General features: G+C 38.4%; 3 protein-coding genes across 3 annotated transcripts in view; all 3 read right to left on the reverse strand.

The window, feature by feature from the left end:
* The window catches only part of LOC144038822 (myosin heavy chain, skeletal muscle), a 50,801-nt gene extending 47,597 nt beyond the window's left edge, over positions 1-3,204 (reverse strand). Inside the window, exon 1 of the mRNA XM_077551569.1 lies at positions 2,949-3,204. Within this exon, the coding sequence (XP_077407695.1) occupies positions 2,949-3,020 (72 nt within the window). The 5' untranslated portion in view covers positions 3,021-3,204. The remainder of the gene's footprint in view (positions 1-2,948) is intronic.
* A 5,904-nt stretch (positions 3,205-9,108) lies between these two features.
* On the reverse strand, positions 9,109-17,222 carry pts (6-pyruvoyltetrahydropterin synthase). Its single transcript, XM_077551137.1, has 6 exons — positions 17,026-17,222; positions 16,185-16,264; positions 14,246-14,268; positions 11,559-11,615; positions 10,748-10,818; positions 9,109-9,587 (listed from the first exon to the last, which is right to left on the reverse strand). Exons 1-6 carry the CDS (start codon positions 17,205-17,207, stop codon positions 9,464-9,466), a joined length of 537 nt encoding a protein of 178 aa, XP_077407263.1. The 5' UTR covers positions 17,208-17,222; the 3' UTR covers positions 9,109-9,463.
* Positions 17,223-22,600: 5,378 nt separating this feature from the next.
* Positions 22,601-38,591, reverse strand: glp2r (glucagon-like peptide 2 receptor). The gene is made up of 13 exons (XM_077551165.1): positions 38,237-38,591; positions 31,753-31,849; positions 29,559-29,663; positions 29,173-29,300; positions 28,531-28,637; positions 26,688-26,844; positions 26,181-26,340; positions 25,828-25,888; positions 25,675-25,741; positions 25,026-25,114; positions 24,552-24,690; positions 24,429-24,470; positions 22,601-23,098 (listed from the first exon to the last, which is right to left on the reverse strand). The coding sequence occupies exons 1-13, from the start codon at positions 38,327-38,329 to the stop codon at positions 22,724-22,726; spliced, it is 1,620 nt and encodes a 539-aa protein (XP_077407291.1). The 5' UTR covers positions 38,330-38,591; the 3' UTR covers positions 22,601-22,723.
* Positions 38,592-72,089: the final 33,498 nt, after the last annotated feature.

Raw genomic sequence — 72,089 nt, forward strand, 5'->3', positions numbered from 1 at the left:
ATTGATGGAACTGTGAAAACAGTTGTAGTAAAAATAGGAAAGTCCTTTCCTCTCGTATACTTCCAAAATCCAAGAGGAATAATCCCATCATTCCGTTCTCTCACTTGAGCAGCTGTTTGGCATTGAGAGCCCTCTTCACACCTGCATGGTTCAGTATCAGTGTCATTCAGTTAAATATTGACAAACATAGAAAAAAGTCACAAAAGTATCTTCCACTAACGTAAATATGTGTTTTAGTGAGATTTTACAGCACACTTCAGACTGTTTATTCTCTGGCTTGAGGTGAAGGGACTGCAGGGTGAGGCCTGGCCCCTGGCTGAACCCTGGGCCCAGGTCAAGAGGAACGCTGCTGCTGGCTTTGATCACTGAAGCACGCCACATTTCATGGATAGTCATGCAGTTGACTGGCTGCAGGGTTAGGTACGAGAATAAATCACATCAATGACATGATTGTTGTGAAGTGATTATAAAGACGCTATCTCTGTTGACATTATAAAAGCTGTAAGAGCTGGTTATTGTTCTTATAGGGCTAATTGAAATAGCTGACATTGAATAGGAGACACTGGCTATGTTTGCGTCAGAAAAATTTGATTGGCGCTACAACGAGGAATATAGTAATCATTGAGTTAATTGAGAATAATTGACTACAGAAAAATTGGCAAGGCATCTGTTTAAGTTATTGACAAGAAGCTACTGGAATGTATGTTTCTGTCAAAGTTTGTCCTTCTTTGTAGCAGCACCAAACCAGACTGCAATTGGTGAAGGTTCCTCAGCAGGAGTGCTCCACATACTCCTTATGCTTGTACTGTATTTAACAATATAACAATACAACAATACAGCTACTGTATGTAAAGTCATCATCATCAGTCTATGGCAACTTAACTTGGCTTAAACAATCTTAAAGTAGTAACAAAGACATCTCCCTCAGAAATAAGCGTGGATTCTTTTATCCGCTTATATCTATAAGACTTAGCAGTCAGTAATTAGTCATATGATGATCGGATACAACTGGCCTGCCTGCTGCCATTGCCAGACTATAATTCTTTGTGAAGCATTTAAATGTCAGGCCAAAAAGGAGAAACAGTCTTCATACGACTGGACCAGGAGTTTGAAATAAGATGGTTATGGATGAAAATAGCAGTTAGCATATTAATGCTAGCATGGCCACAGGACTAGCAGCACGGAATGAACGCTGCAGCGTAAAATAAACTTCCATCTTTGCTGCCAAAACGTCCAGCCGAACACAGAGCAACTGACCCACTCACACCCACTGTACCAACTCACTGAAAATAAAAGAAACATTAAGAAACATTTTAAAGCACCACCTACATTATTTTATTGACCACAAACAAAATGGAGCAATCGTCCAAGAAAACGCGAGACTTCTCTGGCTGCTTTTTCTCATGTGAATACAAAGAGAGGAATCAGGTTATAAGAAAGCAGAGACTGCGATTAGGCCTATTTGATAGGCTGCTAGCAATGATAGCCTCATTCTTCAAACACACTCATTGCAAAATTTTGTGCATCCATTTTAGTAGCTGAAAGATTATCTGTGCTTTCAAAAATTTTCTTTACAATATGTTCTATGTGACACTCCGGTATTGTGGAATATCATTTATTTTTTATTTTTTGCCATCTCAGGGGGTGGCCATTTTGCCACTGTCACTGTCGACTGAAAATGACATCACAGTTGCTCAGGGCACGACCAATCATGGCTCACCTGTTTTCGGAAGCTGGGCCGTGATTGGCCATTACCTTTGTCCTGAGTACCTTTGATGTAATTTTTCGTCGGCAGCATGTGGCAAAATGGCCGCACTCTGGGATGGAGAAAAAGGGGTGAATTTTGCTGCTTAGCTTATACTCCAAAAGAATATTAACCAGAATGATGTGTTTAGACTAGTTAGCGTTTACAACCCAATATTTTGCTTGACTTTACCTTTAAGTTTTAAAATGGAAGACTACCATTTGCATGGATTGAATAGCCAGAATTGCAAAGACTCAGCTCCAGAGTGATCAAAGGCAATCTGAAGTTACCTGTGAGTACTGTGACATTTAGATGACTCCCATGTGAAGCTAATTGATCACCAGAAAGCCCCAGTAATTTTAAACTTTGTGTGTTTTTGTTCAATTATTTGAGGACCCTAGGAAGACTAGCGACCACTTTGTGGAAGCTAATGGAGTTCCTAATAAAGAATAAAGTAAAGTCCTTCAGTAAAATAAATAAATAAAAATACATGCTGAAGAGCTTTTATTTTTGAGAAAAGGAGAGAAATTTAAAAACTTTTAAATTGAGATTGTTCTTTTTGGGTCCAAGGGCAGCAGATCCTTTGTTAGACAGTGAATTCAAGACAAGAGTCTACAGTGATTTGCAAAAATTTAAATGTCAGCGAGTCAATAGAATTATCACGCCTCCTTAAAAGTGTGTTTTGACTCTATTAATTCAGTGTGGCCCGCATGGAATAGGTGGGCTGCAAACTCTCAACTCTGCCTGCAAGCACGAACAATTGACTGTTGTCATCCTTTTAGCTGCAGCTCAATGTTTGCATTCTTTTGCAGCATATGTATGTGTATGTGTGTGGGTTGGACAGAGAGAGAGAGAGAGAGGGAGAGGGAGAGGGAGAGGGAGAGGGAGAGGGAGAGAGAGAGAGAGAGAGAGAGAGAGAGAGAGAGAGAGAGAGAAAGTTGTTAGTTGCTTTTTACTTAAAATAAATAAAATATCTGAATGAAAAATATATAGGGCGAAAAAGTTGACATGTCTTTAGTCCCAGATGTCCTGCACTAAACAAGACACACCCCCTCTTTGACTTCCGGCCTTCTGCCAGGAGGAGCCCTGCTGTCTCCTAATAGTAACGCAACATACATGATGACATGGCAGCGTCTAAAATCAACATGACCGAAGCTGCACGTAGGTATGGTCGCTAGGAAGACTAGAAGAGTTGGTATCTTACATGTGCCAGCGGTCTGATGGTAGGCCGGTACTGATGGAAGTCCGTTTGGATCACACACACTTTCTTCTCCATCCTCACAGCTACCCGCAGTCCATCCTGTCTTCACCCATCAGGCGTTGGGGACGAAATGCACCCTGTGTGTGTGTGTTCTTTCTGTGGGCCGTGAAGGAGAATTTGTGTGTTGCCGAGAAGGCGAGGCAGAACAGATAGTACGAGAGAGGGTTTTTAAAAGTACGTGTAAGTATGTTACGTTTGCTATCAGACCCTGAGGAGGGAGTGTGATGAGTTAAAAAGAAAACACGAACCAACTTGCATGCCTCCCGCCTTCTACCTCATCAGAATTCCCACCACACACACGCGCGTGCGCACTCCAAGGTTAACAAAAACTAGCACAATAACTAAAATTGAAAACACATTTTCATTAATTATGAAATAAAACAAAAACAAAAATGCTTTTAAAAAAAAAAAGGAAAACTACCTGAAATTTCATTTTACGTTTCCGAGACTTGCAAAAATGTCCTTTGTTTTCGTTTTTGTCAATTAATGTAATCTATGAGCCTTTGGGGTTGATTTTAAATGTATTTATTTCGGTATTACAGTATGGCTGTTAGCAGGATGAATTAAGGTCAAACAGTCATCTGGCAGTTGTGATCCTTTTACTCTGTGACGCCTAGAAGTGATGCCATCTGGCGGCAACCAATAAAAATTCGCTCATATGCGACAGCCGTGCTTGCGGCAAAATGGTTTCTCTGCTTTTGTCACTTAATCCGAAATGTGGCGCTAGGTATCAACTCTTTTTTTTGGTTCATATAAGAAAAAAAAATATCAATGTATGGATAAAAATATAATGCTAAAATACTTTGAAATTCAAGCCACAAATCCACTTTAGAAGTTGGCAACTTTGCAAACAAGGGATAGGAAGCTGGACCATCCAATATTGACGTTAGCGTTGTGATGCATCTAACTTTAGAAGCAGATTTACAGTGCCTATAGAAAATCATCATACCCTGTTAAAAATGTCACCTTTTGCCACCTGGCACCCTGGAAATTTAAATAAGTTAAAGTTAAATAATAAATTAAATTTAAGCAAATTTAATAAGTCGAAAGTTTATAAAAATCTAAATAAGTTAAAGTTGAATACTACATTAGAGTAAGTTTAAATAAGTTTAAGTTCTGTTTCAGATGCGTCCTGGACGCCTCCCTGGAGAGGTGTTCCGGGCATGTCCCACCGGCGGGAGGCCCCGAGGACAATCCAGGACACGCTGGAGAGAATGCATTGGGATCCCGCTCGAGGAGCTGGTTGAAGTGGCTGGGGAGAGGGAAGTCTGGGCTTCCTTGCTAAACTAATATTAAAACTAATAAAAACTAGAATGAAGCCTTTTCCGGAACAACAATATTGATGTAAAATTGTTAATTTATGATTAATTAAAAAATGAGTGTTAAGAATGATTTCATAGAACAATCAATATGCACTATAATAATTGGAAAAGTAATCATTTTCATATGCATTTTTATTTAAATGCAGTACTTTACCCTTCAAATGATTTTCTGCTACATTCTAAAATGTTTCATTTGAAAGGATATTTTTTTATTAGTGCTTAAATTCTTATAATCAATTTGTGTACACAGACATATTGTTCACAAAAAGTGGGCATAGGGTATAATCGTTAATATTTGTGGTAATTTGTTTATATAGTGGTATGCGGCTTGTCGATTGTTTGCAATAGGTGATTGCTGCGCATCCACTCAACTCAGGAAAAAATGAGTGATGGTGACAAGGTACTTGTATCTTGTGCTAAGCAAAAACACAGAGAAAAAAAAAGGCAATGTGTCTTTTTATGTCGTTCCGTGTTCATTTCAGTTTGAATCACTTTGACAGGTTTAACTCCATTTTCCCCCCCTGCGAGATTATTGTCTGACAAAGGCTCACTTGACAGTTCTTGGCTCGTGTTTTGTGAACTGCCAGGTTGAACTGATGTCGGCATATGAGTTCAAGAATGTAACCTTTTGCTCTCAAAAATGAAAAAAAAACAAAACAAAACAGAACAAAAAAAAAACACAAGTTTGCTAAATTTACAGTTGGTCATTAAGGCACCAGGCAGTACCATACACATAAGGTTGAGGTTCACATAATAATAATAATAATAATAATAGTAATAATAATAATTATTATTATTATTAACATCAGCACCAGCATTGGGATGCAAAACTGAGCTTTTACAATGACAACAATTCTGCAAATTAAAATAAAAAGAGAAAAAAGCTTTCTCTGGCCCTATGTGCCCCAGTTTATGGTGATTCCAATGGACTTTTAGTGCCTGCCAAAGTACCAGGTAAGCTCAAGGATCTGTGAGCTTCCTTTGATGACGATCTTAGCACATCACATGCCTCTGAGAAGAGCTTCAACCCTTATTAGGTGCCTGCTGAAAGCAAGCACATCCAGTATTACTATGCGCAGTCTTCTTCTTAGCGCTTTTTGTTTGATTCATTTGAATTCAGGCTTAAATGTTGCAGCACAAAGTGGATACCGCTGCTTTTGCCATCATCATACATTACCCATGCATCATAGCAAAATATGCTACTTGAGAGAAGTCACTCCACATCTTCCTTCCGGATGTTTAAACAGGCAATCTGCCATTGTAAGCATATCGAGTGCACATATTTAACTAAATTAAGTCATTTTTTCCACACTCTTTCATTAAGCCCCTAGCCTATGAATACTTTGCAGGTTTAAAAAGAATGGCTTTGTTACACCCTTTATGTTTTTGTACGGTGTCAGGATTTATTCTGGCTCAGTGCCATTTCTCTAAAACAACCACTTACTGTTGCAAAAGAAGCAGTAGAGTGGCGGTGGCCCTGTGGTGATCCAGTCTTCCACAGATAATATCACATTTAATTCCATCCTCGTGGGCAAAAAGTCATGTAAACCTCAATTTAAAGATTTGGATTTGAGACATATGTTGATACATTTGCCAAAACAACTAGAGGCATTAGTCTGAGCCTCATTATGGGATAGGGCAGATTTCAAAAGTTTATTCCAGACCAGACAACAAGACAAGGTGCTTTCGGGAGAATAATCAACTACCTGCTGATTTGCTGATTGCCATTGCAATTCAAGAACTTTGTTCACAGTGGAATTTGATTTGCATTACCTTCCCACATAACGCGGTAATCAAGGTGGAACCCCGAAAGCCAGATGAGTGCAAAAAGGAGAGGTTTTATTGCTGCAGTTTTGCTCTGGTTTGTTTGTGGGTCGGGTAACATGAATTTAATGAACAGAAGTCTTAAAGAGGGACTAAACTCACCAAAATTTGAAGCTACACTGTATGTGACAGCACTCTCAGATCATGGTTATTATGTAGCTTTTGTGCATAAATGAATTGATTTTGTAGCTTGTGAAGGGTGAATATTTAGGGGAGACAGGTGCTAGTATCACTTAGTATCACTTTTTATACTTTTATATATTTCTTGGAATCAATACATATATAAACAAAATGTATACCAGATGAAAGACCAAAGTCTTAGGTACCGGTATATCTTTTTTGTATTCATGACATTTTCATACTTTGTGTCAGTTCAGAGTTATAAGCCATCAAATAGAGGGAGTGAACATGTGACATGTTGCCAACCTATGGCTAAGTTGTCACACTATATGGGGTAAGATGTCATACTGGTTTGTGCAACTAATAAAACAAGGACAAAATTATCCTTGTTCTCCTGTTTTGTTTTGGGGGTTTTTACAGGCAGAGAAAATGTTTATCATTGATCTTGAAAATGTACCAGTCATTGAGCAAACTTTTATATAAAATATTATGAAATAGATTAAAGTCCTTAGGAACTGCTGGCATGTAGGCCATAGCTCTCAGCCTCAAATGCTTATTTTGCTTTGCATAACTGGAAATTTGAGATTAAATTGAATTTCAAAAAATAAAACATTTCAGTTAATGGATTGATGGATGGTTCATCATGAGAGTTAAACCAGTCCTGACATGTGGACATACTGTAGTTCCAACAACTGGAAAATATTTTTTTAAATAATGAAGCAAAACCTAGCAAACTAATTTCCTCACTCTTCAGACTCATCATCTGTAGGGACATTCTGGCATATGTAAACCGAGTTCTTTGCATTTGTGACAACAAAACCCAAAATGACTGAGACAAGTTGCCCCAAACTCTAATAAGTGCACATGATTTGCTATATATGAAATTTTACTTTGGGTTGTGCAAAACAGATAACTGTCACTCATCTCAGCTCACAATGTGCTACTCTCTTTTCAGACAGTACACAACCCCTGACCATTTAAGTATTCCACTTTTTTGTTGCGCCCTCAGGTGGAGAATAAAATTGCAATGTGACAATTTACCCGTGATACAACTAGCCTTGGTCTCCCCTACCATTTGTACGGTATTATTAGCAGTGGTATATTCCAGCATATACGCAGCGTTCAGCTACCCACTTCTTTTTCATTTAGCATTTCATATACCCACTCCTAAAGCCCCCCTGATGTGCACCGCTATATGTAATATGGGCAAGAATACCAGTGTTGCCAATTTAGCGACTTTCCAAAGCTTCTTGGTGACTTTTTTGTCAAAAGCGACACACGACAAATTTTGTGACTTTTTGTGGTGTTCTTTAAGGGTGTTTTTGTACTCACTATTTGCCTCTCCCACGATGTTATTAATCTATCCTACAGCATACGTTACTATTGCCAATACAAATTAGGAAATTATGTCATTTTAGCGACTTCTAGGACAGCCAGCCAGACAGGGGAGTTGGCAACACTGCAGATTTCCCATTTTTTATTCAAGCATGGTGAAGCCATGACCCAACTTTCTCTGCCTCTAATTGGCTGGTACCCACTGTCCTTGCTGATTATATAGACTAACTTAGCATGGACTGTTGAGCCAATCGGAGAAAGAGTATAGGGCAGGTAATGCCGTGGAAAATAATCCTTCAAATAGTGTCCTGATTTATGATGGGGGCCTGGAGTTTTTGCTCAATAGAAGCGCTTTGCGCTCATACGCTATAGGCTTGCCCGTGGTGTGGGGTTGATCCCAGGGGTGGGCACTGCATGTTACACATTAACCTACATGATCTAGTTTAGTTTTAAAGTAGGTAGGGTTGTAGTTGATTTTCCAGTAAACTGAAACAAAGGAATGGGGACAAATAGTTTAAAATTTGGCCTAAAACAATTCAATATTGAGGTCTATAGTGACTGCTTTTCACTATTTTTGTTCATTGTTCACAAAAAATAGTTTTGCAACATTATTGAGGTCATTATTTATTTCAAGAATTTATTTGTTTAGTTTCTACATATTTTGTGCTTCCAGCTCATAAAACCCATGGTAAAATTGTATGTTATTTTCACAAAACTATTTTCATGAATACATGCACAGTAAATGTGAGAGTAAATTATTTTTTAGGATAGGTCGCCCTCTGGTGGTAAAGCCTATGTTACATTTTTGTACTTTACTGCACAACCAGGATAAAACGTCAGTACAGTGCATTAATAAGATCTTAACTAATTTTTGCGGCTTGTTTGTTATTTATCTAGCTTTAAATGAAATCCCAGAGTGAAGCTGGACTTAAGGTGACCACCGTATCCGAGTATCAATGCATTGCCCAATGGATAATAATTATTAAGATTCAGATCATTAAGTGTTTTGCTGTATCATGAAAACGTAAAGGAGAGAGTATCAAAGTTGATGGTATGTCCCCTTGGAAAAAGTAAGGAAAAATACCTTATGTTCAGTTGGGTTTAAAAATATAAATACCATCCCAGAACGGTCTAAGCCATAGGTGTCAAAGTGCAGTCCTCGAGGGCCACAGTCCTGCAGGTTTTGGAGGTTTCCCTCTTCCAACACAAGCTGATTTCAATCAGGAGGATCGTTATCAGGCTTATGCAGAACTTGCTGATGAGCTGATCATATATCAGCTGTGTTGGAGAACGAAAACATCCAAAACCTGCAGGACTGCGGCCCTCCAGGACCGGAGTTTGACACCTAGGGGACTCTAAGCCAATATGTTATGCACATCATGCAGTTTCACATAATTTGAGTAAAAAACAAATTTGAAATTCTAAATGACTGCTATTGTCTTTCAGAGACAATATCATAGCATTGTAATGTTAATGTGGAATGATTAGAGAAGAACTTGAGCTGAATGGAGAATTTAATGTAAGATTTTATTGTCAATATTAATGCATAAAGATTCTCGTCACACACAAAAAAGTCCACAATCATTGATGAAAATGTATTTTACAGGAAATACAACACTGAGTATCTCTTTAAATTATCTCAACCTACTTCAAAAACGAGATGCCTGTTAATCTCTAGGGGCTATCCATAAATAAAATTGCAAATATATTTGGTACAAAAGTAACATAACTATACCAATCTAAAAAATAGTACCAGCCTTATAAGACACCTGTGTCTAACAAAACTAATTTTGAGTCCACAGTAGGCAAACCACACAAGGATTGTAAACGGCACTTGAGGAGTGTAGACATTGACATCTACTCTCCTCTATATGTGACAATATTTTTATTTGTCTCGTAAATTTTTATTTCATAAAGATTGTAAGGTGCAATGGCCTTTGCCATGTTGTCCCATATGTAAACAGCCAGGTTCTCAGTTGTGCTAGGATACAGGAAAAAACAACAACTAGTTAGAAGCAGTAGTAGTAATGAAAAAAAATCATTCAAATCAAACATATAGGATGCATCGTCAACATTTGATTTATTTCAGACAAGACAAAAGTGGCCTTAAGGAAAAAGCATATTTTTTTGTTTAGCGAGACATGTAGTAGATCTGACTCATCTGTGTAGCAGTGAAAATACATAAGATGGAACCCAGGGGCAGCAAATACAATGAAAACAGCAGGGGCTCTATTATTGAACCCTGTGGAACACCATATGACAGTGGGGCAGAGTGCGATTCAGAGATAACACAAAAAGTTCTACCTAACAAATTAAGTATTTGAATAAGACATGAAATTAAAAAATGGAATACAATACAAAAATAATGTTTGTATATCTATTTTTTTTAGATAAGCAGGATAACTACATAGTGAACTAGAGGTGCAATTTCTAGAGAAATTGCATGTGAATGCTAAAAGCTAATATTTGAATGCAAACAAGTACCAATGCTGAGTAAAGTTGTTTCATTTCTCCAAATATTTGACCCTCCTCACTTCTCAGAGGATAGAAGACCAGGAGGTTGCAAAATGCAAATAAAAAAATGAGATGAACCCCATAGTCCATACAAGTGGTGTTTGTAGATGTGCTTACTGTTTTAAAAGCACAGACAATGCAAAATCATCCAGACTTCCTTTAAAGTAGGGGTGTCAAACATACAGGCCAGAATTGAGATGCAGTTTTTCACTAAAAATAAGTGTTGTTACTAATTTTGTCCACTGGATGGTGCTCTGATGACCATTTAAATGTCATTCTGAAATGTGGCTGTTATTCAGTATTTGATGTAAAAAATAAAAAATGCACTCATTTTTGTTAAGAAATTTCAAATTACGCTGGAGTAATAATAAATGGGGATATTTTCAAAATGTATGTGTAATTGTTTGCACAGGAAAGAAAGAACGGACGAATTAATGAAATATTTTCATCTGTTGTTACTTACATCTTATTAGGCCACTGACATACTGATTTGGCTGGCCCAGCTCAAAAGGTCAAATTTGGGTGAAAGTCGCCCCTGAATGAAAATGAGTTTGTCACCCCTGCTTTAAAGACATAAGAAGAAGTATATTGTGGCCAAAGTTGCCAAAGTTGAAGGAAGACACATACCTGGCAACATTAGCGAAATACGGGACATCCTTATCCAGGTTCTTATGATCAAGTGGAATCATGATGACTTCCTGAAAATGGAGTTAATAAAATTACATTCTATTCTGTAGATCTCATATTTGACATCATCAAAGTATTTATATTGAATGCAACTTTGGTTAATATTGTCAAAGTGATGTCAGTGTTCAGATACAGTAAATCCAATACTTGGCCTTTCATGATAACACATGTTGCAAAATGTAATTATCTTTCAATTCTCAACAATATTGAACATTTGCATTGGAATGTAGAACAACAATATATCTCAGATAAAAATCTAAATGAAAATGACTCGGCACACAACACACAATCTAGTATCTGTAGTAAGTAATCCCTTTCACAATGTTCTTTTTCACCTAGTTGTAAAAGTCTGGAATGGCTATTTTGGTGTGTGTGTGTGTGTGTGTGTGTATAATACATATTATATAAATTATATAATAACATATATGTGTGTGTGAGGTTAAATTACTGCAATGAGAACCTTGATTGAGAATTCCGTCTCAATGGAAAGGTTTATTTGCCTTTTGGTGTGGCCTGTGACAAGAATGTTTATTAGTATGTTATCATAGCTATCATATATCAAATGGCTTCTATTCTTTTTACACCATATTTCAAACACAGAAGTGGCAAATTCAGGTCCAGAAAGTAAAAGCCCTGCCAGTTTGGCTTTAGCCCCAGATGCTAGCTAGTTAGCTCCCTAGCTAGCTCCTATGGTGCTTGTTTACCTTTAAGGGAGCTAGCTAGCCATTTTTTGTTATTCTGTTGCTCTTACCTCTATATACCTCTTTAAGTCAGTCAGGTTCATTATCATTCCGGTGATATGATCAATCTATACAGAAACACACATGCACATAGACAGTTAAACATATACTATTCTCTTAAAAAAAATGTCAAGGGTGTAGCAGGTGGGTTACATGAGTTCAGTGGAAAGTGGTCATGTGGGCTGATGGGTACAAACTGGTTCTTTATGTTCAATGTCTTTCCCTGAAATGACTTTGGCAACAACATTGCAAGGATTCATGCAGCTGAAATTGTGAAGTGGTGGTACAGGGAGCATGCAACATCATTTTCCAGATGTCCAGACCGTTAACCTTATTGAAAGAATGTCAGACGTGCTAAAGAAGACTTCGTGCAGTGATCTGAGTCTCAACATCATTGATGGAAAGACAGGAAAAAACTAATATTAATGTGACAGTTATGTCTAAGTCAAAGATAAAAATGGGACAACAAAATATTAGTTGTCAGGGAAAATGTATTTTATAGCACCGTTGCTTCTTTAGTTTCTTGTTTCTTTTTCAGCACCAAATGTAATATGTTTGGACAAAGTATAAAAGTACAACAAGAAAAATAGCTCAAAAGAGTTCAAGAGCTGATATGTAGTCATTTTCCAGGCTTATCTTCATAATAATCACCTACTGTAAGTTATTACATCAATACCTATGGCAGAATTAAAATACTCATTACAGATTAATTGACCGCTTAATATAAAAAAATATATAATGCATACAATAACTTTTTTTTGGGTCCCCTATAATATTTTTTATTATATAATATTTAATTATATTATATAATATCACATGCAATTAATGGGAATTTTCTATTATCTTTTATCTTTGCAGTGATGAAAAGTCACCTACCGTGATCGGTGGCATAACGAAGCTGGATACTAACGCTATAGTGTGAACACTTGTGACCCACTTTTTATCACGTCAGTGATCAGCAAGCTATTGTGCTGTGCGCTGAAACTGCCGTGACAAGAAACAGGCCAGTTAAGCTCAGGGACCGATGATGGTTCCCATCAAAGGCATATATGTCATAGCATAGTCATTTCTAGCTGATCTTCATGATTTCATCCACAAACATGGAAAGCGGCAACACTTTCCCCGTATTAGTTTTAACGTCACCGTAGGCACAGGCATATTATGTCATTGTCTACTAGGGGTGTTAAAAAAATATATACAGTATATTACATATAAATATATAGATATTACAGCGCGCAATTCTCGAATCGATTTGATATGATTTTTAAACATCAATTTTTTATGGGAATATTCAACAAAACGTCTTACTTAGGGTTAGGGTTTACACATTAAGCATGGAAAAATGTTATATTAATGGAACATTAAGCCTTAATATTTTATTTTTAATGCTGTTCAAACATGAAACAGATTGCAACAGATTGTTTGTTAAATAAAGTGTCTCACAGTTATAAGCTTAAAGTTTCAGATAAATAAATACATTTTCGCACAAATCTTACAGTGTACATGTACAAGTTTACGGATTAGTATTTTCTAAATTTGAGGTTAAAAAAAATTGCAATAATCAATTTATAGTTTTGTATCGGGATTAATCGGTATCGAATCGTGACCTATGAATTGTGAAACGAATCGAAAGGTACTAGGCAATTCACACCCCTATTGTCTACCTCTTGTTCACACATAGGTCATGACGGTAAAGTAGGGCTGTGCAATTCATCGAAATACACTCCACAATTACAAAAACAGCATAATCGTAAAAAAAAGAAGATTGTTAATACTAATCTTTGAGTTGTTTAAATTTTGACATTTAATCTTTTTTTCAAATTAAAAATAACAAATTTAATAAATTTTTGTTTATCCAAAAGGAACTTGCACAATTACTGTATAGCGTTTATTTGTCTTAATGTTTTATTTTTTTTATATATTTTTTTTTACATTTTTGCCAACATAAATAAATAAATACATACATATTATAATAAATATATATTATTATAAATTCTGTTTGGTCCAAAAGGAACTTACATAATTATAGGGGTTTCTATTTTTTTTAAATTGGTCTTAATATTTTTAAATGCTTAAACATTTTCCTGTTTTGTACCAAAAAAATAAACAATCGTGATTTCAATTATTGCCAAAATAATTGGGTTTATTATTTATTCCATAATCGAGCAGCCCTACGGTAAATCCATTTGGTTTCCAAAATGCATTTTATGGCACAATAGATTTAATTATTGAAAAATCATCCTCGTCTTATATGCTTTTGTGTTAGCAGTAATTTGTTGAACGTGTGTCTCAACCATTATATTAATGTTTGATTTGTGTTGAACAGTTGCACTGTTAAAAATCTAAGTTTATGACTTATCAATGGACAGATCAATCCAATCCATTTTGCCGATTTTAGAAGGGTTGTAATCAATAGGCTGATTCATCGGTCGGGTCCTACATTGTACTGCAATAAATGGTGCTTTTAGGCCTTCCATGTTATCGTTTGTGCTCGTTAGTCACTTGATTCACCTTTAGTGGCTCCCAGGCATTAAAATGAACGAGAAAATGGAAGAAAACAAAGTGGTCGAGTAATGTCTTAAATTATCTTATGCAAATGTCTGGCTCTGGCATTGCATTTGAATGACTGTTAAGGCCTTGTATGCTGAGCACAAACTGTAATTGAGGGTTAAAAATACAAAAAAAGTGTGCTACTCACCTTTCCACACACAGTTATCTCCACTGCGGAAAGAAATACACTGTAGTTAATGATTGGGAAATGTGGACAGCAATAGGAAGTAGGACTGGATGATTAACCGAAATGTTATCAGGATTTTGATTTTGGCTCCTCTTGATAAATAAAATGTAATAATCGAAAAAAAACGATTAATATGCAGAACGCTGCGGCACGTCTTCAAGTTCCCTTTGTCGTGAAAGTACCCTGAATACGCCATTTAGTTTGTAGCTAGCCCGGCGCGAATTAGTGTAATTCTGCTGTCCCTAAGCTTCCTTTAACCTGTTTAATGGCACTCCACTAAATACACGATAAGGAGAATTACATACAGAGTGCATTTAAATACGAAACATGCTTCATTTTTAACACATCGCGAGCCTAGCGCTGATGCTAAAGTGAGTCAATGGAGTATCCCATTCAAATGCTAACAAGAAGTTAGCATCAAATTTGGGAGTAATAGTCCTTCAAATAACAAATATTTACACACAAATGCTATGGTAGCACATACCCACAGTAAGATAACACTACTCAAAGGCACAAATTCTTCCCAATTTGTGAAAAACTAGTTGAATGTAATAGAATGAAATCACAACTTTCTTTTGTTCTCATTGTAAGCGTGTACACCATGGATGCACGGCACCACACTGCCCCTAAGAGGCCACAACGCGCAGGGATAGCCAGTATTTGTTTTGCAATTACTTTTTTAGCATACAGTATTTTTATTTGAACTTTTTTTTTGTTTAATGATTCACATAATTTTATTTTCCTTAAAATTCAAGGATACAAATATATCCAAGGACTTTTTTAATACATATATTGATATACACACATACATACAATTAAAATAATTAATTTCCGTTATTTGGGTTTTGTGCTTCCTGTGTAGCTCTATTCTTTTCTCTCTACTCTTATATTTAATTGCTAATTTAGTGTTCATATCATTTTTTTTTTCTTGGTGTTTAGCGATACAATATTAGCTTAGCGATTAGCATCAGCTACTTCTCTGGTGTTGCACAGAGCCGTATATCGAGAGAGTTTGGCCAACTCGGTTTCAACAGGGTAACAAGATGGCATCCATATGTCCTGTGACACAGCGTGATTGGTCATCTGCTGATCCCATGACATATGGACGCCATTTTGTTACCCTGCTGAAACAGAGTTGGCCAAACTCTCTCTATATACGACTCTGGTGTTGCATGGTTAGCTACTCCTCATTAGACTTTTGTGACAACGATGCTTATAATAGGTGTACCGGTAGTTATTTGCTGCCAAGGAGTGTAAGGATAATGTTTAGCCGCTCTAGCTAGTAAGTGCAGTTTGTAGCTTGTGTCTCTGTGTGGCATCGCTTCTGGTTGGTGAGCTTGGCAGTAAAGGACTGGGACTGCATTTATGTGTGAGATAGTTGAAACAACAGATTATGTCAGGAGCACTGCTAAAAAAGTGAGCGATCACATGATTGCGTTGTCTGGAATCATGATTTTTATTTATTTATTTTTTAAAGATAAATTGTTCAGCCCTATTTCAGTTTGGAGCAATTTTCTGCTCAACACAATGCTGGCATGAGTTCATCCATACAGATTCTCGCTACCCTTAAAAAATGTCAGTTGTTAATTTTCCCCGTTGAATTACATTTAGCCAAATTCACATCCCTTTCAACAAACTACTTGTAGAATAACACAAATGTCAGCCAAGATGATATGATTGCTGGGGCTTGTAATCAGCATTTGATGCTATTTGCACAATTGCATTAAATCACAAGAGAAACTAAAAATAACTGTTTATATGGAAACTGTTCACTTACTTACATCTGCCAAGTATTCATGTTTACACAGATATGACATGCAAATGCAGTGAAGGCTTCAAAACAAAAGCATATGATAAGATGCATTATTATTATGCTTCTCATTTTGAAAACTCAACCAACCTTTGTAGTTGTGCCCATGGCCGTGAGGATTGTTACATTTCCCATACACCTTTATATTATCTTCATCAGTCAGGTGAACACTACAAAGAAGATGAGAACCACAATTAATAACAGATTTACAGTTCTTTCTTCTTACATGTTTGAGTGCCAAAATTACTGAGCCTGTTTTGCTCTCGACAATAAGTTTGTACACCTGGGTCCTTGTTTTTTATGTTCACCAGTATTATATGTTGTTCATGTTTAGCAAGATTGAATGATATCAACCTTTGAAAATAGGATAACGAAAAAGTGTCTGGAACCTTAGACATTTTTCACACGTATAGTACCCACAAAGAGGATACTGAACAAATCATAGGTCACATTTCAAACTTTAACTACCAATAAATAACTCTGACGAGTACAGGACCTGTGAAATGTTGGTGTAACATTGACCACAATAATCACTTCAGTTTCGCTTGTAAGAGAAGAATCAATTGTATAGGGTTGTTTCTATGGTTTCTCACAGCCGTGAAAGCAGCACAGTGTAGTGGTCGGCTTTTCGTGGAAGGCGCGCGCGCACACACACACAAACATACACGGTATAGAGGGTCTGGCCGCTGTCGTCAAACAATTTTTGACACCCAAACAATCTCATAAACAAGTAATACCCACACAGACATGTGGACAAAGTAGAGCTTATCTGACATTTCCTGTTTGCGTAGGGGCTTTCCTCGCGGTCCTAAACTCCCTCCACACAGCGGCCACAGCGAAATCCGGGAGTCGTCGCAGAGCGGCGAAGCTGCTTCGTTTAATTAACATCCTCGAAACCTAGCAAAGCGTTCTTGAAAGACAACAACTATACCTGTGCAGGCGGTGGCATGCGCTGAAGCTCTGAACCCGGGTGATGTATCCGATACGCTCCGAGATGCCGTTCATGGCGGATCCAGGCATGTTCGGCAGCCGACTCAAGTGTGGTGTGGTGAGAGCCCGCATAGGGTGCTGTTGAGAACCTCCAGCCTCTCGTGACTCATCCAGCGTGACCATTGGTTTAAAACGGGGCGTGCGTTAATGCTCACATGACGCACACATTCACTGTGATGCCCTTCCAGCCAAACGTATGAATGTAAATAAAGAAAAGGTCAGCAAATTTTCCAATGTCACGCATGATTGGGTCGGGAGTCTCAGTGTACTGGATTTTAAAACTGTAACCCAAAAGCAAATATTGGTTCTACAACTTGTTACACAAAGTGCCACCGTCTGCCATGTAAAAAAAAAAAAATACAAACAGTGTTTCATCAAAAACCAGGGAGCGATTTTACTCCTAAAAGTTATATTTATTATTGCAAGACACCGTAACATTATATGTACAGTTTGAACATTAAACAGGACTTAAAAATAGGAAAATAAAAAATGTACTTAAATTAAATTTAAAAAAATTGTATTGCACATAAAGGTTAACTAAAACGTGTACATAAATGTTGTTGTTTAAAAAAAGAAAAACTGTTCTACCAAATTAAATGCAAATGTATTTAAAATTAATTTACAACTATGCTGTAGCCTACTATATAAATGTACTGTACTGGATTTGAAAAAAAATCATTAAAGGGGAAGTCAATCCCCAAATTTTCTTGTATCAATAAGAGAGGCCCGATACTGCATTAAAACAGTGGTATCGGCATCGGCAATTACTAACAAGTAACATACCGATACCATTATTTCCGACGCTAATATAGGACTTTGGATGCAGCATCTTGTGTCTTGCTTGTGCAGACATTCACTGATGTGTGATGTGTTTGCTGCATGCTGAGCCAAGATATCCCATTGGCTCTTGAATGCTCTTTTCACGTTGAAAAAAAAAAATAACTAGGTATCGGCAATGCCGCAAAGCTTGGTATCGGAATCAATATTGGGGGCCAAAAAACGTTATTAGAACAACACTAATAAATAATATTCTCAGGTAACGAGCAATCACAGCTCACTTGTTTTCTGACTTTGGTCATGTGACGTTCACGCTGAATCATAATTGGTCCTTACCGGAGCCCTGAGCAACTGTGATGTCATTTTCAGCCGACAGCAAGTGGCAAAATGTCCGCCCCTGAGATCAATAAAAACGGGCTTACCTGTATTTTGAGAGCTAGAGACTTTGAGAGCCTCTGCTATTGATGTGACTTAAAAGGCATACTAACATAATTTGTAATTGATGCTAGCCTACAATTTTCTGGTTGTGTTGAATTATCTGTTTGAATTGCAATATGTTACACTATTGACAGAGACTAAACCGCGAGAGTAAGTCATATACATACAATTTGCAAGTAAATCTTAATCATTGTGTATTTTATGACGTTACAGAGCAAACCTGTAACTGAATCATACTCCATTTATGTTAAATATCCTGTTTTTTAATACAGGGATGAAAATTAAAGAATGTTTTTATTGATCTGATTCATCAATTAATTGAAAGAAATAATCAACAGAACAATCAATTCATAAAATAATTAACAGTCACAGTCCTAGTTAACCCCTCCGTGAGTCATCACCTTATCGTGGTGGAGGGGTTTGCGTGTCCCAATGAGCCTGGGAGCTATGTTGTCCGGGGCTTCATGCCCCTGGTAGGGCCACCCAAGGCAAACAGGTCCTAGGTGAGGGACCAGACAAAGCATGGCTCAAACGACTCCAATGATGAGTACAAACATTGGATTTTCGTTTCCCTTGCCCGGACGCGGGTCACCGGGGCCCCCCTCTGGAGCTAGGCCTGGAGGTGGGGCTCGAAGGCGAGCGTCTGGTGGCTGGGCCTATACCCATGGGGACCGGCCGGGCACAGCCCGAAAAGGCAACGTGGGTCCCCCTTCCCATGGGCTCACCACCGGTGGAAGGGGCCAAAGGGGTCGGGTGCGCAGTGAGTTGGGTGGCAGCCAAAGGCGGGGGCCTTGACGGTCTGACCCCCGGCTACTGAAGCTAGCTCTGGGGACATGGAATGTCACCTCTCTGACAGGGAAGGAGCTCGAACTGGTGTGCGAGGCTGAGAAGTTCCGACTAGATATAGTCGGACTCACCTCCACACACGGCTTGGGTTCTGGTACCAATCCTCTCGAGAGGGGCTGGACCCTCTTCCACTCTGGAGTTGCCCACGGTGAGAGGCGCAGAGCAGGTGTGGGCATACTCATTGCCCCCCAGCTAGCCGCCTGTACGTTGGGGTTTACCCCGGTGAATGAGAGGGTAGCCTCCCTCCGCCTTCGGGTGGGGGGACGGGTCATGACTGTTGTTTGTGCTTATGCACCGAACAGCAGCTCAGAGTACCCACCCTTTCTGGAGTCCTTGGAGGGTGTGCTGGAGAGCGCACCCCCTGGAGACTCCCTCGTTCTACTGGGGGACTTCAACGCTCACGTGGGTAATGACAGTGAGACCTGGAGGGGCGTGATTGGGAGGAATGGCCCCCCCGATCGAAACCCGAGTGGTGTTTTGTTACTGGACTTCTGTGCTCGCCACGGACTGTCCATAACGAACACCATGTTCAAGCACAAGAGTGTCCATATGTGCACCTGGCACCAGGACACCCTAGGCCGTAGTTCGATGATCGACTTTGTAGTCGTGTCATCGGACTTGCGGCCGTATGTGTTGGACACTCGGGTTAAGAGAGGGGCGGAGCTGTCAACTGATCACCACCTGGTGGTGTGTTGGCTCCGATGGCGGGGTAAGATGCCGGTCCGACCAGGCAGGCCCAAACGTACTGTGAGGGTCTGCTGGGAACGTCTGGCAGAATCCCCTGTCAGAAAGAGTTTCAACGCCCATCTCCGGCAGAGCTTCTCCATTGTCCCGGGGGAGGCGGGGGACATTGAGTCCGAGTGGACCATGTTCCGCGCTTCAATTGTTGAGGCGGCCGATCGGAGCTGTGGCCGTAAGGTGGTTGGTGCCTGTCGTGGCGGCAATCCTCGAACCCGCTGGTGGACACCAGCGGTAAGGGATGCCGTCAAGCTGAAGAAGGAGTCCTATCGGGCCTTTTTGGCCTGTGGGACTCCGGAGGCTGCTGACGGGTACCGGCTGGCCAAGCGGAATGCGGCTTTGGCGGTCGCTGAGGCAAAAACTCGGGCATGGGAGGAGTTCGGTGAGGCCATGGAAAACGACTTCCGGACGGCTTCGAGGAAATTCTGGTCCACCATCCGGCGTCTCAGGAGAGGAAAGCAGTGCACCGTTAACACTGTGTATAGTGGAGACGGAGTGCTGTTGACCTCGACTCGGGACGTCGTGAACCGGTGGGGAGAGTACTTCGAAGACCTCCTCAATTCCACCAACACGCCTTCCTTTGAGGAAGCAGGGTCTGGGGACTCTGAAGTGGGCTCCCCTATCTCTGGGGTCGAAGTCGCCGAGGTGGTTGGAAAGCTTCTCGGTGGCAGGGCCTCGGGGGTGGATGAGATCCGCCCGGAGTTCCTGAAGGCTCTGGATGTTGTGGGGCTGTCGTGGTTGACACGTCTCTGCAGCATCGCGTGGACATCGGGGACGGTGCCTCTGGATTGGCAGACCGGGGTGGTGGTTCCCCTTTTTAAGAAGGGGGACCGGAGGGTGTGTTCCAACTTTAGAGGGATCACACTCCTCAGCCTCCCAGGTAAGGTCTATTCAGGGGTGCTGGAGAGGAGGGTCCGTCGGGAGGTCGAATCTCGGATCCAGGAGGAGCAGTGTGGTTTTCGTCCCGGCCGTGGAACAGTGGACCAGCTCTACACCCTCAGCAGGATCCTCGAGGGTGCGTGGGAATTCGCCCAACCAGTCCACATGTGCTTTGTGGACTTGGAGAAGGCGTTTGACCGTGTACCTCGGGGAGTTCTGTGGGGGGTGCTTCGGGAGTATGGGTTACCGAGCCCCCTGATACGGGCCATTCGGTCCCTGTACGACCGATGTCAGAGTCTGGTCCGCATTGCCGGCAGTAAGTCGAATTTGTTTCCGGTGAGGGTTGGACTCCGCCAAGGTTGCCCTTTGTCACCGATTCTGTTCATAACTTTTATGGACAGAATTTCTAGGCGTAGCCGAGGCGTTGAGGGGGTCCGGTTTGGTGGCCTCAGCATTGCATCTCTGCTTTTTGCAGATGATGTGGTGCTGTTGGCTTCTTCAAGCCGTGACCTCCAGCTCTCGCTGGAGCGGTTCGCAGCCGAGTGTGAAGCGGTTGGGATGAGGATCAGCACCTCCAAATCCGAGACCATGGTCCTCAGTCGGAAAAGGGTGGAGTGCCCTCTCCGGGTCGGGGAGGAGGTCCTGCCCCAAGTGGAGGAGTTCAAGTATCTTGGGGTCTTGTTCACGAGTGAGGGTAGGTTAGAGCGGGAGATCGACAGGCGGATCGGTGCAGCGTCTGCAGTGATGCGGACGCTGTATCGGTCCGTTGTGGTGAAGAAGGAGCTGAGCCGAAAGGCGAAGCTCTCGATTTACCGGTCGATCTACATTCCTACCCTCACCTATGGTCACGAGCTGTGGGTCGTGACCGAAAGAACAAGATCCCGGATACAAGCGGCCGAAATGAGTTTCCTCCGCAGGGTAGCCGGGCTCTCCCTTAGAGATAGGGTGAGAAGCTCGGTCATCCGAGAGGGACTCAGCGTCGAGTCGCTGCTCCTCCACGTTGAGAGGAACCAGTTGAGGTGGCTCGGGCATCTGGTTCGGATGCCTCCTGGACGCCTCCCTGGGGAGGTGTTCCGGGCATGTCCTACCGGCAGGAGGCCCCGGGGACGACCCAGGACACGCTGGAGAGACTATGTCTCTCGGCTGTCCTGGGAACGCCTTGGGGTCCCGTCGGATGAGCTGGCTGAAGTGGCTGGGGAGAGGGAAGTCTGGGCTTCCCTGCTAAAGCTGCTGCCCCCGCGACCCGACCCCGGATAAGCGGAAGAAGACGGACGGACGGACGGAGTCCTAGTTAAAAGATGTAAGAGTAATGATCAAATATTTTTTCATACTATAATGCAGAAAAGTACATATACATTAGGGTCAGGGGGAGGCCATTTATGCCACTTGCTGTTGACTGAAAATGACATCACAGTGCCGAAGGACTCAACCAGTCACGGCTCACCTGATTTCTGGGTTTTGTCATGTGACGTTCACAACTTTACTTCCTGCTGAGATTTGTCCTAGAGAGAGTTGAACTTTGGTTTTATTTTTGCACATAAACCATTTTGGGACTGTAGATATAGATACTATGTGGTTTTACTGCACAGCAAAACCTTGGAACTGTACATTAAAAAGTCATTGTTTCTTGTTTAAGTAGATGAAATGTCTGTTGCACACTTTCAATTCCTCAATATCTCAATATTCACATTTAAAACAACAAACACATTGTATTCATAGAACCACTTTAACCCAGATCTATCGGCATAGTGATATTTCCAAGTGATTAACAAAAGCAGTGTGCATACTGTATTACATGGTGAAATATGATTCAGTTAATGACATAATTGTGTGTTGTTCACATGTGTAAAAACAAGTATTTCTACACATGACTTTTGAGTACTTGAACATTCCAAGAGTCTTTAAATGGTTTAAACCACAGTCTTTATCTTCATCGTCTCTGATAAAGAAGCTAAGTGCATTCAGAACTCGCTCTCCTCCAGAATCTCCTCCATGGTCTCCCCGAGCGTCATTTCCCCATCACTACTGGACAGACTCTTCCTCGTCAGAAAGTCAAGACCAGTTGCGTCACATCCTTTCGCCACCTGACGTTTATCCTCTCTTTTACCATGCCGGGCTCCGCCGCTGACTTGGAGATTCACCTGTAGCAGGTGTGGGTGCACGGTGAAAGTTGAAGTCACTCCTTCATCACTGGAGTTTCTTCGTCGGAATTGTGGGTGGTTCTTTTTTGTGCACTTCCACAGGTGCTTGAGGGGCGCACCCTGAAAATAGCTCCTGAACTGAAAATTGTTGTTGAACAAGAAAATCTGCCACCGCTTCTTCAGCTCAGCTTGTACCTAATCACAGACAAAGAGAAAATTATGATTGTATTGCACAGATTGAGAAAAGACATCCTGTATCAATTTTAAAAGGGCCTGCTAGCTGTTTGCGAACCTCTAGTTAGGGATTTGTGGCTGTGATAAAAGTGCTTTGGCAAGTAGGCCTTGGGCTCAAATGTACAACAGCATATTAGGGCCACATACAATATATATATGTATATATATATATATATACCTATATAACACAATTTCATTCCCACATTTATGAAAGAGGAGCGCTTTTTGGTCATGGGCATTTACATTATCAGTTAGCTTGGCAGTAGTACCTTGGCTTTAATATTTAACTAGACATAGCAGCTAGTGTCTCCCATTCCAATTCAAACAGAGGACAATGGTGCTGTCTCTGCCCAACTGAAATCTTTCCTAGCTAGAAAAAGGCAATTAATTAACTCTTTTACTGCGACACGTTATCCAAAAAACAACCCCGACATTGCCAGCCTATTTCGAGCATTTTAACTCATCTTTCAAGGAAAACAGAATATTGTGTACTTTGACTACACACACATGCTAAATACCAAAAGAAAGATCGTGTTCCATTCTTTCATTAGAAAAAAAGTATGTTTCTACCTTATTCCGTTCTTTAGTAATCTAATCACCATTTGAAAATAGGTAATTTGAGTGACACTGAGCGAAAAAATTGAAAAGATAAGGAGAAAACGAGCTTTTTGTGAAAAGATAAATTTTATGCACAAGTGACGTTGACACTAATATTTTTTGTTGAGTGATGCTTTGTGAATTAGATTTAATGTTACAAAGGCTTTGATCATTCACGTCATCCTTGAAAATTTTCTATTTGCTAAGATCTGCCATGTTTCACTGCACTTACATACACCGGCAGAACATTGAAAACAATGCTGCCATCTGCTGGCCATAGTTAGTGTCTGTTTTGTGATTTTATCACCCATTCACAAAAGGAGCGCTGCACAAGAAGTAGCACTGTCTATTGAGGAAAAAACCCCATAGTAAACTTCAATTAATGTTTTTGGCAGCATTCATTTGGATTTTAGTAAACGGCATTAAAAGTTTTTGGTGGTAAAAGAGTTAATTAATCAATTATTTTAGTCATTTTATTGTTAAAATATGATATTCAACAATATAATATATGTTAATTGAGTAGCTTGTTTAAAAAGGACACGTAAAAAATAAATAATCTCTTAGAGGGGATAGGATTCAATTTAAGGGTGCTCAAGCACCCCCAAAGATGGGCTAGGAAAGGCCATGGAACTGAATCTCCACTGACCAGTAGTGTGCCGGGATGCTGAAATATGGACAAGACATAAAAGCGTACCTCTCCATTAGCAAAGCAATACAATACTCCAACCAAGAACCCCTGGAAAAAGACAATGCATTATTATAACTACTGGTTTACGGAAACATAGCTAGGTATGCATAGCAGTATTATTATCCTTACCTGAAACGAGCTGATGGTGAGATTGATGAAGTCCCGAGCGTAGCGACTGCTTCCCTCCATGCATTCGTCAACAAGCACAGTGAAGACGACTTCATGGATTCCCAGGAGAGGAATCAACACCAGCGTCGCCCTGGCTAAACTGGCATTCACCAAAACATTCGACCATGCTTAGTTTAGTCGCAAGATTATATAATTTATATGTTTTTTTTATATATATATCATCTGGCACAGTGGCTGGAAAAAATATATAAACTTTGCCTCTGGATTGTGTCACTTGAGGTGAGTGAGAGGCAAAAGTAAATGCAGGGTACACTTGAGAGAGTTCAATTTCCCTCAGGATAAATAATTTCTTATCTATTTATTGACAGTATCAGTGCAGTGAATGCATCATTATCAAGGAGTCTTGTGATGCTTGGGATTTACAGTATGTCCTAACATAACCGGAAGGGTTATAGCTCAACTCCGTGGAAATACCTGTATCTGTAGTCGGTAAATTTCACCTGATCCGCTTTGAGCTTGGACAGCAGCAGCAGCAGAATCTTGATGAATATGAAGAAAATGATCTGCAACGTGCATTAAAAGTAACATTAGAAACACTACAACATTTCTAATATAATTGCTGTGGCAAGATTAGCAATCAGTCACATCAAGTACTGTATTACAGTGCACAAGGGTTTCTTTATCGAATGACCTCACAAGACAAGGGCCTGATTTAATAAGACCCCAAATTGTGTTTCGCACTACCAGACTATACACGGCTGTGTTGCGCACGATTTAGAGAAAAATAAAGGTTTTGAATTAGTTTGAAGTGATGGAACTGGGCATGTTCGTAGATGACAATTGCTTTCCACTGCCAAACAATATTAATACAGTATAGTACAATGGTTTCCAAACTATGGCCCGGGGGCCTTTTGTGGCCTGCCATCCACCTTTAAGCAGCCCGCGGCATATACTAAAGATGACATTTGCTACCAACAAGTTTGTTTTATATTCTATAAAACTTTTCTACATATGCAAATTGACTACTTATAATTAAAAAGTAACAACATTTCTCTTCATAACGCTGTCCATTCCAAGTCAGGTTTGAATGCATCATACTGTGTGTGGTGGGCCTAACACTTACCAGCACCGACAAAGTGATTGGGCCCTTTATTATCCACCAGAACCATCTGTTCACAATTGACCAGCACCTTAGGAATAAACATTAGCTATAGTGAAGCATGATTAATCATAAAATGAGTAATTTAATTAATTAAAGTGAAGCTAGTGCACTTACCCTGTGTTTTCATATACAACCTTAACAACTGTCCATGGTGTCACAAAGAAGACAGGCATTCCTGAAAATACATAATTGTGTCTTACAGTAAAATAGCTTTCTTAATGCTGACATGGGAGGAATGTGTATAGCATATCTGAGAGGAACAAATCAAATTATGCCGCTTGCACTGATTGCATCATACCAACCAGTCCAACAGTTGCTCTTTGTGTTTTTGTTTCATGAAAATGAGAAATGGAAATACCCCCAACTAACAAAGCGTAATTCTTAAGTAGAAGTAGTATTATACTAGTAACCAGTCCATTAGTTCTTTAGATTTTTTATTGTTTAAAAAAGGGGAAAAAAGGGCATACCCCATCCTAACATCATGTAATTCTTCAACAGGCGTCGCTTGGTCAACACAGCAGTAAAGAGCAGTGTGTGAAGGAAAATAGCTTCCACCAAAAGCCAGAAATAATTACAGGCCACAAAATACTCCATGGCCACTTTTGAGAATTTGCACATCAGTGATATCTGTGAAGGGAAAAAAACGAGAGTGGTTTAGTCTCATCATTGAAATACTGTTTACAAGACCTACTAAATCCAAATACTGTGCTTAAGACTTAAGAGTGATTATTTTCTCCCTGTGTGGGTTAATAATTGTAATTGTTTCAGAAACTCCCAAAATTCTGATTAGCCTATGTCTCTCCTAAGTGTTGGTTCTACAACAAATTTCTGGTTTGGGGGAGAAGTAGTCAGCACATATTTGGTAGATTTTCTCCTTGTGCTGTTTAGGATGAGTTGCTTTTTTTCTGAAGCGGTTTAACATGTTAAAAATCTGTATGGGTGTACCCCATTTTATGTGTTAATGGTGACTCTACCGGAGAACTTGAATATGAGTTCCATCCAGGGTCATCCTTGGGTAGGTTGGAATACATGATGTATAGAACGATTTCTTTAGAAATGACAGCAACAGCTCTCAGGATGAATGAGATGAACAGATTCATGTGAATGTAGTTCCTGGTGCAATGGAGTTTCCTGGAAAACGGAAAAGGGAGACTATTCAGAGTTCTTATATTAATGTGAAATTATTACAGAAGATAAATACTGTTGTTTCCTGATTATTTACCAAGATTACATTAATGCATGATCAAAAACACTGACGACGGTCACTTTTTTGTAGCGTGGTTTTTAGCACTGGTCCCTCACATCAAGGTTCTTTTTGCATGTAGATGACAATGTCTGAATATCATTTACAGCATTAAGAGAAAGGCGTGAAACTTGGTATTGGATATGCTTAGATCAGGCCTCTTTCAAATATTATCTGTCAACTGTGACGTGACTGCAGCGTAAAAGGACAATGTGAGCCTGATGTCATCGAAAAGCACATGCTCGTTAATGATGTCTGCATGTGAAAGTCAACTGAATGACCCCACCCCAGGAAATGTATATATATATATATATATATATATATATATGCAAAAACACAGTCCATTAATGCTACATTAGAAATAAGGAACAGGAACAGGAAAAAGGAAAAAAAGAAAAGAAAAAAGAAATAAGGAACACGATTGCTGACTGTTTCCAGAGGAATGTGGGGCCTACCATCTTGCCAGAAAAGATAAATGTAGGATACATTTATAGAAATAAAGTATTGCATAACAATTTAAAACAAATCTGTTTACCATAATTAACTTATTCACTCCCTGTTATTTTAACTGAAGCAACCCCCTTTGGGAGGATTTTGACTGATTTTGCGAGGCCCACAGAATATTGCGTTCTATTGCTATAAAAAATGGAATTTACCAAAAGTTAGATTAAAGTCTCTTCCTTCATCAGGCAAAAAAGTATATTTGCATCTGTTTCCATTTTTCAGCAATTAGCATTAGAATATAGTTAAGTTTCATCATTATTCACAAATCTATTTAGAAATGTGAGTAAAAGAGCTTTTTTACCAACACGGCCCTGGTTTATCTTTTATACTCTGCTGCCATCTACTGGCCGTTTTTTGTAATAACTACCATTGCTTTAAGCGACATCTTCAGGTCAGAAGCTGCATCAAAGCTTTCTATGCTCTAGCATAACCCCCCCCCCTATAAAAAAAAACGTATAAATATGTTTTTGGGACTATGGCAATATTTATAATAAAAGGTTTTTATACGTTTTGAGGACAAATTATTTAAAGTTACAGTAAATGGAGCTAATTTGTATTTTCATAAATGTGTATCAAGCTGGTAGCCCTTCCCATTGATCGGTATCCATTAAGTAGCGCTCAGTTACAAAAAGGTTTATGACCCCTGGTTTAGATAGGATGAGCCCATTAGCTTGAGAATCTGTGGAAAAAAAGTCATTTTGCCCAACCATTTCCATGCTAATTAAAAAAAAAACTATTTTCTAGAGCCACTGTTCGTGATAGGCCCATAGAATCAGCATTACTTTTCTTCCCCTGACAGAGCTCCACACTGTGTGATAGATTTATGACTCGTTGAAATCATACATATCACAAGTCAATCTTTATGTGTGTGTAGATTTTGTTTACACATCTTGTATGTACAGTAAGCCCATGAGTATGATAGTTCATGAGCTGTAACACAGCTGGCTCGGTTGATTAAAATTAGTTTGTATTTCGGGAGTAAATTGCAATATCAAGACCAAACCTTCAAAAATAAAAAATAGCAACAATCTCGAGTTTTACATGTGCATTTGTTATACATGATGACTGACCTAAACATGCCCATGATGAGGGTTGCAAACATGAGGGAAGCCAGGGAGAGTGAATAGCCAATGATAGAGACGACCCGGAGGGCTGTCTGCCGAAGCATTTGCTCTTCCTGTTCATGCACAAGACAGAAAGACCGAATAAACACAGTACATGCTTAGTATGTTGCCTTGTATTTGAAGTAAAATGTTTTTCGCAGATGACTTCTGTGCTACTGGTTAGTAGTGAGAAATGATGGATCTGGAAACTACTTCTTTTGGCATTTTGGAGTGTTAATGATCCAAAATAAAGATTTCAAGATCATTTGAGAATTGTGGCTTGCACAAAACTGACCAGATCAGCCAATCAGAAGTCTGTTTGAAAATATGAAAATATGTCAGCATTCACGGATTCATTTAGTGTTACTTTAACATGTGACCAAAAATGATAAATGTGAACAAGATGGTAAACACAAATAAGTAGGGATGTCAGGCGATTTTTAGTCGTAATTAATCGCACGACTTCACGGTAGTGGCGTTAGAGGAACTTTAAATTAACTCAAAATTAACGCACCAAATTTGACACCATTACAAATAAGCAAACAAAACAAAACAAAACATATAATATAAAAAGTCCAGTCAATTCATTTCACCTCATTTCTTCCTCACCTTGTCTTTAAAATAATGCTCTCCCTGACATTCGGAGTCATCTCTCCAAGGCTCTGAGGAATTTTCCTTCTGCCGCCATCTCCCGTTTTCCAAGCATTCTCTGTGTGCTTTCCTTGAAATGTCTGCAGCTAGTAAATTCACATGCAATTAGTTTTGCTGATAAAGTTACTGAAGAGACACAAAGAAACTGTGAACCCGTCCTATTGTAGAATTTTCTTTGATGTACTTCTACACAGTAATAGTCCTAGTGCATCGTTAGATTTGTTCTGGCCACGCTACAGCATAATATTGTATTTGATATTTTGTAATTATTTCTCAGGCTCTTATATAATAGACATTTCTATTATCAACGCTATAGATGTTTGTTGTGAAAGGTTAAACATTACCCATGCTGATCCATGGTAAGTAAGGAGGACAGGGGACGGACACGTTTCCGGGTGGTGAATGGGGCCAGCACACAAATGCGTCAAAAGTTCCCTTACAGTAGATTCCTGCAAAGCAGCAATAATGTCTAAGATTTCTCACAGGTCACAACAAAGATAATATTGGTCATACAGTGGAACCAATAAAATTGATTCTAGAATTATAATTATACAAAGCAGTCTTCACAGCAACGATCTGTGATCACCCTTGCCACCTTTACACAAACTTTAGACAACCACCTGCATGGACTTTAGCAAATTAGTTTCAATTTGCCATGTTAAGAACTGTGCGCTTGTCGGGCCGATTTTCAAGGGAATGAGAGGCTAAGTGGCAGATTTGCCACTTTATAAAGTGACAATTTGTGAGGAAAAAAACTCTGAAACTTTTATATTTATGTTTCCAGAATTATTATTTACACATTCATACATTTTAGTTGATGTGTCGTCTGCTGCTCCCTGTCATTCACTTGCATTTATCTAAAATAAGCTCATTTCTGATTGTGAGTGTTAGTCAAATGAATGGGGATCAGGACGTGTTCTCGCTCTAGCTGCTAGAGTCTAGCTCTAGCTCATGTATGACGAGTAAAGTTTAAATTAAGAATAAATCCATCTCCATCCTGCCTTTTTATTTTTATGTGTCCCATTAACCACCAAAATATCCTCACAAGCTATGCTATGTGTTTTTGTCGTAAGTTTTAAGTTTTAATATTTCACCCCACCCCCCCCCCCCCGAAAAAATAAATAAATAAAAACATAGATAAATACATATGTGTGTGTGTGTGTGTGTGTGTGTGGCCCTAATATGCCTTTGTACAAATGGGCTGCTAACTAGCTTCAGGCAGCTTTGTTGTGCTAACAATTAATTAACTTACGTGTGTGCTAGCTGCTGTTTAATCTTACAGCGAGCTGCTGTTATCTTGTGGACATGTAAGGATTTTTGACTGGGTAGCAATTGCAATGTGCTGCAGAACTTAAGTGTTGACCCATGTTTGAGTGACTCTCTAAAACATGGAGACAAATGTAGCATTTTTAGACCTGCACAGAGGAAAGGAAACACTGAAAATACCTATTTCAATTCCCCACTTGTCTTTTTCAAGGAGGATAGTAAAATAAAATAAGCCATTTTAGTGAAACACACAGCTGTTTTTCTGTCTCTAAAAATAGTTAGTAGGTTAGCTGAACTCTGATGCTGTTGTGGTAAGATAATGTTTAACCTGAAATAGTCACACAAAAGATTAATACAGTCCACTGTGTTAGTAGTTTGGTTGCTTGTTTCCTCAGTGCTGTGTAGGGTCAGCCAGCTAGCATTTTAAACTTAAAACATTAACTACTTTTTTTATCATAGAAAATAGCTTTGCTAACATTAGCTACTTGGGTGCTAATGATGGTGAAAATCCCAATAGTACAGATACATTATGTTTTTAGCCATTGATCAAGAGAGAGAAAAATGAAAAAGCTCAAGTAAAGGGTGGGTGCAAGTCATGTGGTTATTTAACGATCATATTTTTGTTTTGCTTGTTTAATGGTTAAGGTCATTCTGTTGTCTTAATGTGGCCATATCTTGTCAAAATTATGAAAAGTATTACAAACTATTGTAAAAATGTGACTAAAACTAAACTGAAAACTTTTTTTTTTTAGTTTTCTTTGACTAAAACTAGTGTTACTTTTCTTCAGCTACAATACTCCATCTCCCGTAATGCAATTTCTCTTAAAGGGCCAGGTTCAGACTAGACTAAAACCTTTTTGAGTTTGAGTTGACTAAGATTGGACTATAATATCACTTATAGAGAAGACAACAATGTGACAGACTAAAAAGCATTGTTGTCCAAAAGACTACGACTACAACATAAAATGGCTGCCAAAAACAACACTGCCATACGGCCCTGAGCTTGAGTGTTTAACTGTTTTGACGCTTCACAGTGGTTAACTTTCCACCTGCGTGAGATTTTTTTAAAAAATGGTTTCATAAAATGATTTCATAATGGTGACATTTTTACTTTTGTAAAAGCCAACGTGATTTTTATTTATTTTTTTTTCTGAGGAAAAAACTAAATGAAAATAAATCTGAGATTGATAAGGATCCTGGAAAGGATTATATTCAATGTTAGAGGTTCCAATGTACAAAGTACAGTGCATGAATTTTGACTCTCATTCTTACCAGTTTTGGGGCGTGTGCTTGATGTGAGAGTTCTATTGCAGCCCTCCCAGTAGTCTGTGCGCTCCGCTATCAGACTTTCAAGCACTGAGCATTTTATCTTCCATGTAGAGTCAGAAACAGTGAAAAACAAGTTCAATAGAGAATTCCATTCATTTTATTCAATTCAAGCCATTTATAGAGGGAAACATTAATTTACATACAGTATAACAACCATCCCTAAATTTGGAGTCTTCAATTAACCTTAAATAAATTGATTGCCTGTTTTTTTGGAATGTGAAAGGAAGTCAGTGGACAAATCCCACCAACCACAGGGGGAACATGCAAACCGCACACAGGAAGGCCTTAGCTGAAATTCCAACCTGGGACCTCTCAACTGTGGGAGACAGACTGCTTTATACTGTTTACAGTGTCTACAAAAATAATTTGAATGGTTATAAACCTTGTTTAATCTTAATATAACCCAAAATACAAACAATTTGGAAACCATGGAGATAATTCATTTTGAAATACAGTCGCAATTATTGCGCTGTATTCCTGCCCCTATTAGGAGAAACTATCCATGGGAAAAAATATTTATTCTATTGCAGTTTGTTTTTAGTTACAAAGTCAAGTGCATTTGATACCTTTATCTCCCAACTTGTGTTTGCTAGGTGACCTAACAACAACTGACTTACCACGTAAACAATTTCAATCTGCACTCGGAGCCCTTACTATTACCAAAAAAAACAAAAAAAAAACAATTCTTGTTAACTGGAAAAATAAACAAACTCTGAATATCGACCAATGGTCTAACCTCCTCATAAATCACATTTTAATGGAAAAAATATCTGCTTCGAATAAAAACTAAATGTCAAAATTTATACAAACATGCTTTACTTATATAGAGTCTTTTAATTTAAATCTGGTCACTTAATTCTGCCTAACCCTAACCCTAACCCATTTGTAACTAATGGTTGTGTTTTTATAGTCAGGAACCCAGTTTCTGCCCCTCTGTTGGCTGCTGGGTGGCGGCTGCGTCTTGGCCGTTCCCTGGGTCTCTTAGGGGGTGCTGAGTTGTGGCGCTCTCCCTGGTGCCCCGGCGCAGTCCGTCGCTCCGTGCCTGGCGACGTGGTTCGGGGAGGGTGGGCCTCCGGGGTGCCCCGTGGCCTCCCTTTTTTTTCTTCTTTTTTTTCTTTTCTCCTTAGATAGCTTAGTATTGTTTTTTTGGTAATTTTACCGATTCGACATGTCATCATCATTGCTCTCTCTTTTTTATTTTATTTTTATTTTTTTGTACAGGTATGTGCTTGAGTATGTGCGTGAGTATGTGCGTGTGTATGTGCGTGTGTGTGAGTGTGTACTCATTAGTTCACTTAAAACCTATTAAAAATTCCATACCATTCCCCTAATCCGAATACTTCAGAATGCAGCTAGAGTCGTGAGGTTGTCAGGAGACCCGAGGAAGGATCAAAGAAAATAAATGAAAGTTAAATCCAGCACCGACCAGACATTACCTACTACCCACCGGGTTCCCAACCAGAGTCCTTCACCAACCCCAGAAACATCTAAATTCCAACAAATTAGGGAGACCTCAAGAGACCAAGGGAGAGACTGAGGAAATGAAGGAAGGATAGATGAAGCAGAGTGACATCCACAGACATCAGCTTTTACCGATTCAACGACCAGAGGAAGAAGCAGATTGTGTTTGAATTTCGATAGATGCTGGTGTGGTGGATCTGGCATGCATGAAAGCCTCCCCTTTCCCCCCTCTTGCCGCCTCTCCCCGCCCGTCCTCTCCGCCTCCCGGTCCCTTCTCTCTCGTCACCCTTCCTCCCCCCCCCCCCTCTCCCTGCTGCCCTGCCGCCGCCCCTTGCCCTTCTTGTCATCTCCCCCGCACATCCCGTCCCCCTCCTCTGTCCGCCTTCCTCGACTTCCCCTGGGCTGGGGGCTCCATCCCTGGCCCAGGTCTCGGGGCTCCGAGGGCCGGGGCGGGCTTCTGGGTTTGCTCTCCGGCCGGTGGTCCCTGAGGGGCCCGGGGGTTGTGCCTTGGCACTTCCGCGGCCTGGGGGGTCTTGGGGGGTTGTGCTTGCTCTGTCCTGGCCGGGGTCGACGGCTCCCCTCTTTTGTGGAGGTTTTCATGCATGCCAGATCCACCACACCATTATCTACCGAAATTCAAACACAATCTGCTTCTTCCTCTGGTCGTTGAATCAGTGGAGGCTGATGTCTGTGGATCTCACTCTGCTTCATCTATCCTTCCTTCCTTTCCTCAGTCTTTCCTTTGGTCTCTTGAGGTCTCCCAAATTTGTTGGAATTTAGAAGTTTCTGGGGTTGGTGAAAGATTCTGGTTGGTAAGCCGGTGGGTACTAGGTGATGTCTGATCGGTGCTGGATTTCACTTTTCTTTCTTTTCTTTGATTCTTCCTCGGGGCCTCCTGACAACTTCACGACTCGAGCTGGATTCTGAAGTATTAGGTTTAAGTGAATAGTGTGGGATTTTTAATAGGTTTTAGGTGAATTAATGAGTACACACTTGCACGCACGCACATATGTACACACACACCCGCAGACACGCACATACTCACGCACATACAAAAAAAGAATAGAAAAAAGAGAGAGAGCAATGATAATGACATTTCAAATCGATAAGATTAAGAAAACTAAGTCAAGTGCATTTTGAGCACACAATAATTTATAGTCTGCAACAGCTGACTTTTACAGGGATTGAGCATGACACTATGTACAGTATTTAGTAATGGGATGGTGAAAATAAAAAATTTACACCTGAGTTTGTGAACAGTCAGGCACATTTTGGTAATGGAAAACCCTCACATATGTTGAATATATGCTATTATTATTTTTTTAAAGACACAAAACATATTATTTGCCTTCACTTGATTGCGTGTTTCTCACTTAGTTATATTGACTTACCCACATTTCGTTTACCACGGCTAAAAAGGCTGCACACTTAGTCTACTGATGGTTGAAAAGTAAGAAGAAAAACAATTCAAGTGGTCTAATTAGTTGTTTAGTTTTGTGTTACTGCAGTGCACACTTTTAACTGATGGTAACAGGCAGAAATAAGTCAAATAAACACAGGTAATAGCATTTTGCATCAATACAAGTAAACTATTTACAACACAGTCAAATGAATATTTATGAAGTATAATGCACTATTGCACAGTTCTCAATGTTATCACAGCCCCGCTGTTGACAACTAAACAAGGTGTTCTTCACTTTTTTGAACTTGGAGCCCAACCTCTATTGTACAAATTTGCTTAGGGTCCATTCACATATTGTTTGCATTTAATAATTATTAATTAAATTAATCAACTTACAGTTTAAAAATCTAAAATGTGAGCAAATAACTACTCTTACACAATGTCATCATCAAAAAGACATGCATTCATGTTGTGTAAACGTTGACACTCAAGATACCAATATTTGGCATCTTTGGGTGTCAACGTTTTTGCCCCATTGAGACAAATAATTCCTGAAATTTATTAAGCTTATAGTGTCAAGTCTAGCTTATTACCACATAATTAATTATTAGATTTCACTGCAGCAATAGGGATGGAAAACGTTTTTTTTAATTTTCTTTTTCTTGGGGTGACGTTTGTCACAACCTTTGTTTTTTATTTATCTTTTTAAAGAAATTTTAATGTATGATTTCCATTAGGATTCTTCAAACTATCACCATCTAGTGGCAGAAAGCTATATTGTAACCAAACGTCTCCTTCACAGCAACCTTAAATACTCAAAGAGCCATTTGGACAATCTTCCACGGGGAAAGGAAAAAAAACTGTGAAAAAAAACCAATGCTTGTTTATTTGGGTCCTCCTCGCATTTATAAAATGAAAGCTAAATTATCCACCTGCAGCACACCAAAAATGCTAACTGCTTTGGTGATTCATCATCGAATGTAGAAGTAGTAGTATCATGTAGTAGTAGTCAGCTGTTAACCTGACAAAAAAAAGGACTACAGTATTACACTAACTTACAAAAATAAATAATATATATAGAGTATATAGTATATAATTGCAAGACAATAGCCAATTAAAATATTTATTACCTGGTTATTGTGTTATTACCTGGTTATTGTGGTTTTGCTCCAGAACCGCGTAAAGTGTAAATTATAGACGTTGAAATGTTTGCATACAGTCAATCAACATGTCCTACTGTGTATTAGCACCCCCTATTGGTGAAGGTCTGACACTATGGCGAGTAACTGATAAATTACGTGCATGTACGTACAAGAGGCAAGACAGATTAAATTTTTTATTTTTTATTTTTAAAAGCAAGCCGCTGTGAGCACATTGTTGTCCGTCTCATCATTGATATTTTGTTCAATCCATAAATATCACAGACGTCACCTTTATCTACACACATATGCTGTCATGTGTGAGGCTATGTGAGTGATGTTGGTGTTTAATAACGTTTCGTTTGCGGCTGAAACAAAAATGGCGGCTGCGCTGATATATCGAATGATGTAAGATATCTTTGGTTGTGGCTTCAAAGGATCCATCACTATCATGGGCACACTAAAACATTTATTTTCAATGCACAGCCTTGATGATTAAATATTCTTTCTTGATATTGCGCGTTATTATAGTTCACTGAAATAAATGTATTGACCTTTTGCACGTGACGTCTCAGCCCTCATGGGAACGCCCCCTACTGGACGCTGGAGGGCAAAAAAGCCACTTGCCTGTATTGTAACCATTTAATCTCGTACAGCGTAAAGTCTTTTAGCTAATCGATTATCTTATAAAATGGTCATATCTTGCTGTAGTAAACCAAATGTTGCTTTTTATCACATACCTACTAATTAAGACGAACAATGTCGATTGATAGCAGGAATCAACAGAAAGAAAGGACTGGCAGCCCACAAAGTATTCACGGATTCACGGCAAAGTCGGCGATTTGATTAACTTGGTAAAAACAGCAGAAGAGGGGACTGTTTTCAAACTAACGATCTCCATCCAACTTAAGTAAATATCGCGCTCTATAAGTCCCGACTAAATGTGCAACTTCGAGTGACAGGCGAACTTCGGTTGAAGTAGTAGTTTCAATGGCTCTATGGGCAATAATAACTTTCAATTCTTAAAATAACAGTCACTAAGTCGCTCCGGGTCACGTCCACTCCCAATTTATTCAACAATCATTTCTTTACGCCGTCCGTCATAGGGCAGTCACGTGATCACGTGACGTCGGTGCAAATGGTCAATAAATGTTCCTCATTCTTCGCATACACGTCTACCCACTATTTACAGCTCTACAATTCATTTGAGTAAATGAACTATTTTTACTCTCATTTGTAAGAGCCAACCTGCTCGATTTGAAACTAAACCAGGATCAAAGGGACATGCCCACACACTTCCCTGTAGGTTAAAGATTATCTCTTTGATTTTTGGAAGACATTAATCTTCTCACATCAAGACCCAAAAGAGTCAGAATGACATACTTTATATTGTGTGACTGTTTGGGTTGCGGATAGCAATCTTTATGCAAACAACTCATATTGAAATCTGAATTGACTTTGACAAAAGCCGTGAGGATTGAACAATTTACAAAAATAGTCTAATTGTGAATTCCAAAATATTGACATATTGCTATTGCATATTGATATATAACAATAGAATTAGCTTCTTTTTTTTTCTTTTTTTTTTTTAAAATCTTCCTATGTTTTTTTTTAAACAAACACAAGCAATACATTATCTGTTTTACGATAAACAATATCAGATTTATCACACATAAATGTTTTGGTCTTATAGTAATGTGTATAATGGTGTGGGAGTATTTTCACTTTCTTCCAAAACTAACTGCATCCTGCTGAGGCTAATTTCTCAAGCACATTATGTTCATTGCTATACACACCTTTGATTTTTTTTTTTAAACTAATGAATGAACTGCAATAAAGAATGATACATAATTGTACCGAATGAATAAAAGTGAAAAACATTATATTTCAATAAATAATTCAAAGTGCACATTTTTGTTTCATACCAAAATAAGCAAGTAGGTGAACGCTACAAACTTTTTGTTACTTTTTTGGCTAGTTCCTGGCTCATCAGTCAGCAGTGCTATGAAAATTTTCCACTTCAGTCAACAAACAGGTGACATTTCAGTTCACTGAGGATCAATTTATCTTTCTGCATTACACACACAGCTATGCAAAGACAAGCCCTCCCAGCTTTTAAACAGTGCTATTGTTTCCTTTTTGTCTAAACATACAACATCCGAACACGCATTTGAGTTTTTAATAAAAGCTGAGAGTAATTCACCCCGAACTAGATTATTTTCCTCTTTTCATGTTCATTCATAATTCCAAGCGCAGAGCAGAATATTTGTTTCTTCGTGAGCATTGCATATAATTTTTTTGTGTGTAAATAATGGTCTACTTTGGGGGGTTGAAGTTGCATTTTAAAGATAATTATATTTGACTGTGTTGTACCAAGACTGTTTTTCCCATAGAGTTTGTGCATATTTGTTAGATTTTCACTTACCTGATGGTTGGAGATTATAAAAAGGAGGAAAAAGAGCTCCCCTCGCAAATTTGCCAAGGTCTTCCTGTTCAGGATGGATAGCAGGGATGACATAGCGACACGTGTTTACATTTAGAATGGCTGTTATTTCATTTTTTAGATAATATATTTAGTTAGGTCTGTCACTCATCCCTTCTTTACCACACAGGTGCACATAGTTTGGCGTTGTGCCACTTGCATGGTGCTGAATGAAGACTCACTGGATGCATTTAAATATTTGGAAAACAGGATTCTTGTACAGTCCACCCTTCCTTGATATTTTTCAATGATTCCAATAATTCCAATTCCTTTGAGTCTCAAAGTTGACTTGTCTGAACTGGAAAAAGTCAAACTCCATGTCCATAATCCATTCTTCCTTCCTGTCTCATGTCCTGCCTATAGTTCGAGTGTATGAAGATCCCAGGGACCAGATTGCCTCTCCCACCCGATCCTCCTTCAACCAACCAATCAAAAAAAGGCCCAGGGACTAACCTCGTTGTTCCAGAAAGATGATCCGTAAGGAGCAAATACAAACACTGGAATATGCTAGCTCACTGTAAGCCTGTACAGATACATATTTTAATTATAAAAGCACACATCTCAAAAACCACTTGCATCTGAAGAGAAAGGATGAAGTGCTGTAATCCCTCCCTTCTCACACGGTAAGGGACATCACTAAAGATTTGTGACACTAATGGGGAGCCAATGTAAACTAACACCACTAAAGCCAAACACAAGGCAGATCCACAGTTTCTGCTGTAAAGTACCAGCAAGAAATCAAGCTGTTCAAAGTTTGTCATGAAGAAATGGTGTTAATTAGCATTAGGGGCAACGGAGGTCCTGCATGATACAGCACTTGGAGGTTCTTTCTAATACATACTTAATGCAGCATATAACAAATCAATTGTAAATTAAATAACAATAAATACAGCTCTCTCCATCTGTTATGCAACACTGGTTAACTTTTACATTTCTCAATAGGAAATAATACAAACTGAATTTATTGGTGCCCGACACAAGCTATTGCCATCATAAAACTTTCATGGAGCTAAAGGAAATGTTTAAATGAACATTTTGATTTTCTGCTTTACAGTGAGATAAAGAGAACTGACTGTGCTATCAGATAAAAAACAATACTAATAGTTGGCATGGCTGGTCAGTTACAATTGAACTCTCGTTCTCTCTCTCAGAAACCAGTGCACCGCATAAAAGACATTAGAACATTTAAGAAAAATAACTAGTAAAATAAGAAAATTATTACTTCAAATAAGCACAATTATCTGCCAACTGAGCAAGAAAATTTTACTTAAATTTACCTGTAAGATTTTGAAAAATAAGAAAATAATACCAGGCCCATATCAACCACTGTGGTCTTAAAAATAGTAATTTTAGACTAAAACAAGTAATGTTGACTTTTTTAAGGAAAAATTAGCTTAGTGAATATAATAAAACAAACTACTTAGGCTATATTGCACTTTTGTCTGATTGTTTTCAGACTTGAATTTAAAAAAAAATAAAAAATGTATTACTAGATTATGCAAAATCTTAAAATAAGAAAATTCACTTATGAAAAAACCCAGTTCAGGGCCTTTGATGTTGGCTAGTTGCCATCTTAAAATGTGGGAAATGCTTGTTTTAAGCCACTTAAAACCGTCTGTTAACACTCAGTGCCAATACTGCTTCATCAAATAAGACAATTAAGTAAAAGGTATCTTAAAATAAGCAGAATAATATTGTCTGACAATTTCATTTTAAGTATAAATAACTTGTCAAAGCAAAATAACCAAATTTAGGTTACATTTAAGATTTTAGTTTTTGTAGTGTGGCTTAAAAAAATATGAATTGCTTGAATTTAACAAAGTTTAAAAGGTTAAGTTAAGTTCTTAATTGACAAAGAACAAAACAAAAAGGTAGGAAAATGAAGCATTACGGGCCATCACTTTTATGAAGCAAAAGAGTAAACCATTCTCTTACATGAGTTTGTAAATGTCTTTAAAGTATAAACTTGACAGACCTCACTACCGATGAATTATTATTATTTTTCTCCAGGGCCTAGTGCACCAGCTATACTTGTAACTGTGATGCATGAAGGAGCCGCTGAAATTCAATTGCTGCTGGCTCCATAAGCATGACAATATGCGGCTGTGATAGAATCATACGTCCACATAGTACTTCTCATAAGAGACAGAGAAGGCAATGATTAGAGCAGAGAGAAGAGCATACATCAAATAAATTGGATTTACCAGTGCGATGATCTAAGGCACAATAAAGCAGGTGGAAAACGGACAATGCCTCAGGAGGTAAAATCTGGTTGTTTTTGGTGGGGAGGGGGGCATTTCTGATTAGTCACTGATGGTGTAGTGGTTCACTCACCTGACCTCTGTGCAGAAAAATGCTAAAAAAACTCTATAGTAAAATAAATAAATAAATACAATTTATGCACTCTTAAAAGGTCAAAAGTAACCCAAACCTAACACTGGGTCAAAAAGGGACTGAGCCAGTAGTTGCGTTTCAATCCACCCATTTTCATTCAAATTTTCAAGAAATGCGAAAATAAAACTGAAAGGAAACGCTAGAAATTCGAAAAAAGGGCTCAAAATTCGCTAAAATGTTTTTACGCTTGGAGGGGTGGATTTTGAAGTGTATCAAAAAAAGAAAAATACGAATTTTGGCGATGGAAACAGGTTTTGCGAATAACCGTTGGCAAGACCGGATACACGTCGCACATTTTGACCGGATATTTGTAGTCCCAAACAATGTCAGACGATAAAGTAAGGTATGTTTGGGGACGACGAAACAGAAATCTTTTTTGGAATTAATTAAATAAGTGAATATTTTTTAGATGGAAAAATTGCAGAAAAACGCTACGGTTTATCGAGAATTACAAAAGCAAACCCATACGACGTCATCGCACGGCGCAGTCGCTTCCTGGTCTTCTTCTTTTAAAGTACTGTTGTATCACATCTCTATGATGTATACTGCCACTTACAGTGGCGGAGTCCCCTCTCAATATTTGCAAAAGAAAAAAAGATAGAAACGGGCATAAGTCGCATGTCCGTTTTGCGCATTTTCAGTAAATTCGCTTAAACAATTCAAAACAATTGGATGGAAACCTGACAAATGCTGGGTTATTTATACCCAATTTATTGGGGTTTATAATTTGACCCTGTTCAAGATTTTCATATAACAAGGGGTAAAAGCTATACTAATGAGTTAAAGCTATCAAGAAGGGGGTTCCAAGTAGTGATGGGAAAATTAAGCTTCATAACATAGCTTCTTTTGTTTCTTTTCATAGACTATTATGTAATATGTAATGTAACATGGTTATGCAGGAAAATTCTCAAAAGCTCAGTTTGGAAGACTTGCTTTTGGACCAAAAGGTCATTGCCTCCAAATCTATTGCGGCAGAAAAATATTAAAAGTGGGACTTTTGGTTGGAGAGAGACTAGTTTGCTTCCTATGCTCTACTGATGTACCTTCAGCAAGGCATCAAGTTCACATTGTACTGGTTGGGGAGTAAATTGGATACTATATTTCTTCTGGACTGAATAAAGTACAGGGAAATAAACAAAGGTAAACGCTCATTTATGCTTGTAAATCAAAATAGGAAAAAAAAAATCCTATAAAGTTGCACAAAAGATGAAGATGAAGATGAAGAAGATAAGTCAGGACTCACGGTAAACTGCACTAATAATGACTAGATTCATTTTTTTCCCCCCATCGTGTGGTACTAGCATGGTAATAGTTTTCATCTATGGAGTAGTGCTGTTTCCCCTCTCAAATAGTTTTACTAAGTTATGCAAGAGCACATACCAGAAGATTACTGTCAAGTTTAGATGTCACGACACCTTTCCAAGAAAGTGTTTTGACAAACCCCACGGGCAGTTGTAAAGATGTTACTTTCCACGGATACGCAGACTCATAAATACCCCGAGTATTCTAGTTAGCTTACTACCCCATTACAAAAAAAAAAAAAAAAGTATGTTAATTCATGAATGTTTAATTGGGTCCTTTTTTAATTTGGATCCATCTGCTGAAGATGTGCAACTAAAGAAAACAACAATATTTAGGCCAAAAAATGAGTAATTGGACACGACACTAGTTAATCTGTAACCTAATGAGTCACATGACACTGAGGAGGGAAAAGGATCACTAAGGGGTGTACTCACTTTTGTTGCCATGGGCTTAGCTATTAATGGCTGCATTTGGAGTTATTTTGAAGTAACAATAAATTTACACTGTTTATATAAGCTGTACACTGACTACTTTTCATTGTGTCAAAATGTCATTTCTTCAGCGTTGTCCCATCAAAAGATACAATTAAATATCTGAAGAAATGTGAGGAGTGTGCTCACTTTTTGTGCGCGACTGTAAATGCTCCGATGATATGAAAAATACATTAATACAGCACAACTGCTTTCCTCATGGAGGGAAGATATATTGCTGTAGATCCTTTGTATGTATACATGTTATACAGTCCAAGTATGCTGTAGTTGCACCAAGCAATTGAGAATGTGAGCATACTTTCTGTTTTTCTGTTCTGTTTTGAAGACGTTACATAAAATTCACAAATAACCATAAATTAAGGAGGTGAAAGTGGAGTCAAAGTTGAGAGGGGTCAGCCACATTAACATGCCTCAAGTGTATCCTACATCTGTTCTCAGCTCACGTAGTCGGCGTTCTGGTATTAGTTGGCTATACACGCAGCTGCAAGTGTTTACCGTCTTCTACAAATGTATTAGGAGATGTTTAGCAAAGCAGGCTAAACACGTACTGCTGAAGCGTAAACAGTTTGGCTCTCACATGCCTGCAGGTAGATCCTCCTTGATTTGGGGAATTGCATAATTTTTCTGATGAAGAGAGTAAATATTTGATGAAAATGCTGCTTGGGTGTGAAGATGATGTGAAAGTGTTGATAGATTATGGCATAAGCAAAAAACAAAACAAACAAAGAAGCGATCATATTATACATTTCCCAGAATTCCCAAACCAGTGGGCATCTTGGTGGTTTTCTGGGAATAGTTTGTAGTTGTTTTTCATTATCCATCCATCCATCCATTTTCTTGGCCGCTTTTCCTCACTAGGGTCGCGGGGGTGCTGGAGCCTATCCCAGCTGGCTTCGGGCAGTAGGCGGGGTACACCCTGAACTGGTTGCCAGCCAATCGCAGGGCACACAGAGACGAACAACCACACTCACATTCACACCTAGGGACAATTTGAAGAGTTCAATTAACCTGCCATGCATGTTTTTGGAATGTGGGAGGAAACCGGAGTACCCGGTGAAAACCCACGCAAGCACGGGGAGAACATGCAAACTCCACCCAGGAAGGCCGAAGCCCGGACTCGATCTCACGTCCTCTGCACTGGGAGGCGGACGTGCTAACCAGTCAGCCACCGTGCTGCCTGTTTTTCATTATAGTTATTTTTTATTTTCTTTGATTTAAAAAAATAATAATTCTGAAAAAAGATCAAGTAATGTGTATTAAAGAAAAAAAAACTTATAATAATAATTAATAATGCTTCAACCTTGCTTCTTCTGTACAGCTATAAGTACAGTAGTATTGAAATAAATACATTTAAAATGAACCCTCAAATGCTCATATGATATTGAGAATATTTCAATATAATTAGCTATTTTTACTTTTAGAAATGTAAAATGTAGTTTCAGTTAATTATGTTTAAAAAAAATTAATCCTGTTTTAATTTTATTTCATTAATGTTTTTTTCTACGGCTTTTCCACCGCCTGAACTTTTGGACAAGACGCTGTGGAAACATAATTCTAAATTCCCTGCGGAACTTTTTACAACAAAGAACTCCCTTTACCCACAACTCAAAGATCCTGGGCTTGTTGGTGGAAAGTTTTTGTTTACCATATTTGCTACCCAACTATCAAATGAGAATTTAAACAACAAGTAGGGAGGTTCTATACCACTTGTATTCAGTCCAATACCAGTACGAGCTACTCAACTCTTAAGGAGTTACCAATACCAAGTACCGATGCCACTAGTATTTTTCATACCTAATGTTCTAATTTCTAGTTCCAGGTAGTATTATGGCCACAAAATACTGGCCAAAGCTGGTTACTGGCCACTGTCGCAAGCACCAATACTTTGAAACAGGGCTGGACTGGCACAAAAAAATCAGCCCTGGCATTTTGACTTTTGCCCACCGGCCGGGTTCAGCCCGACTCCTGCCTAACATGCAGTTCTGCCACTAATGTTCATTGATGCAGTTTCAGTTTGCTACCTATATTCAAACTTGATCAATGGGCTGGTCCTTCTAAATTGTGGGCCAGTCTCTTGGGGTAAAAAGCATGCGTCTGCCCCAACAGAGGCCGGCCCACTGGGCATCTGCCCTGTAAGCCTGTTGGGCAGTCCAGCCCTCCCTTGAAATAAGGCCTGGTGTCATTACTCGCCTATCCCTACAGTGAAGTAAATCCTTTGGAATCTGTTTATTTCAAAAAATATTTTCGCAAACAGTTATGTCTTGTGTTCCTAGTTTACGAAAACGGTTTCGCATTTTATGACTATGCAGTAATCCAGGTAATTCTTAGTAATACTTTTCTCTGCAACTGTATCTGTGTATTATACATCACATACAAAGCATGTGAGCATTTACATTCTTTCTTGAGCAGAGTGACGACAGCGGTGCTTGTGGGGTGGGGTAATGGCAGCTCTCTGTTGGAAAAACAAACAGGTGGAGGAGAGAGAACAGAGCCCAGAGCCTATATGGACGCTCAGGAACATTGTGGCTGGGTCAACAACACACACACCTCCAGGCGCCACGTTGCTTGGTCGCCAAACAACAGCATCAGCATGACATCCAGGTGGGGTACGACCCTGAGGGCCAAAATAGTGCAATAATTAAATCACTGGCCTGACTCTAAACACTTAATCTAAATGTAGCCAACTGGTAAAGTAGGATTGAACCATCAATTTACTATAAACTAAATGTTAACATATTTTTGAGGGGCTTGGTGGATCGTGGTGCTACAGAAACAAACTGCGTTGGTTCAGTTTTTTGTTTTCATTTATTGTGTAACACCAGATGCAGTAGTGTTGATATGATTCTAAACAAGGTGTAACTTCTTAACAAGACTCATGCGAAGAGCAAGACTATATAAGGACCAAGTAGAGTAAAATGTGAAGCTGCACAGTCCAGCGCACAGATGGCTTAGCTTTACGAGATGTTTGAAAATATCAATTGAAATATCAGCCAGAGAGACTGCAACAAGATGAAAGTTACATCCTTTTAATTCATTTGCAACTTCTCATCTTTATGCTGAATAACACTGCATGTGTTCAACTATAGGGAGGATCAAAACTGTCAAAATTAAAAATAAATAATTTAGTTAATTTTATAAAAATGCTTCATGTGTTTGTGTACCATATTAAAATACTGACGGAAATAGCACTTCAAGTCTAATGATGACTTTTACACAGTATTGTATTCCTTTTATATCTGTCCATCTGTGCTACAACAAACAACTGACAAACAACTTTTTATATCCATTTTTATTTTCACTTTTATTCATTTATTTAGTCATTCATTTATTTTTTATTTTAGCAGTTTTGGCCCTCCATATTCAACTGCTTGGAGACATTGGAATTCCCTAATTGTGGCCCGACGTGCTTACTATTTGACCCAATTAAATTCCGACTGTTTAATTTTGGGGCTTCATCATACAGGCATTCAGTACACAAGACCAGTGTGATACACAGGAATGAAAGTGGAAAACAAGTATCCATGTCACCATATTTCCTAGTCTGACTCATTGACAACACAGCCAGTGTAAATACACAGTCTGTTTGGAACAAGAATGCTGCTGCATGGTTCAGATTATTAAACATAAAATGTGTCACGTATAAGAAGCCGAGTCAAAACCAAGGCTAGACATCGTGTGCCTTTTCAATTTACCTGCAGACAGCTTTGTCCAAATTGGCTATCCAATGCCACTCTCAAACACCGGCAGTGGACCTGCGGCAAGTCATAAAAACTGCTGTTGAGGGTGTTAACAGGGTTGTGACATGAGACTCAACCCTCTTAATTCTTCCTAACGGCTCCATTTGTTCTTAATCCAGGCAGGCCACAGAGGAGGAGATGCATCTTCACCTCTACAAAAGCTCCCCTACAAAATCGACATGCCCTTAATTGAGGTAGAAACTTTATTAATTAACTCAGCCCAGGATGTTCGATATGATTTTTTTTTCCAGATTGATACCAGTATGAGTATTCACTATTTGAGTGCTCACCAATACCGAGTACTGATACCTCTAGCACTTTTAAGACATCACATTTAAATTCAACCATCCATTTCCTTAACCGCTTTTCCTCACAAGGGTCGCGGGGGGCGCTGGAGCCTATCCCAGCTGGCTTCGGTACACCCTGAACTGGTTGCCAGCCAATCGCAGGGCCATTTAAATTCACACAATGACAAATAATTGTGAACAAAGACCTTTTTTCTGAAGCAGATAATAATTCTTGTGTATCTAATGCTTTGTGTATCATGTGTATCACATATTTAGGAGAGGAGAGGGCGTATAATATGATAATACATTATTACTATTTTTGACCGAAGCCAACTTGATGTGAATACAAAAGAGTGAAGAAGGAAAGTGGCTGTTCATCATCTATATCATATCACAACTTGTGTCAAATATGGCAGAGACAGTGTTTGGTGGCATGCAATGGAATGGGCTCATTATTGATTGTATAACTGCTGACTGAAGTAACGGAATTCACTGTGAGGTTTCTTGGGCTATCTCTGCTCACATTCAGACAAATTGACGACAGGCGAAATCGTTAGGACCATCACGTTGGGGTTTGTATGACTTCAGACCTTTTTAAGTCGCCGCTTCACCTACTCAGAATTTGGTGATGTCCATCATTTCATCTAAGAAACCATAGTTATATCACTGTATGTCACTTTGTACTTCAGTGTATTGTTTTTTTTTGGTAAGATGTAACAAGGACATTTTGCAACATACTTGATTTGGATAACAAAAATACGATGAGGTTACATAGACACTTGGAAACACACAGAAAATCACATTTATTACAAATAGTTTGCTCTGTTTGTCCTCATCTAACGGATGGTGCTCGAATCATTTGCATCTCAGATGTTTATCAACTCTTAACGACAGCTCTGTGTACAGTTAGGTGCGGATTTACCAACTGTAGTTGTTATATCCAAAAGAGAACAACTCTAAAAAGTGACAGTGCCATTGCGCTACAGTGCAATATGACTACTTTCAACAGAAACACATGTCACAGGGAAGAATATTGAAGTAGAAAAATACATCAATGAATAAATATGACATTTTTTTACAATACACATGGGATACTTTTTATATTTTGCATATATGGGGATATCTGGTTAAATCAAATAATAATAACTCAGCAGCAATGTCTAACTTCTTCTAATACTTGTAATAACATTTATGCAAACAATAATATAATGTACTACTGAAACACGGTTATTTTTATGTGGCAACAAATAAAATAAAATAAAAAGCATTTAATGTTCTAAACAACATAAATATGTCCCTCAAGGCAGCCCTGGATCATATAAAGCTGTTGCCCTGCGCTAAAAATATACAAACATTCTGATGTTTATGTGTGGTGGAGCAGTAGCAGTAAATGTTCACAGGGCCCTAGCAGATGGTTCCATGCTAATGATTAAAAGCATCCCAGACAGTTGGCTGTTGAGATGGAACTCTGTATTGAGGGTCTGCTGCAGTCGCTTTTGACAACGAGACAGACCAGAAGAAGGACAGTTGGGTAGCATCAACATCAAGAAAAGTGGGGGGCTTGTATACAGAGGTTTGGCATTTTTTCTAAAGGCTAGAGCTATTGTGCCAAATGTATTGAGTTTGGTTTATTTAGTTATTCCGCAGTTTAAAAAGGAAGACTGACTATAAAGTAATGTGGACATTGCAGGCCCTATTGTCATGTCAGTGCAAGTCCAGCTAAATGCGAAGTTGAACTGTGCCAATGGATCTAGTAATCTTTCTTTTGCTATTTTCCTAAACCAGTGTCGGTGGAAGGGAGCATTTGCGCTTTTGTGGGAGGGAACAGGTATCGGTATGGTATCGGCATCGGCCAATGGGTATTGGAATCGGTATTGGGGGCCAAAAAACGGTATCGGAACAACACTACTTAAAATACAGAAGACAAAACAAACAAACACATTTCCACTTAAAAATGAATGAGCAACTGGTTTTCATTTTTAGATTGTCAACATTTTTTACTTAAATTTCAACTGTGCTTAGCAGCAGACTATTTTCCTCCCTAGAAAAATCAGTAAGTGATATTTTAGACAAATCTCTCCCCGTAGACGTCATAGTTACGTCAGAACTACAGTAGCGATTTTGGCAGCACTCCCAGCCATTTTCACTGATTTTGACTGATTTTGCAAGGCCCATAGAACATGGATTAAAGTCTCTTCTTTTATTATATTTCTATCTGTTTCCATTTTGCAGCAATTAGCATTAGAATATAGCTAAATTTCCTCATTATTCACTAATCTGTATAGAACTGTGGGTAAATTAGCTTTTTTCAACATGGCCCTGGTTGATTGCTTTTGCTCTGCAGCCAACTACTGGCCATTTGTGTAATAACTACCATTTCCTCAACCGTTCTTTGCAGTTGAGAGGCTCCATCAAAGCCTTCTGTATGCTCTAGCATTAAAAAAAAACTAAAACATATAAATACGTCTTTGGGACACTTCATACATTAAAAATAGAACATATTTATACTTTTTTTTTTTATAGCAAATGAGTTTAAACAGCATATTTGAGAAAGCCTGGTTTGTTAAAAAGTGACCAGTAAGAACTAGAGCTATCAAAATGAATTGATGAATTAGTATCAATTCAAGTATCAAATTAATCGACTACTATTTTAATAATCGAGTAAACGCTTGGAGCCATTTTATAATTTAAAATTGTTCAAATCCTATGATTTCAGCATATCAACAGTAATTGTTCACCGATTTCTGTCGTCTTTCATGAAAGAAGACGGATGATCTCCTGTGTTTAATTAAAATAAGACATTTGCAAACATCTGTGTTTTTACTTTGGAAAACAATGACCAAACAATTAACATAGTACAACATCAATCTCTCTTTTTTAATCACTATACAAATACAAAGTACAAAACAAACACCATTAACTGGTTAATAAAAAGCAATCAGGGAAAATGCTGTTGCAATACATTTTAATGCAAAATTAAAATTAATTTGAAATGTTGTTCAAATTAGGGGGCGGCCTTAAGTGTGTCTTGGATTGTGCTCCACTGTTGCAATGCAATGCTAAAAAACTGCCTAGAGCGAGCGGGTCGGAGAACAAGGAAGTCTTGCCGGCTTTCATGGAGAACTCAAGCAATGAACGACTAACTTGTCCACTGTCACCACAACTTGTTGTCGAGCAACTCAAGTTGCAAGTTGTGATGACAGTGGACAAGATGGTCGTCTGTTGCTGAAGCTCTCAATGCCAGCCAGCCGGACTTCCTTGTTCGCTGACCAGGCAACGGCGGAGTCCAACCCAACACACGCTTAGGACCGCCCCCTCATTTGAATAACATTTCGACCTGACAGAACGTCTGCAGCATGAAATAAATAGGCTAAATGTAAAAGCAGAGCATTTTTATGTAATGATTGATATTTAATTATATTTATATATCTATTTTTGTATTTATTTCAACATTTATTTGTATATTTATTTTCATTTTCTTAATCTCGTTTTTTATTTTTATTTTACTTTTATTTATTTATTCAGAGAGAGATATTTAGTTGTTTTTATTTCCATTTATGTATTTTTTGTATTTAATTTTTGAATTATATTTTAGTATACATTTTTATTTCAACTTTTATTGATTTTTATTTTTTTTATTTAGTCATTTATTTATTCAAAATTTTGGAAGTTTTGGTCGTCCTTTTCTTCGTGCTTCATCTCATTAAAAATACTTTCATGCTGTTTTAGTTAACATTGTATAGCATCATAATATGTGTTAAATGTTGCTCACTTTGCATCCATTTTAGTCTGGTCATCCTGGAAGGGGGATCCTTCCATCTGTGGTCCCACTGTGGCATTTGTCAAATGGATACCGTCCTGAAGAGAACCATAAGATGATTAATAGGCTAAAACTCATGTTACAGATGTCTACAGTTTCTGTAGACTGTAAAACTGTCTTTGCAGGATTAGTAATTTTCTAAAAATAAGTAAATAAAGAAAATAAAATAAAATCATGGTCTAATTTTAGCTAGTGATTCTACTTTTTGCATGTGAATGTTTTAAATGTGTCTATTGAAAAAATGCTGACACTTATCAACGCATATCTCAAATCCCCTTAGAATTCCTCAACATAAACACCATAAATTTAGTCTGTTGGCAGGCCGTGGTCCAAACGCTCTGAGCTCTATTTGGACCATTTCTTTCGTCCCAAGCAGATTTAGTCTCAAGAGTCTTGTACTTGCTCTCCTGTTCTCATACCATCCCTTTGTCACAAGAATCCTTCATTTAGAAGTGGACCTGAGTTCTAGCCGACTCCACATTCTTTTTCTTTGAGGGATTACAAACGGAGGATCGAGTCAAGGGTCCTTTTCCCATTACATAATGGCTAGATTCTTCTCCCCGCTAAAGAAGATAAGATCCCACGCCAAAAAAGGACGATATGCAGACCTGCATCGGTGTCAGCAGTGTCTAACCTTTCCAAACAGACACTGTACTGTGCTGCATTATCCTGCATTGCCACCATGTTAATTTGACAGAAGGTCTCACTGCACGTTCCACATGCTCTTGTTTTTTCTCACATTGTTGTTCAAGTGGAACATGAGTGATTTCCAACAAAACCTTGACAGTGAGCTGTGAACGCTCTCCGGCCAACCAGTAGGCGCTCCCATGGAATCACTTAAAGGTCAGATGAATATGTCCTGTTTATTTTATACAGCTCTCCATCTCACTGCACTGAAATGGTCACCACGCTTGTATTTGTACTACAGTGATTCCCCCCCAAAAATGTCACAAAAAGTATTTATACTAGTCTAGATAGGTGTGTCAAAATTAGTGCGTTAATTTTGAGTGAATTTAAAGTTCTTTTAACGCAATCTGAAATATGACTACTTGCCAAATATAATATCAATACAAAATCTGTATTAAATAGATAGATAGATAGATAGATAGATAGATAGATAGATAGATAGATAGATAGATAGATAGATAGATAGATAGATAGATAGATAGATAGATAGATAGATAGATAGATAGATAGATAGATAGATAGATAGATAGATATAGTAATAATGTTCTAGCTGGTTGGTGTATGTTTTCTCTCTTTTTTCCACCTGTTGCTGCAAGATAAGCAACTGGAAATTTGCAAGGAAAGCAAAAATAGTTCACAGTTCCCCTCATGCATGCAGATAAATAAAGTCTTCTATGAACTGGAGGGGGCAGTGTTGTACTTGTCTTGTGTGTACAACAATAAACTTTGAAAGAACCTGTGAACAGGCTGCACAGCAGGAATAAGACTAAATAAATATGTCAAATTCTTCTACCCTTTATTTTGACATTTAAATTAGCTACACTTGATGATGCCTAAATTAGCCACCCTAATGAGCAATTTGTTGAGAAAGTTAAGGGTAAATAAAATGTCATCACTGACAGACAGATTGACTGAATTTACTAAAGCCACAGAGTGTTGGCATAAATTGTAGCAATTACAATTAGAGGCGTCTTAATTGCTGTTCAAAATAGATGCAATGAGTCAGTAAATATGCACACAGCAGTTGGGGAAGAAAATCACACTTTTGAAGTGTGTTTGGAGAGTGGGAAGCATCTCAGTGTCATGTGGTGGCCAAAAGATGGCACCTTAAATGATGCTGATGTTTTTTTGGGGGGCTTGTGGAAGTGGGAGTACTGTAAGCATATTGCGTGCTGTTCTAATGACCTTTGATCTTTGGAACGCTGCTGGGATAATGAAAGCAATGATGGATAGAAGACAGCATATTGTGCATGAGTATGTTTTTCTCACAAAAATTATTGTGTTGAAGTGTTGACATTGTCAGCATGAAATGTGTACATGTGACTTCATGGACAAGCTGACGCAGATGAATTCAGGGGATATTGGACATTTGGTCACAAACAGCACCTAGAAAACGAGGACCCTTCTCAATTGAAGGGAGATCTGTGCAGAAACATCTTGCTTACTGCCACATTAATAGTATGCGGTGTGTTTAGGGACTCGTGTCACAAAATATATATTGTCTTTCAAACCCAAACAATTTATTTTCCTCTCAAATGTAGGTGTGTCTACAAAGAGACTCTGCAGTGTTTGCTACGTTCAGTGCGTGAGACGAGGTTAACAATCAGTATTGGGAACGCTACTTTATAAAAGTAATTAGCTATATTTACTTATTACTTACTTAAAAAGGTAACTGAGTTAGTAATTGAATTACTTCATAAGAAAAGTAACTCATTACCAGGCAATGTAACTATTTTCACTACAAAAAAAGTTTTATATCAAATAATTTAGATTTTGTTTAATAATAATAATAATTATTATTATTATTATAATTATTGTTATACTTTTTTGTACAAGGAATTCAAATTACGTCCAGGCTATAAAGGGTGTTTTCATTGATTTTTGTGAATATTTGTGTCACACAAATGTGACAGATATAAATACTATGTTCTTCCACGGCCAGTTACTACAGCAATCAAAATAAAAATGTTTTTTTTTTTAATACTTGTGATTTGTGGCACATATGTCACCCTAATGTACCTACAGTAAGCTAATTTCAAGCCTTGGATTTAATAAATCAATTGTTATGTAACACATTTCACCTAGCTACAATAACAATAACATCATTTCAAATATGAGGAAAATAATTAGTTATGAAAGAAGGACGGTGTTACCAACGCTGTTATTTTAAACGCTGTTATTCCCAACAATGTTAACAATGTGGCAGGACAACTCGTGGTTGTGTGAATCTGAATACGATCTAAATAATCAATCCGAATCATTTAACCTTTTTCAAGTTAACAGTTATTTAAGCACAACTCTTTCGAACGGTATACTGTATCATATACCTAAACTAATTAACTATACATAACAATACAATAGTATACAATACGTAAAACGGATTACAGCATACAAAAATGTAAGGATCGGCAAGTACCGATACTAGGAATCAGTATGTCTGATACCCGGCCTTAATTCGAGGTATCGGTACGGCATCGCTCTCTTCTGGAACTGAATTAATGTATGACATATGCCCATTAAGATTAACAACCACTTATTTTGACTTAGACTTTTCTTGAAACTGGATTATTAGCTTCATTTTATTAATTAATTTTTCTCATTAAAAAAATATTTTACTGTGTTTTCTATACAAAATATGTGTTTTATGAACATTGCTATTAATTTCATGTAATTTTAAGGAAAATGCTATATTGGGATATATAGGTCTTTAAAATTGCCATCATTGTTGTTGTTGTTTTTTTTTTACGTATCAAAAGTACTAGTGGTGTCAGTGCTTTGGTATCGGTGACTACACATCAAATTCTGTAGACTAAATTTGACTCGATTAGAGTGGAAACAAAATAGATTCAGTTTTAGAGTAATATTTACACTTGGACGAGAGTAAACTAAAGAATTGGGAAAAAATACATAAAACTCACTCAAGGGTTGAAGAACGAACTCACGATCTTCAGCTTGGGAGACAGCCGATCTATTCCCAGAGCCACGCAGCTCCTGCTGTGTGTTAGTATATCGCTCGAGTCAGCTGAAATCTTTGTAACTCCAAGACCAAAAATTACGATGTTTCTGGTCTCCTCTTGGATATAAGCAAACAGCAGGAGGGGCATATAGCTCAGGTGGTAGTGTGGCGCTCTCCCAAGCTGACGGTTGTGAGTTTGTTCCTCGACCCTTGAGTGACTTATATTTATTTATTTCCAATTCTTTAGTTTACTCTCTTCCAAGTGTAAATATTACTGGAAAACTGAGTTTATTTGGTCCCACTCTAAATAGAGTGAAATTTTCTCTACAGATTTACTGTGTACTCATGAATTGAGTACTTAAGATGGTATTGGGCTGAAAAAAGTGTTATAGAACAAACATCCCTACACAAATGTCAATAAAACGATACTCGTTACGTGACAAATAGATTAAGCGTACAAGGCATACAAATTAATCCAACTGTTACAATCTCATATTCCTCTATGTAGCAAAAACTACTGATATTGAACATTGGCAGCTAGTCTGTTAAAAAATAAATAAAGTCTGGGGATTTAGACTTGAGAGAGTAAATCCTGTCACAAATTCATTTCCTGTGATTAAAATCATTCGTCATTATATGTGTCTTCTTCATTATCCTTCTGATCACACTGCACCGGGATAAATGGAGGAAATGAAATCAGACCTCATTGTGCTGGAGGCAGCGAGACAAGAGAGAGCGGCTTGGTTTGAAGTTCGACTGCAGAATGGGCCATTTGTTCATTTGCCATTGAGGTTTTCATATCACAACTAAATGACTATCAATGCAGTCTTTACTCATTCACAGTAGTTTGACAGCCTACCCATTAAGTCCCTGAATATACAGACTTATCCTGAACTCATGATTCTATATGGCTATATTAAGCACAGAGAGAATTCAGCATGTGAAATGCAGTCATATAAAGGTGTATGTCAATTACAAATCAATTTATTCATTTACATCTTCATCTGAACTGACATAGAGAATGTAAATGTGAAAATGTTCGACACAAACGTCTCAGATTATACATTACGTAAGATTCCATTTTGGGATTTCAGTAATATTAATATTGTTTTGTGGCAATATAAATTTAAATTGTGTGTGTACTGCATCACAAATGAAGCATTTTTCGTAAGAGCCTCTGAGATCATCATAACAGAAAAAAATAATATCTTTAAAATACTTATGCATTATGTGCATCACACTATGTGGGGAGGCTGCTTTATTATAAATGTCGTATATTTATTTCCAATTTACCCTAAAAAGTTTTGCTGATTTTTTGTTTCCAAATTGACAGCTGTTTGTATATCTTGATTGTACTCTTAGTATGCCAAAGAATACTGTACATTCCAAGTTACATTACTATCATTTTTGTTCAGATGGTCTGCAAGCTTGTTTAATGTTATTCACTTTCTCTTTTGTAAGAGAAAAAAAATGGTCCAGTATATGAATTAGTAAGTCATTATGAAACTGCAACAATTAATTGTTAGTTGTTACAATTTTCAGGAGGGTGGAGTTTGGTGGAGGACCCAAATGCAGGGATTTAATTAAGAAAAAGGCAAACAAAGTACTTGGCGAAAATAACAAAATCAACAATATCCCAAAACACAAGTCAAAGCAACAAACCAAACAGGAACACGGCTAAGCAAGGAAATGATGACGACAGGGCATGGCATGGGTGTGACAGCGACAATAACTCGACCAGGACTGAAAGAAAGCAGGGAACTAAATACACATAGTAACAGACAACGAGAGACAATCTGCATATCATCACTATCGTTAATATACAAAAGCCACTTCCATTTCATTATCATTTATTATAATTATCTCTGGACTTAACACAACATGCATTTATTAATAGTATAAAATAAAAATCATAAGCTTGTGCCCCCTTAAATCATTAGCATTGTTAAAAATAAGTTATACACATATATTTTCATTATCAACAAACTGTAGTTAATATTGAAATGCTTTAAGTCTTTCAGAAATACAATATTCACCAATGTCTTGATGGACTGTATGTCTTTATCAAAATACTTTTTTTTTTTTTTTAACAAATTAAGATGGCATCAGTATATTAATAATATCGATAATAATGAAGGAAAGGCTGGGATCTTTTTTTTGTATTTTTAATCTTTCCTTGCAGCCTCTTCAACCCACTGATAGGAATATTAGTTTTACTCCAATTGAATAGGGTTCATTTTTGTATAGCAGGCTATTATTAGCTTTTTCTTTTATTTCTAATCAATCTGTCTAGACATTGTGCGCTGTGCTCTAACATTTAATATTGGCTGCAAAACTCTTGTCAGAGAAATAGATGGTAGGAATTTATTTGTTGTACTGTATTTATTTTCACATTAGGTACATTTATACCCGTGTTTAAATTGGTTATAGAGGTCACACTCCATCTTGGCATCTTTTAATTACATGGAGAATAAATTATCAATTGTACTGTCAGACAGAATATAGTAGAATTTAATTCAAATGTCCTTGGGGTCTTCTTCAAAGTCGCAAAAAAGGAACAGCTATTGTGCAGTCATAACAGAGATGAGAAACTTCACACTTGGAGACCATCACTAACACTTGTAGGAACCGAGAAAGCCTTCAGAGGCACCATAACGCTATCAATAATGCTCTGAGAATACAATGACTTGGATGAATACAATATTCACAGACAATGCCTTCACCATTTCTTGCTTGATATTTATTTTAATGTTAACAAAGGTTCATTTATTTTTCATTCAGAATGGTAAAAAGTTACTTAAACATATTAAAGTTACTTAAGAGACAGTTTGACCCTGGTATAAAGGTATAAAAACTTTAATTAAAAGGGTAAAATACGCTATAATAGCCAACTTCCAAATAAACACATAATCCACTTGGGCGGAAGAAAGGAATTCCAGAGCCTCTGGTTTTATCTGAGTAGGCTTTTAATGTAAAAAACAAACAAACACTACACTAAACTATTTACCATAATTGTGTACATAACATCCTTGCAATAATATTTTTTAGTAAGTAGGTAACCTTTATTTCTATAGCGCTTTTCACAGACAGAAGTAAAAAATCAGACAAAGCAATATAAAATACAATGGCATAAAACAAAAACATATTTATACTGTATATACACACATGTAAAATATATCTATAAACAGCATAAATATAAGAGCAGTAAGGCAAAAAACAACAACAACAATATAAAATACAATAAAATTTAGTAAAATACTATAAAATCTATTAGTTCTAGAAAGCCTGATTTAAAAAGAAAGTTTTAAAATGTTTTTTTTAAGTATCTACACAATCCTGATATATTGATTTGATAAAATCCGTGTTGTATATAGGCTGCTTCATTGTTAAATACATTTTAATTTTGCATTATGATTAATTAATTTTGCATTTTTTTTATTTTATTTTGTGGAGTTTTAATTGTACTTCCTGCAATTCAAATTTGTGTGTAATATGAATTTGAATTGCAATGTAGCCGCAAAGGGGGCACAAGCCAGTGTCTTTTTGTGCCGGTCCCAAGCCCGGATAAATACAGAGGGTTGTGTCAGGAAGGGCATCCGACGTAAATCTTTGGCCAAATGACTTCCATCGATCGGTCGAGGCCCGGGTTAACAACGACCGCCATCGGTGCTGTTGACCTACAGGGTCCCGGTGGAAACTGGACTACTATTGGTCGAAAAAGGAGAGGAGGAAGGTGTGTTCGTAGGAAGAAAGAGAAGAGGAACACCAAGAGTCTATGACTGAGAGTAGGGACTTTGAATGTTGGAACGATGACAGGAAAAGGTAAAGAGCTTGTTGACATGATGCAGAGGAAGAAGGTGGACATACTATGTGTTCAGGAGACCACGTGGAAAGGGAGCAAAGCTAGAAGTTTAGGAGCACAGTACAAGTTGTTCTATAATGGTGTAGATAGAAAGAGAAATGGAGTAGGAGTTATCGTGAAGCAAGAGTTTGTTCTGAACGTCCTGTAGGTAAAAGGAGTGTCAGATAGAGTGATAAGCCTCAAAGCTAGGAATCGAAGATATGATGATCAATGTTCTTAGTGGGTATGCGCCACAGGTAGGATGTGAGCTGGAGGAAAAGGATAACTTTTGTTTGGACCTTGATGAAATAATGCAGAGCATCCCTAGAAGTGAGAGACTTGTCATTGGTACAGACTTCAATGGACACGTTGGTGCAAGAAACAGAGGTGAAGGGCAAGTTTGGTATCCAGGATAGGAACGCAGAAGGACAGATGGTGGTTGACTTTGCAAAAAGAATGGAAATGGCTGTCGTGACTACTTTCTTCCAGAAGAGGCAGGAACATAGGGTGACCTACAAGAGTGGAGGTAGGAGTGCACAGTTAGACTACATCTTGTATAGACGGTGTAATCTGAAGGAGATCAGCGACTGCAAAGTAGTGGTAGGTGAGAGTGTAGCCAGATAGCATAGGATGGTAGTGTGTAGGATGATTCTGGTGGTGAGGAAGACAAAGACGGCAAAGGCAGAGCAGAGAACGAAATGGTGGAACCTGAAAAAGGAAGAGTGTTATATGACTTTCAGGAAGGAGTTGAGACAGGCTCTGGATGGTCCAGATGACTGGATAACTACAGCAAATGTGAACAGGGAGACAGGTAGGACAGTCCTTGGTGTGTCATCTGAAGGAAAGGAGATAAGGAGACTTGGTGGTGGAATGATGAGGTGCAGAAGTGGATCCAGAGAAAGAGGTTATCTAAGAAGTGGGACACTAAGAGGACTGAAGAAAGTAGAAAGGAGTACAGGGAAATGCAGCGTAAAGTGAAAGTAGAAGTGGCAAAGGCCAAACAAGAAGCTTACGATGACTTGTATGTTAGGTTGGACAGTAAAGAGGGAGAGACTGATCTATACAGGTTGGCAAGGCAAAGAGACAGAGATGGGAAGGACGTGCAACAGGTTAGGGTAATAAAGGATAGGGATGGAAGTGTGTTAACAGATGCCAGTAGTGTGATGGGAAGATGCACTTTGAAGAGTTGGTAAATGAGGAAAATGAGAGAGAACGAAGAGTAGAGGTGACTGTTGTGGACCAGGAAGTAGCAAAGATTAGTAAAGATGAAGTGAGAAGGGCATTGAAGAGGATGAAGTGTGGAAAGGCACTTGGTCCTGATGGTATTCCTGTGGAGGTATGGAAGTGTCTAGGAGAGGTAGCAGTAGAATTCATGACTGGGTTGTTCAACAGGATCTTAGATAGTAAGAAGATGCCTGAGGAATGGAGGAAAAGTGTGCTGGTGCCCATTTTTAAGAACAAGGGAGACGTGCAGAGTTGTGGCAACTACAGAGGAATAAAGCTGATGAACCACACAATAAAGCTAGGGGAAAGAGTAGTTGAAGCTAGACTGAGGGCAGAGGTGAACATTTGTGAGCAGCAGTATGGTTCCATGCCAAAAAAAGAGTACCACAGATGCAGTAGTTGCTTTGAGGATGTTGATAGAGCAGTACAGAGAAGGTCAGAAGGAGCTGCTATGTGTCTTTGTAGATCACGAGAAAGCTTACGACAGGGTGCCCAGAGAGGAACTGTGGTTTTGTATGAGGAAGTTCAAAATGGAGGTGGGACTACATCAAGGATCAGCTCTGAGCCCCTTCTTGTTCGGTATGGTAATGGACAGGATGACAAACGAGTATCTGTGTGTGAATGGGAGGGACCCAAGTGGAAGAGTGAGGTTACACGGAGAAAAAAACAACATTTTGTTAGTTTTTTTTCAAGGTTCCTCAATTTACATTTCACTACGATCGTCCATACATCATTACATTACCTTATCATTACAGTTGTGAATATTTTGTCCTTCCACCATTACATACAAGTACAACACATTATATTAATTCAAAACACACTAGGACAACAACCCTGGGACACACCTTTACATTATCAGACAAAAGCAAAAAAAATCATCAAATGTGAAACAAAAATTAAAATAAATACAATAATTCAGTCACAACTTATTGACCCTCACTAGCTGGTTGAACTAACGCCGTCCGACTTGTATAACTCAGACTGTGTAAGGAATCTTGGCTTTAATTGGGGCATTTAAAGAAACCTAATAATCGTAAACCAACTTGTAAATAAAGTTTTAAAGGTATTTACGCTGTAAGGGGGTAAGTTTTCATCAAGCACTTAGGAGACAGTTTTCCTATGACGCCATTGCTTCGCTTGCCCGACTGCATGTTTTTCTAACAGTCTTGCCATACATTTCATTTAAAATTAACCTGTACAGCTTGACACCTATTTAATCTTTTATTTTTTATTTTATATATATATATATATATATATATATATATATATATATATATATATATATATATATATTGTTGGCTACTTGCCAGTCCGGAGGATATTTTTTATATTTCACCTTGACTTGTTTCCATTATCCATTATGTAACATTGAAGAATGAATATGTAGGTCAATTTGAAGTGCTTTACATAAAAACATAACATTGATAATCTAAGAGAACACGATTAATGTGAAATACAGATCTAACATTAAACAATTGTAACTTATGCATTTAGTCTGTCGGCTTTTTGGTTGTTGTTTTTTTGCTAATGCCATTTCGCTTGTCTTATTGATGGCAGCAGTATTGCCTTTGTTGGGGGGGGGGGGGGGGGGGCTGTCTTGAATTCGTCATACAGCTCCATCAACAACTATTGTTCTGTTTGTGAGAAGAATAGTGCTCTCCTGTTGCTGTCTTCTGACATGATTGATCTCAGTTTTGCCTACTGACTCACCAGGGCTTCTTATCTATCCGGGAGCGCGCACAAAGCCAGGCTATGCAAGCCTGTTTTACGTTAGCCTTGAATAGATGCGGCTGGATTGGGTTAGTGGAACGACTTGGCGCTTTTTTCTGAGATGGTATTCATTCAAGTCTCACTTTTTTGCATGAGCCTCACTTTCTTTAGCTGCGTTGATAGAATACCCTCCAGGTGTATAGTTTTATCTGTGTGTTTTTTTGTTTGTTGGTTTGCTTTTACCCAGTATACTGTGTATTTGAGTGTTATATTATTGGATTTCTCAAACAAACAAAAATGAAGAATAAAATCCTATCAAATGTTTGTACCTTAATCTTTCCCAAATTGTCATGACAGTGTTAATGTGGATTCACCCCCCCCCCATGTACCTTAATCTTTCCCAAATTTTCATTACAGTGTTAACGTGGATTTACCCCCCCCCCCACACACAAAAAAAACTTTAAAGATTTTACAATTGTAATCTCATAAAGGGGCATTCTTTTTCTTCTTTCTTCTTTATTGAATTTTATTTTTTTAAAAAAATTGGTTTACTTTACTGTACTTGATCATCTGAGTAGATGATGATGACAGATTATTCCTGCCGGTAAATCTTGTCAGGGTTGCCTGTCAGTGCTAATGTCATCAGAAACTTTGGCATCAGTTCCCACACCCTTCTTTTACTGGAACATTTTCATTCATCGCAATGTTTACTTAAAAAAAAATATTCCATCCATATTTTATTGGTCCTCTTTAAATATGCATTTTTTGGCAAAGAAAAAAACTCCAACAGGGTTGCCTTAGAAAGAGAAAACTGTATCCCGCAGGTTTCTTTCTGTGTTGTTCATTTGTTTAGGCCTCTTGATGTTATTGTTTTCAAAGTGTAACATTTGTTCAGTTTCTTTCCCATTTCAGGCTTAGAAAAAAAAAAAAGAGCTTATTTGTTTGTGACAGCCCGTTCCAGCCAGCAAGTGGCTGTATTTTGCTGCAATCAATCATGGAGGTTTTCCCATTTTGTTGTCAAGGGGGAAAACAATTGTTTATAATCCACCCACAAGAAAGTCAGCCAAATGCAAAGAGTGGCAGCATAGTGACAAAGTGTTGACACTGCACCTATAGTGTTACTCTTGAATTAGTCCCTGCTGCTATTTGTATTATTTATATAAGAAAAATAAAATACACTTTTATTATGCATATACTTTGCTCAGCAACATAGTGGAGCATTTAAAGTCAAAACAAACGTAGTCATAAAGTTTTGAACAAAAAAGACAAAGAGATGGGTCTCTGGCATGCTTGTTTGGTAGCTTCTAAAAAGTATGTGGCACTTGATTGGTCAATGAAGCTGTCGACGCAGTGGTGGTAGGGAGTATTCACAGAGATGAGTGTATCAAACACTGTATCAAATATTGCTTCCACAAGTCAAAATACTAGTCAAGGGAAGTTATCTTTAACTTATTCGCTCCCAAAAACGTATAAAAACGTTCTATTTTAAATATTGCCATGGTACCAAAAACATATTTATACATTTTTTTATAGGCTTTGATGCAGCCTCTCAACCGAAGAGAACGCTTAAAGCAAAGGTAGTTATTACAAAAACGGCCAGAGAGCTGGTGGCAGCAGAGTAAAAGAGATCAACCAGGGCCATGTTGCAAAAAAATATCTTTTCCCCATTGTTTTCAACAGATTTGTGAATAATTATGAAACTTAGCTATATTCTAGTGCTGTCAAAGTTAAACCGTTGGCGGTACAAAAATGTTGATAAAAAAGCTTTTTTATTAAGCGATTAATGGTGACTAATCAAAATTCCAAGATGTGATTAATGTGATTGATACATTGGACAGCTCTACTATATTCTAATATTCAGCTAATTGCTGCAAAACGGAAACAGATAGAAATATACTTTTTTTCCTGATGAAAGAAGAGACTAATCTTTCTCTTAGTATAAAAACATGGTATTTATACCAATAGAAAATAATATTCTGTGGGCCTTGCAAAATCAGTCAAAATCCAGTAAAACAGCCGTGAGTGAAGGGGGTTGCTTCAGTGAAAATGGCTGGGAGTGAATGAGATTTATTTATATACAGCTTTCAAACAGCCACAGCTGTGCCAACATACTTAAAGAATACATAATATAAAACATTAACAATAATACATCGATAACAAACTGAAACCAACCCTTTTTTTTCAATTCATACATGCGCTTTGTTGTTTACAAGCCTTCATTTTCATTTCTGCAACAAGTATAAAGAGTATACAACTGATTATTTTGTCAGTGTTTGTTAAGTTAGCAACTTATTTATATACTTGTATGTTGGACTGTTATGTAATAGTTTGACCGTGGAATTGAATATTTCTATAGCAGTGGTTCTTAATGTTGTTGGTGGTAATGAACCTCGCCAGTTTCCTATGTGCATTCACCGAACCCTTTTTTATTGAAAAATCAAGTAGATAGATTAGTAGTATTTTTTGTCTCTCAAGACAACGGTATTGGGTTTACTGGTGAACAAAATCAACATCAAAATCGAATCTGGCTCTCTTCCCACTAAATTCAGAATGCGTTGTGTTCTTGTATTCCCCATCTCCATGCATCTTAAAACGTAAAGGAAGTATTCCTTTAGTTTTGCTAGACAGCTAGTTGTGATGGACCAGAATTGCTCAACTTGGCATTGGAAATTCAAGAAGCTGACTCCCATCTCAACTCTATATTTCTGGAGCGCTATAAAACAACCACCGCCGTTTTCTTAAGATGGAACCCAGGGGCAGCAGATACAATGAAAACCAGAAAATTAAACCCTGTGGAATACCATACGCTCTGAAATACATGTTGTGAATTCATGTTGCACATACAGTATTTCTCCAACATTTTATTTTATTTTATTTTTTTGCTCAAAGAGATTACAATAATAAAGAAATCACACGACATACCATCACAACAGCCCCAAGTTGACTACTAAGAGCACCAAATTCCCTGCAGTACAGATAGGCTAAGCAATGTAGCGTGATCACCTGCAACCAATGATGGCCAAGCAGGGCATATCATTACAAATCATTTGACTCGGGTGTGTGTTTTGACCTCTGCCAAATCCCTTACACTCAGATATTTTTGTCAGTTACTTCTATGTTACCAGTGTTGATAATTTTTCGAATCATCCATCCATTATCTGAACCAACAAGCTTAAAATTCAGCTCAAAAACGTTTAAAAGTAATACTTCAGCTCATAGTTGATCATTGAAAATTCAGGACTAAATCCAAAGTTCCACAAATGAACAAGTTAACAGTTGTTGTTTTTCCAACATGTTGCTACGAGCAATTACCCTCCAAATACTGGCATTCTCCCCATTGATGCAACCCATTAAGTCCACACTAGTAGCCAGCTGCAGCTTTCACCCTGAAGTCTAAAACAAAATGAGGAAAAATGTGTTCCCTCATTGTCTTTTTTTATTATTATTTTTTATTTTATTTTTTAGGAATTAACACAAAAGCAAGACTGTTGTCCTTAATGTAAACACACAGAAACTGAGATATGAACCAGGCTGTGGTAGGAAATTAAAAACCCTCAGACACAACCCTGCAACTGGATCAGTCATTATGATGGTGGTCAGGGTTTTGTAACACATTAATTGAAAGTATTTACCATGTGCTTCTTTTTATTATCAGATTTGTGATGTTGAAGAATTCAGATCAGCGCTGGTCTTGACAGAAAATCCAGAGTCTGCCCAGTCCAAAACAGAGGCAAGACCAAGACTTTTAAAAAGTGGTATTTTGATTGGTCTGTAGCCCAATATCTGTCTTGAGTTTTTCAATTCTAGAAAGAGCCCAAACTTTAAATGTCATGTGTACAAAAGCAGTACAAAAAAACCTCTGGGGGTACAACCTCCGTGACAAGACCAACAAAATGCAAACATACAAATATTTTCAATTTACTAATCCATGCTTATACACCTGATGTCTAAAGCCATGAACAAAAATATTAGAACTGTTTTTATAGTTTGATCGATAACATTATACTCTGTTTCTGGCATTTCTCAAATTTGGGTAACTTAATGTTTAGTTACGTTGTTCTTTCCTTCAACTTTTGTTTGCTAGGATTTGATCAATTTCTCCTTTTTTACTTTGTGTTCTCTTCTTCCTGTCCCTTGTTTGTCCTCAGTTTGCCTTTGCCCCGTGTATGTGCTGTATGTGTCTCTGTCTGTGTGTTTTCCACAGGCACACCTGCTCCCACGCAGCTGTCCTATAACAATCTCTGGCTCAGATTGTTCAGTCTACTGTGAAGTATAAATGTCAGGTCTAATTACTGATGTTGTTAATCTTACCTGGTTTCCCAAACATTCTAGCTCCAGATGTCTACGGCAACAGCTTCCTTTTTCAACACAGTTCTTCAGATCATACATTGTATTTTGACCATTACATCTCATTCCGCAGTTAAACATCCTTTTGAAGACCTTAATGAAAACCTTACAAATCTTCTTCCAGGCATTTAACAATAAGCCTTTAAAACAGTCATTTCTCAGGTTCCATTGTTGTTTCCAGAGGTGGGCGCGTCAATGAACTTTGAGCATCCCTCATTTGGCAATCGTCAACAGTTGGGACATCCTTCCGTCATCGTCAAGCCACTAATATTTCAAGACGAACTGTCAATCCGTCATTTGTCAATTGCTCAGCAAAATGAGCGTCCGTCAATGTTTCCGTCATTCGAAATGGGCATCCGTCAATCTTCCATCAATCATCATTCGTCAATCTGTTGCCAAAATTGACGGATTGACGATTACATTGACGGACGAAAATCCCCTTCCGTCAATGCTTAGTCCGTCAATTTTTTTTTAAGTGTAATGTCAATTGCCAATAAAATGGGCGTACGTCATTGACGGATTGACAGAACTTCCATCAATATTGACGGAATGCCCACCTCTGCTACTACCAAGTGGGGTGGTGGGTGAAGGTGCTGTACCATGGTTGGGGGTGTCTGGGGCAGTTGGGGTGAGGTCCTTTGTAAAGTATTCAAGAAAATAACAAAATTATTGAGAAGCACTGTACTATTGCCAGTGACAATTGCATGGTGTGATAACTCGCATTCATTCTTTTTTTTTTCTATGAAAGGTCTAATTTTCCCCACACATTAAAGATATAGTGTATGGATTAGTGCCTTGTGTATAATGAGCTAGCTGAAGCCAAGTAAACAGAAGCACCAAAGCTGCCAGTAGACAAGGCTCATTAAATAGGTTCTTAGCTACAAGAGTAGCCAAGAAGAAAAGCCTACTGGCCTACACTCGCTTTGCGACAGCTATTACTCAACAGGCTGAGAAATGGAAAGTAAAGAAAGACATTAATGGAACAATTTGCTTCACTGTGAGGGATCACATTTCACGGCATCATGGTTCACAGCATCATCTCATAAACCACCTGGAGTCATTCTGTCTAACCTGCATTTTTCTCTGCATGCGTACTCCAAACAATAGAAAATGTCTCAAAGAGAATAATGTACGATGTCAGTGAATTTGAGCTAATCTCTATAATGGACCCGGTTCACCATCACCGACAACTTCTACTCTATCACTTCAGATTGTGTATTCATTTCCGCTCCTGGATTCACAGCCTAATAAGCTATAAACAATGACAAATCCAAACGTTTCCCTTTTTGGGTGCAAATAATTCATATTACATATAATAATATATATATATGCCATAAACAATAACACATTTAATACAACGGTGTCTTTATTTATTGTTTCAAAGAAACATGTTGAAGTGACAATAATGCAACTTAGTTTTCACCTAAATAAAAAAAAAGTGCATAATTGCTTGAGATTAATTTTACAGCTGCACAATGAATGTAAACATATTTGAACATTAAATAAAGTGCAGTAAACACTGATCAGTTTCTGAGTGGTTCTTTTCTCCAATCCGTGTTTCATTCCTTCTGATTGGATTGTGTGAACTTTCGTCACTGTTTTGTTTTCATTTTCGTTTTAGTCAGTGACAAAATTGTCAGTCAATTTTAATTATCGTTATTGTCTTAATGGCTTCTATTTTAGTTTCCGTTTAATTTTTGCCTGAAAAAAATTTGGGGTGACAAAAATTATGACAAAAATTTTTCATTGACGAAATTATCACTGTTTCAAATAAAATGAGCAATCTATTACGAATCAATGTTTTTCTTTACACGTGCAAATTACAATGGATCTACTGTACAATATCTTTTATAGACAACTTACGATCTAAAAAACATAAAAAAAAAAAATGTAAAACCTCAATGGACTAGTCACTCCATACAATCATTTAAGTGGTAAATTGTCATTTAATTAGTCATCAGCACATCCTCCAGTAGACAAAATTAACAACAAAAGTTACTTTTATTGAAAAACTGCAGTGAATGTGTTCTGTACTCAAGGTGGGACCTCTCTGAGTATGCATTCAGCTGTTAATTGACATTCTGGTTTAAGTCAACTAAACTCACAACAAAAATAATTACAGACATTGAACATTTAAATACAACACATATGTTATTTCTACTTTCCAATCCTGAAATTCTCTAGTTTATTGCTAAAACCCAATATCAAACACTATTGACGGGCAAGCAAGAAATAGCATTGGGATTCACAGGAAGGATTTTATTTCAAAAAGTGCTGTCGGTTATATAACAATACTGATAGGAATATGTTTTTTTTCCTTGTAAAATGTAATCATTATTTTGTTCTTCTTCTAAGTGTGTATCACATTTGTAAGAGTTTATGTATGCACACAAATTACAACTTAAATTCAAACCAGTTGGGAGAAGCCGGATATTCCTACAACATGAGTATCCGGTACGGATGATTGATTTTTCCCGGATACAAGTATAAAGGAGTGATAGAGAGGATCTGTCCGCGCAGCGTTGCCTTCTGGCACACGGACAGTAATTAATTATCTCTTAAACGGTTCTTAACTCATTCATTGCCATCCACGAATTAACTCTGGTTTTTAATCTAACCGCTCAGCGCCATCCACAAATTAACTCGGGTTTTGCGTTTATTAATGCGCTGGACATAGAACAACCTCATGCACGTCCCCAGCTAGTATGAAGCTTAAAAAATATTGTAATGAGGTGTGGTTGCCAGCAGATGGCAACAGTAGCTTTGATCAGAGGAGAGCCACAATGTTGGGGAAGTAGGAGAAGCCCACAGTGGACAAGGAAGTAGGTGGTAGCATGTGGAGGACTTTCCCCTTCACCGGATGAAGCTTCCTTGGCAAACTGCATCGATGTAGCACGCTGCGTATCCAAATAATCCACACAACAAACATTACAGGGCTGTTTAGCTGAAACGCCCCCCCCCCCTTCCTCCTCGTGTAGCCACCGGGTGAACACGCATCTCCTCGACTTTACTGTTAAAAGATGAAGCTCCGTGGGCAAAGTGCATCGAGGAAGCACGCCACGGATCCATGCAGTAAACATTAGGAGATGCACCTTCGGGGGCAAGCTGCGTCGCCATCGAGATGAGCACGAACTTGGTCCCATCCTAAATTTCATAACTCCAAGATGACCGCTTTCGCTGTCCAGCAGCCCATGTCATATGATGCCTATACAGACGCTCCCCTACTTATGAACATTCGAGTTACGAACAACGGTACATACGAACATTTCTGCGCGTACAGTATGTCGAAAAATGTTCGGAAAGAAATGCTGTAAGTTAGATTTTGTATTGCGCGTAGTGCTTCTTTCCGCCGCTAATACCGACGATTGGCGCTGTGAGAGCTCATTGGAGGCTGAGCAACGTGACGAGGAGGAGGAGGAAGAAACGCCGGTCCCCATGAAGCAGGAAATAACTTTTGAAGCCGATTCCAGCGACGACGAAGAATCTCTCATGATATAAAATCCTCCTCTTCCTCCTCCTCCATCATCTCCTTAAGCATCGAGTACATCTTCCAAAAGTAAGTTAAACTTCATTTTATTTATCTTATTACGTACATGTACATACTGTGTGTGTGTCTTTCGCTCTCTCTCTCTAGCATACCTAGTACAGTACAGTACTGTACGTATTCTCTCCATTTTATTAAAAGTTTTTTTCAGTACAAACCAATGCAGGTTACTTGTACAAGCCTTAAACATACTTATATAAACCTTCAATATACTTATATAGGCTTTAAACATAAATTATAATACAAAATATAGCACTGAAGCAACTTACGAACAAATTCACCTTACGAACGATCGTCCGGAACGTAACTCGTTCGTAAGGTGGGGAGCGTCTGTACTATCTATTGTCTTGTGTGTTACAGATAATGAATTGTGTAAATGTGGAGTTATAGATAGCAATGGACAACAAGTAAAAAAAAAAAAAACTAAATAAAAAAAAAGGTCGGGTCAGTTTGGCTAAAACTGAATAAATAAAATGATCAAAGATAAATTGGATGCTGCGCGGAATAAGGAACACAAGGCTTGTGGTGCAGCAACAAAAAAATATTTTTTGTAATGCACCTTTTCCCTTACATTAGATTGTGAATCCAGCACCAGAACCACTCAAGCTCCCCGTTGCAGTGTAAAGAAAGGTAAATGTGTTTTTCTTCACATTGCAAGAAGTAAATATGTTTATGGAGATTTTTATTTATTTATTTTTATTGTGCACATCAGGTAGCAGACGTTAAGTTGGTCCTTGGAAGGCATCATGCTGACTTTGTGGTGTGCATCATGTTGCACAAAGGACAATGCTTTCACCTCAACCAGAAAAAATGTGAATCTCAATTCTCAGACTTTTCTATAAATATTTATTAATAAACATGCATTTTCTGAGTTTATAAAAACTTTTTTGAAAAATAGTTTGTCTTTTGTGATCAAAAGCATTGATTTGAATCTTTATTAGGCTGTTTTGTCAATAATTTTCAAATAAACAAAACATATAGAAACTTTTGATCAATCCATATCAATTTCGAACTAAATAATTGTTTTTGTTTTTTCAATTTTGTACAAAAAAATACAGTAATGTATTGATGTAAGCCCCACCCATGTTTGTAAAGCCACACCTGCCTCAGGTCAAATCTTCCGTTTATGCCACACCCATTCCGAATACAGATATAGATCATTTAGATCGTGTACTCACTCATCCCTACCAGTTGAACAATATGATTATTGTTAATATGTAATCAGTGGAACCTCAAATTACAATCATCACTTTTTACGAACAATTTCAGTTACGCAAATAATTTCCATAGAAAAATTACCTCTATTTATGTTCGATTTTTGAGATTTGAACTGTCTTGTCCTAGACCAGTGGCTGGATCTACAGAATGTTGTGCTTCTTCTCGTGCTGCATAACCATCATTGACATGTATAATGCATTGCTGTAAACTGAAAACTACTGTACTTGTATCCCTCGACGGTTTAAGAATGAACAGCTAATTTTGATGGTTGCAACAATGAGCATACCATACAATGATTGATGTAAAACCTGCAGTCTATTCTGTAGGACAAGTGTTAATAGCTGAATCAAAAACCATAAGTTAAGAAAAGAGCTTGTCATGAGTGGGTTTTGAACCCACAACTCCATTTATTTTGGTAGAAAATATGTATTTTCAATAAAAACTTCAATATGTAAGCCAACACGTCGAAAAGGGAAGGCACGCAGGCCGACTTCCAAGGAAAAGCCCACTATGGGTATTTGCAATGCTTATTTGGAACGCTTTATTTTGAAATGATCCTTAGCGTAGGCGGCGTGTTGAGTAGGTTTCCAGCTTCCATCACCAATCAGAGTGTGCGTTGAGCTGGGCCATCAATACATACAATACATTGATTCATGTAAAACCTGCAGTCTACTCTGTAGGACAAGTGTTAATAGCTGAATCAAAAATTTTACGTTAAAAAAAGAATATGTCAGGAGTGGGATTTGAACCCACCACTCCATTTAGACACAGGAAAGCCCAAATCATGGAGGTAAGATCCATATCTTGAGTCTGGCTCCTTAGACGGCCATCCTGACATGTGAAAACATCATGAGTATACAATTCATTTAATGTAATTAATATAATGATTAATGCAAAGGAATTGACAAGGCTTTTACTCAAACCCATACCTTTATTGGGAAACCAAAAGTCCAAATACACAGTGGAAGGTAGTACACCTTAACTAGCTCCTTAAGGCGGAAAACCATTGCATATGAAGGCGGAGGTTTCACCTCCATATCCTTGCTCATCCATCCATTCCCCCTATCTGGGGTCGGTTCGCAGGGGTAGCAGCTTTATCAGGGAAGCCCAGAATTGCCTCTCCCCAGCCACTTCAACCAGCTCCTCCGGCGGGATCCCAAAGCGTTTCCGGGCCAGCCGAGAGACAGCGTCTCTCCAGTGTGTAATGGGTCGTCCCTGGGACCTCCCGCCGGTGGTACATGCTCGGAACACCTCCAGGGAGGCGTCCAGGAGGTATCCGAACCAGATGCCCCAGCCACCTCAATTAGTTCCTCTCAATGCGCAGGAACAGCGGCTTGACTCCGAATCCCTCCCAGTGGATCAAGCTTTGCTCACTATCTCTCAGGGAGAGCCCAAACACCCTGCGGAGGATTTTGGCCACTTGTATCCGGAATCTTATTTTTTGCTCATCCAATCCCAAATTTAATAGCAGTTGCGTTTGTGACTGACATTGTCACGGCTTGAGAAGGGAGGACCCAGATGCAGTGAGGTAGGAGAGCCACGGCAGGGATGCGGATAACTTAGGTTTAATTTACCAACAAACGTAAACACAAAATCACGCACACAGGCGGACAAAAGTAAACACAAAATCACGCTCACAGGCGGATAACAAACAAAATCAAAATCACGCACGGTGGCGGCAAAAAGGTAAGTCATGGGCAGCAGGAGAAATTCTTGTAGGAGCGAATCCAGTCGGGTCAGGAGAGTGGCGTCTCGGATTAATCACCCGACACTCCTTACTGTGTCCGTCAGTCTTTTATTCTGGTCTGATCGCATGATGGGCAGCAGGTGTGTATGGTGTTTCCCCAGTGCCTGCAAAGGAAACAGAGCAGCTGACCCAAATCATGACAGTACCTACCCTTGGGCAGGGCGACAAAGTGTGCCATCTTCGAAAACCGGTCCACCACCGTAAGGATGACCGACTGGCCGCCGGAAGGAGGCAGCCCGGTAATGAAGTCCAATGCCACATGCGACCAAGGACGGTGGGGAATGGGCAGGGGGTGGAGCTGGCCGGACGGTTTTAGTCGAGAGGACTTGTTACGGGCACACACCGCACAAGACGCGACATAGTCCTCAATGTCCCTGCGCAGCCCGGGCCACCAAAATCTCTGCATCACCAGGGACAGCGTGCGACCCACCCCAGGGTGACATGCCACCCTCGAAGCATATTCCCACTGTAACACCTCGGGCAGAAGGTGA

The sequence above is a fragment of the Vanacampus margaritifer genome, chromosome 18, assembly GCF_051991255.1.
Source record: "Vanacampus margaritifer isolate UIUO_Vmar chromosome 18, RoL_Vmar_1.0, whole genome shotgun sequence".
NCBI lineage: Eukaryota > Metazoa > Chordata > Actinopteri > Syngnathiformes > Syngnathidae > Vanacampus > Vanacampus margaritifer.

What these genes read in the sequence shown, in the direction of transcription:
- pts (XM_077551137.1), bottom strand. Translation starts at nt 17,207, where the DNA reads ATGGTCACGCTGGATGAGTCACGAGAGGCTGGAGGTTCTCAACAGCAC. An exon ending in GCATGCCACCGCCTGCACAG is followed by an intron (nt 16,265 to 17,025) that starts GTATAGTTGTTG and finishes TCTTCTTTGTAG; the next exon opens with TGTTCACCTGACTGATGAAG. An exon ending in TATTTCGCTAATGTTGCCAG is followed by an intron (nt 9,588 to 10,747) that starts GTATGTGTCTTC and finishes CCTGTATCCTAG; the next exon opens with CACAACTGAGAACCTGGCTG.
- glp2r (XM_077551165.1), bottom strand. Translation starts at nt 38,329, where the DNA reads ATGTCATCCCTGCTATCCATCCTGAACAGGAAGACCTTGGCAAATTTG. An exon ending in CTCATCATGGGCATGTTTAG is followed by an intron (nt 26,845 to 28,530) that starts GTCAGTCATCAT and finishes TCCGTTTTCCAG; the next exon opens with GAAACTCCATTGCACCAGGA. An exon ending in TTTACCGACTACAGATACAG is followed by an intron (nt 24,691 to 25,025) that starts GTATTTCCACGG and finishes GGTGAATGCCAG; the next exon opens with TTTAGCCAGGGCGACGCTGG.